The sequence below is a fragment of the Tetrao urogallus genome (assembly GCF_951394365.1).
Source record: "Tetrao urogallus genome assembly, chromosome: 1".
Lineage (NCBI taxonomy): Eukaryota > Metazoa > Chordata > Aves > Galliformes > Phasianidae > Tetrao > Tetrao urogallus.
In genome coordinates this window covers 186,359,342-186,430,866 of record NC_136813.1, presented here as the reverse complement: position 1 = coordinate 186,430,866, position 71,525 = coordinate 186,359,342, and the positions used below count along the sequence as shown (strand labels likewise).

The following is a 71,525-nucleotide window of genomic DNA, read 5'->3' as shown; positions in this document are numbered from 1 at the left end:
CATAGGACTCTCTTACCTTTGCTTAGTTTCTCTTCTCAGAGCTTGTAAAATGTCAGGACTAGAGGCAGCTATCGATGTGTACAGGTGAAAAGGATGTGCTGTTCCAAGAGAAGGCAACATTTTGTTGGTGTGTTGTTTCAGGGCAGCACAGCTAAGGGTCCCTTCTGCTACTGCTGCAGCATTTTCCTGCTTAATTAAAGAGTTACAAAAAAAGCACTAATTCAAGCAGAGCAGCTGGAAAGCTGTGGCTGCTTATATTTGGACAAGAAGGTGCAAAGGGCTACATTCAAAATGCATAGCTGGGCCCAAATTACAGGAACCTGCTATTATTCCTGGAAGGATTTTAGTCTTTGTGTGCATCCCTAACCTAAAATAGTTCCCTGTGCCTATTCTGAAGCCTTCTGAGGCCTGTGAATTCCAAACAGCATTTTATGTCTGATTCTCGGGCACTGAAATCAATGACAAAGCCTCTTGGGATGAACCTACCTCATCAACCACTTAGGTCCAGCTGTGCCTAGTTGTTTCATTAGAGGAACTAATGGCCCAAAACATTTGTTTATATTTGCCACTGTTGGCACACTTATTCTGCAGTGATAATGCTTCCATTAAGGCTTTTGTAAACATCACTATTTAGGCATATTGTTTGGAGGGAGGTTGAATGCTCGCATCACTAGTGAGTTGCTGTCAAGCTATTGCCATTCGTATATGTTTTGTGTTATCACCTAGCCCTGGTATGTTTAAGTATAGTACTTTTAGGTAGTATAGTTCTTAACCTATAGCTACAGGACAAACAAGAAAAGCAGAAGTGAAAACATTTTCATGTCAGAAACATTTGATGCCACAAGGCACAGTCTCAGAAGGTCTCGAAAATGTCATAGAATCATAGAATCATTTGAGTTGAAAAGGACCTTTAAAGATCAGCTAGTCCAACTCCCCTGCAATGAAAGGACGTCCACAGCTAGATCGGGTTGCTCAGAGCCTGGTTCAGTCTGCTATATCTGGATACAATTATGTATCTTTAATGATACACATAGTAGATTATCTGTTACATTCTGAATTTATTGAACACTTTGGGTCAATGCACAATCATGTTCACAGAAAGCTTGGTCTTTTTTTTATATGCAAAGTTCATAGAGTCATATCAGAGTCATAGAATGCTCAAGTTGAAAGGGACCTTATAAAGCCCATCCAGTTTCAACCCCTGCTGTGGGCTGGGTACCCCTAACCAAATCAGGTTGCCCAGGGTCCCATCCAATCTGGCCTTGATCACCTCAGCGATGGGGCATCCACAGCTTCTCTGGGTTGCCTGTGCCAGTGTCTCACTACCAAGGTCCTACAGTCTACAAAGTGGCTCCTGAAGGGCTGATGAGCAGTTTGTTGCTGGATCAGGCTCTTTAGAGACAAGCTCTTGGGCTCCTGAAATTAACACAAAACCAGTACAGTGCAGAGGATGCTCAGTGAAAACACTGGTCCCAAGAGGCAATTAAAACTGAGCTAGGATCTTGTTAATCTTCTGTGCTCAGCTGCTGTAAGAACCTGGAGCAGAAGGCTGCCAAGGCTGATAGGGGACAAACAGCCTTGTGGTTGGAGATAGTCACCCAGGCCCCTGTGCAAGCTTAGCGTGTATCTAGTCTCCCTGGCCAGGTTTATCTTACCTCAGCTCTCTGATGGAGAGAGCAGTCAAGACTTGCATGGTCCTAAACTCTTACATGGTCCCTGGGAAGCCATGTACTCTTTTATGCATCCTGAGCTCAGCTCTTCTTTACTAAAGAAGGATGCCCCCCCCTGAAGTGTCAACTTGTCTCTTCCTATTGCTGCCAGGGAGGAGTGGTTGTAGTTTCAGCAAAGGGGAAGGCTGCTTAGCAGCCAAGCCTGGATCAGTAAGAACACACAGTATTGACAGAGTTTGCTTTATCAGTGACACAAATGCTGCTGAGCCACAAAACAGCTGAGCAACGATGTGTCAAGTCATAAATAACTCATCATGAGGAAAGTGTGCACTGTCTGGGCATGGAGCCATAGCATTCATCCTTAGATACGCATTCAAATCAGCTCCATTAGTATCATATTCTTCTGTAATTACTCCATTGATTCAAACTGCATCTTATCTCCTCTCCAAGAGCCGCTAACACCCTTTAATTTACTGGGGTGCAGGATGAAAGGGAATGCTGATGTAAAACCCATGTGTATTCAGAGCAAGGCTAGGGACCACATACAAATGGGCTATGAAAACCTACCAATGCCAAGCAATATAAATTCTGCAGGTGCTAAACTCTGTAAAAGCAAAAGCAATGCTAATGAGATGTATTTATTTCCATTGTATCATCCCAGGACCCCCCTGCTCACCCTGAGAGGAGAAGGGGTATGAACTCTTCAGTGACCCTGTGCCTGTGATGAAACCCAAAACCTGTCAAGTTTCATGTGGTCTCCAATTTCCTCAAGGAAGTTTCAAAGCGCTCATGTTACCTTGCCTTGTTTTCTGGAGTACTTTTCATGAAACTTCACAAATTCTGCTCCTTAATCCCCTTTGAATGAGGCTCTTGTGACTTCTAAGATCTCCCTGAAAGCTTTGCTATTCCTGTTATTATTGCTGGCACACAGGAGGCTCATTACTACCGTGAGCTGCTGGAATAGGTTTCAGGGTGAGAGGGGGCATGAAGGAAGCTCTTAGGCTGTCTCTCATCACTCCCGTATGCAGGAGCTCTCACAGAACAGCAGCTGAAAGCTGCATGACCCCTCTGCAGAAATAACCCAGCCGATGGAAGCTGAGAAATGAGGGGGCAGGAACCAGATATAGAGAAAGGAGAAAAAAAAAAAAAAAGATTTTTTTTTTGTCAAATAGAGTAAACTGCACCATGTTGGTCAGTCACATCTGGAATAGCAATTTCCTGTGAAAGATAAAGGGAGGTTGGCAGAATGGAGCATCCTGCAGGCAGGAGAGGGGTAGTGGTGCAGAGATGTACCAACTCAGAGTCCTTCTGATTAGAACTTGGTTCTATTAGCAAGATGGATTTTGTAAATGCTTTAACCATGGAAGTAATAAAGTTGTATGTTGGCCAGGATGAAAGGCTCTGTGCTGCACAATGCCATTACCTCTGCATTTATGTGGTAGTGGAGAGCAAAGAAAAAATGTAATGAGAAAGTCTGGTTTCATTTAGGTGTTGTTTATATTCAGAGTGAAGAATTCCAAGCCCACACACACTTCCCAGACACTGGAGCTAAAGAATCAAGATTGAGAGGAAGAGATGAAAGGAAAACATTACAGTGCTGTTTGCTAGTAAGAGAGGTTTTGGTGGTAAAGCACAAGAAATCAGTCACAAAACTGAATCCAGTCCAATGACTTTCTCAGGCTTCTTGAAGGGCTCTGGCCAAGTCACCAGGGTCATAAATTCCCAGCTTAATTTGCCTAAGCGTTAAAATATAAACATCATTAAAGTACATGGCAACATTCTTTGAGGTGCTAAGCTCCTGAAAATACTGGGGAAGGCAAGGGTGTTAATGTTCCTCTGGCAAGCAGAGTGCATAGCTGAGTGCCCAGTCTGAGAGTTTTAAAGGCATGGGATTTACCCTCTCAATTTCATTTGCTTGAATGAAAGCAAATTTGCATCAGAGTACGTGTGGAGAACATGAAGGTAGATTTTACATGTTGAACTGGAGAAAAGACTGTCCTCATGTAATGTCCATGATAAAATGATATTAATATTCTTGGGGGCAGAGTGGCAAGTCCAGACTGTTTTCAGCAGTGAGCGGAGGCAGGACGAGGGGAAACGGCCAGAAACTACAGCATAGGAAGTTCCGCACAAACATGCGCAAGAACTTCTTTACGGTGAGGTGACGGAGCACTGGAACAGGCTGCCCAGGGAGGTGGTGGAGTCTCCTTCTCTGGAGATGTTCAAGACCTGCCTGGATGCCTACCTGTGCGACCTGGTGTAGGGAACCTGCTTTGGCAGGGGGGTTGGACTCGATGATCTCTGGAGGTCCCTTCCAACCTCTACGATTCTGTGATTCTGTGATTCTTCTGCTGAAGGAGGGAAACCTTCACAGAGGTAAGCATACAGCTCAGTATCAACTAGCCACTGGTCACCAAGTAATGCTGCTTCTCTTCTGCCAATCATTAGCTGTTAATTAGAAATCAAAATACTTAACCACTTTCAAAATTTGAGAGACTGCACTTAGAACACATTCCTCAGCAGTTGGACACTGTGTTCCTGCAGGACCATCCTGCACCCAGGGAGGCTGAACACCAACACTTGTGCCCATTTTCCCATTAGCAGTGCTTGGAACTTGGCCCATAGCCTCCCAAGAACAGCATTTCTAGGAGCTGGTTCTACAAAGTCACAGGTATGAGTCAGGTACGAGTGAGTTTTTAACCAACCATTCATGTTTTCCATGTTTTTATGGAATTCACCTATGGGCTTTACTTAGGCAGCCTCTGGTATGTATACTCCTCAACAATCCTCATCTCTTGCAGTGCTTTATCTCCATGCAACAAGCACTTTCCTCTGCTGTAAATATGTGTAAATTGTGATCAGGCTCTATTTTACTGTTGATCTGTGCAGGTACAAATAGTTGTGCAAACTGCCAAGCAAGTGGAATCAAGCTTGATTGATGCAGTGCATTACTTAAAGCTCTTAGAAGTGAACTGTGGCTACACTGTCCAGAGAAAGAGTCACAGAATGAAATGGGGATGATAACAGAAATTTATCTTCTTCTTTGTGTGAAGAAATTTATGAGGTTTCTTTTCATTTTTCTTGACAGCTGTGCATCTGGGAGCCTGACATCATTATTTCATTATCCTGCTACTCAGACCAGTTCTGATCCAAAATCTAGTCTTTCAGAGGCTCAAAAATGAGCTTCATTGGATCAAATGACTCTTGAGGTTCTCAAGCAAAGGAGCTAACCTAGGTAACAAAATGGTGCAAGTGAAAAAGAGACATAGTTACACAGTCAAGTTTTGGAAGTGGCCATAAGGTCCTCTCATGATGTCTACCTACCCTAGAGGCATCACTGACACTTTATATAGAAAAACACAGGTGAGAGAATTTACTTCAGTGAGACTCCCTGGGTCCAGTGGGAAGTATAGTTTGCTTCACCAGATGTATCCCTTCCAGGATCTCTCATTTGAGGTCACAGATCCAATGTTTCTGGAGTCCCAAACAGCTTGAAAGGGCTGAGACGACTCCATGATGCATTGGAAGATTCTTGAGTTTCTTTTGGTTTGGAAAAAAAGAAGCTGAACTCTGGAGGTCAGTAGTGTTCTAGTCAGGTGAATGCCATCACTAGTTACAAAGCAATCACTAATATGCTTTTGTTGACATGAAACATTTATTGGAGTCACAGTTGTTGGTTCAGCATAATAGGGCTTTCTCCTTAGTTTCCACCCTTGAGTTTACCAGTGGCTAAAATTGGACTTGGAAACAAATTACAGGAATTTTTTTGATGTAGCTGTGGTAAAAAAACTAAGCAAGCAAGTTTCAGTGTGTAGTTCTGGCAGCTCTGATTTATGGCCTTGTAATGGCAGATAAAGACCTTTCAGATAGGGCAGGAAACAGAAGAATTAATTCCTTACATGTCAGAGACAGGAGAAGATGCTAGATGTGAAGAACTTCATTGACTTTTAATCATGCCTTATTACCAAGGCAATCTGCAAATGTTAAAATGATGGTCAGTTATTTTCAAGCACATTACTGCCACAGGAATTTGTCATGAAACACGTCTAACTCAATCTCTTCAGTAATTATACCCAAATCTAATTTTTGTTGGAATCGTGTATATACTGGATTTAAGGTTGGCTCCATCTGGAGCAGATGCAGTCTTCACATAAAGAGAATAATTGATCAAATTTTGGATTTGGTTACATGCATGCAACTCCATTGTATTACAAAATGTGTGACTACATGTCCCGGTGGGGAGGGTCAGCTGGAAGAACTTGTTAATTAGTGCATTATGTGCTCAGAGTAGAAATTTTATGCTGCTATTAGTTAAAAAAAAAACTGATTCTCTGCTTGAAAAGGGTTATGCTGAAAGGTAGGTAGCACAACTCTTGGTACTGGAAGTCCTCATTATATTAGTCCTCAATCCCTTGCTGATTTCAGTTCAGAAACGAAAGAGACAAATCAGCATATGCATTTTTCTTGATGTGACTTCAACTTTTGTTTAAATTTTTTTTCGTGAGATCATGAATTAAAGGTGTCTTGAATAGCACTGTGAGATTCCGGTGTTGATATAGCATGTTTGCTTTTTGTCACCTAGCAGTTACAAGTTATTTTAATGTAAACGTTTCAGTATGATTTTGTGGGAAAGAAGAGAAATCTTGCCCATTGTATAGCTTGAGAAACTGAGATATAAAGGGAAGTTCAGCAGTGTCAAGAGGGAAGGAAATCTGTCTTTCCCATTGGGCTTCACTGGCTCTTTTAGCGAGGTTTGGGTGTTGTTTCATAGAATCATAGAATCACAAAATAATCTGAGTTGAAAGGGATCCACAAGGAGCTTTGAGTCCAACTCCTGGTTCCATGCTCTTTACTGTTTTTAACTTCTCCATTACCGATGTACTTTGTTTTGTCAAAGCAGTGCAGATCAGCTGTGCAAATTAGAGCTTTCTGTATTGACACAGACTTGCATTAGCAGTAGAAGGCCTCATAGCTTGTGATTGTTGGAACAAAAAGTTGTAATGGTGGGGCACTGGCACAGGCTCCCCAGGGCAGTGGTCACAGCATTAAGCCTGCTGAAGTTCAAGAAGATTTTGAACAGCACTTATTTAAATATACATCATTATTAAAAATATGTTTGGTGAAATATTGAGGTGGAAACTGTAGATAACTTTGGTCAGTAAATGTTTGGTGTAGTATTTCTGTACCTGTATGCTCCACAGGCTGCAAGACCTTTGGTCTGCTCATGCAGCCCATCCGAGGGACTTGCTTGGATTTCCTGGGTAGGCTGAGGGAACATGTTTTAGCACAGGCATGAACTCTGCTTTGGGGACCAAATGCCTCCATCCCCTGTTCTCAGGCTGCCCTGGGCCTTCTCCTTTCCTCTCCGCCCTCCCACAAAGGCTGCGCATGCCCTGCCCATGAAGGACCCTGTGCTCCCCTTTCTCACCCTATGGCCCATGTGTTCCTTCAGTCCTGCGTTCCAGTCCCTTCCTTTAGATAGATGCCAGACGTCCATCTCCTTTTCTCTACATCTTCCTCCTCCTCATGCCAGTAGCTGTGTGTGGTTTCTACCCCACCACACACCATGACCATAACCTCTCTCTCTCTTCATTATAGGGCTCTTCCCTCTTCTGTGCTGCAGTCCAATTGCTGGGGCCGTCTTCTTTTTCTCCAGATTTACCACTCTTCTTTCACTTCTGTGGCAAAGATGCTCCTTATGTTGTGGGGATTTCATGAGTATCATGAACTCCATAGACCTTGGCTGAGTGCCGAGAGGCAGCAGAAAGCCCAATTCCTACCTGCAACAAGGAGATTCCTCTCCCACTGACAGGAAAATGTCAAGATGCACACAAGAGGTTCAGCAGGACCTCAGGGCAAAACATCATCCTGATATATGTGCTTTTGTAGTTTATTCTTATGGGGAAAAAAAAAGTTATCTGTGCATCAGTACATCCTCAGCCCTTCAACATTGCCTCTTCCATCACTGACCTGTGAAAGTTAGTGGTGGAAGAGCATTAGAGGAAAGACAACGTGAAGTGGTTGGAAAGGAGCAGGTCAGAGCAGAAGGAGGGGAAATATTGTCACAAAAGTGTTATTAGGCCAAAAGCACCATCTGTGTTGCTGTCTCAGTAACAGAAAGGAGTCCGATCCTATTTCCGCGTGTGTGTGAGCAGCACACAAGCACCAATACATCAGAATCTCAGAAATGCTGGTTGGAAGGAGCCTGAAATAGTGGTCTACAGAGCTGGGGTTCTGGCAACAATAGCATAACCCAACTGAAAGCTCAGTAGCTCTCTTGGTTCTTTTAATTCTATAAATCCCAGCAGCTATATTTCATATTAAATCGTTTTCAAACACTTCTCCCACAAGGTCAGGATCTTTGCCAAGCAATGATTATTTGATAGTGAAAGAGAATCAGAGAGACCATCTATATACGTGATCTGGCAGGGAATTCGCTAGAGAAATGAACTAGTAAAATAAAAGCTGTAGTATAAAACTGTTGAGTCACACATGTGGCTTCTATTCTTCCTTCTTTATCAGTGGAAAAAAAAAAAAAAAAAAAGCACATGTTCTCCAGTTACCTAACAAAGAGAAAATGAGAACAGCTTTATTTGCCTATCTCTATTCATTATTTTAATGGTATCAGTGGCAAAGTATTCAACTTTGTGATCTACTCATTCAGGCAAGAATATACTGAATTCACCAAAGCTGTAATCAAAACTTTACTGCTGCCTTCAAGCACATCCAAGTTAAAAAAAAGATGGAAAACCAAGGTTCTCCAACCACTAATGTTACAGTTTTGAGACACCCGGCTGAAGACACAAAAATGCAGCATTCACCCGAATCAATGGAAAAAAATGCCTGTTCCTGTCAGGGGATTTTGGATCAGATCCAAAACAAGTGAGAATCAATAAAAGATAGGAAGAAGCTTGTGAATGAGAAGCGCTGTGAAAGTGCCTGGTATTATTACAAACATTCCACAGAGCTTCTGATAATAGCACAGGAAAGCAGTATCTGTCATATTGTATTATTCGAGTAAGAACAACCCATCTTGACTGCATTCCAATCAATACAAGATAAATACTTCTATGGATTTTTCTCCCTTTTTATACTTCGTTAAAGAGAGCCAATTCTCTTACCTTGCTGCACAGTAACTTCTAGAGAACTCACCTTTGGCACGTGGATGATGGATGGTCGGGGGATGTGAGTACAGAGCGCAATAGCATCACGGTTCAGCTCATTAGCAGCAAACACTGATGGCTCTGTGGTAGCAGACAGTGGCTGAACTGCAGTGTGATTGCTAGAACTGCTGTTTGTGCGGCCGTGCTTTTCAGAGTACCAAAGAGCTTTGAACATCCCCTCACTGCCCCTCTCTTCTGCCTGCCTGAGGCTGCTGGCTGCTCGTGCAGCTGGCTGCTGGCACACGGCTGAGGTCTCCTCGGTCTTCTGCTCCTCCATGGCTAGAGGGCTTGTGTTGGGCTGGTCAAATGGAGTGTTTTCGTGTGCATTTCTGAAGCAGGTGAGCAGGGCTGAGCAAGGGAAAGGATGCATCTTGGATGACAGGTTATCGGATCCGCTTAGCCTGCTTTTCACAGCAGCATAATCAACAGGCTGCAGAAGAGAGCCCAAAATGAAAGCCCAGGCATAATGTCCTTACAGTCTTTCCAGACTGAGCATCCCCTTTTTGGCTGCCAGATGCACCCAGAAGCGGGGTACTGCATGCACATCCCCCTCTGCCCTCCACTGCAGTCAGCCCGTTACCTCCTCGCCTCTGCCTGCTCCTATTGTCAGCAAGCCAAAGAAGTGCCAACACAATGAGAATGTTTGCAACAGTTGCATGCTCTTCCTCTGAGTTGTCAGCAGCTAAACAAAGCCCTCACAATAGTCCCATAACCCTGGCGGGCTACAGTTACAGAAACAGAGGCTGCAGCATCAGGCGGTCCTCAGTTAATAGTGCTGCGGCCTCAAGTTACCTGGTGAAGGAGGCAAAAAGATAATGTAGCCCGAGCTCTCCAGCCATAATAGCATCATCATGTGTATCAGTATCGTCATAACAATAGTATAACTTGCTCCAATTACACTACTCTGATATTTATTAGCCATAAAAAAACAAAATTGTTCATCTGTCACCAACTTAGATTGGAAACGCACTTTCAAGTTCTGGTGTTGCTCATCGAGAAGGGAAACTGAGAGGTAGCTGTGGTCAGAGAGGAGAAGACAAGACTGTGGAGACACCTCATGTTCATGTTCTCTCTTTTAGCATGACAGTGGAAGTTCCTTCACTGCAATGCATCACTGCTCTCAGGTATACTCCAACAGCACCTACTACTTTTCTGACCCTCTGCTTTCCAGGGAAAATCAGGACAGCATCCCATTGAAACTCAGCTGCTGTCAATGGACACAAGAGGAGATGTTTCCTTGCGCAGTGTGCAGTGTCTTGAGGCTGGCTGCTAAAACAAGAATATGTAGGGAGGAGGGAAGGAAGGAAGGAGGGAAGGAAGGAGGAAAAGTTTATGCTTAGAGCATCTATCTCCATAAAACCCCAAATTATCTTCTTTTTTGCTGCCATTGGCTTCCTGTGTGGCAGTAGAGATGTTATTCAATATCTGTCTCCATCTGTAAGAAGGTGGAAAGTAATTATTTCTTTTTTCCACCCATTGTGTTGCTTCTGTCTCGTCATGAAAGGTTATAATCTCTTGTTTTTGAGATGCTGGTCTAAGAGATCTAATCCCTTAATTCAAATGTGGCATCTGTCTGCTAGCAGCCTTCAAGGTGAAACCTTGACTTTTGATCTTTTCCAAGAAACTCGTGAGGTTTTTGAAACTCTAGAAAGTTTTCTGTGTTATCTTCTAAACTCGGCTCTATGCTTTTGAGAGTTTGCAGTTGGGCTAGATGTGGTACTCTTTGGGTATTCAACGTCTTTGCAAGCATTTCACTGTGACTGCATTGAAAACAGTAGCTCATATGTTCACAACACACAGAGAAATCCTGAATACTGGATGCAAAAGGCTTTGTAACCCACTGTGTCTGAGACCTTGAGTATGAACACTGAGCTAGCTGAGGCTGTCCCATCAGTACTGAATTATCCTATCACGATCAGACATGTAAAAAGTGAGTCTCCCTCCTGTTCATAAGCTCTCTTGAAGTACTGGAAGGCTGCAAAGTAGTTTTTCTGAAGCCTTAGAATCGTAGAACCATAGGATCACAGACTCCTTAGAGTTGGAAGGGATCTTAAAGGTCATCTAGTCCAACTCCCCTGCAATGAACAGCGACATCACAGCTAGATCAGGTTGCCCAGGGCCTGGTCCAACTTCACCTTGAAAGTCTCCAGGGACGTAGCATCGACCACATCTCTGGCAACCTGTTCCAGTACTTCACCATTCTCACAGTAAAAGATTTTTTTCCTTATATCTAACCTAAATCTCTTTAAGCTTGAAGCCAATTCTCCTTTTTCTACTGCAAAAGACCTTGTGAAAGAGTTTGCCTCCTTCTCTCCTGCAGCTTCCATTTAGATACTGAAAGGTTGCTATTGAAGCCTTCTCTTCTCCAAGCTGAACAAGCCCAGCTTCCTCAGCCTTTCTTCATAAAAGAGGTGTTCCAGCCCTCAAATATAAATATAAATATAAATATAAATATAAATATAAATATAAATATAAATATAAATGTAAATGTAAATGTAAATGTAAATGTAAATGTAAATGTAAATGTAAAATTGAGATTGAGATATGTATAATTAATCTCTATACATATAACTAATATGTGTAATCTTTCCCTGAGTTTAAAGACAATGTGAGAGATTGCCACCGGTGGAGAACTTCAAAATGAACTGGTGGTACATGTAACAGGTGGCAGTCATGAGCCCCAGCAATCAAACCCACCCCTTGGTCTTCTCCATTTGGGATGTTTGGTTTTGGCTTGAGCTCATCACCACAGCTAGCAGTGACGATACGACTCAAGGTTAATTTCATTTCAGCCAATCTCCTTGTACGCATTAAGCAGTTTGCTAACCCCAATTTTACTTGTGATGAGATATTATTCAGACAAGTGGCAAGACTTGCTATATTTCTCTTGAATTTGCTCATAACTTACTGATGAGTTAAAATGTGCTGGCTTAACGTCTCAGCAAGCTGAACATTTCAAGTAAATGGAGAAAGTGAATTTCAGCCAACTCTTGACCTGTCTTTGTGTCATTCCTGCAAGAGAAAAATTTCCTTCAGGTGGTTGATGGATATTATAATCTTTTCTTAGCAAAAGACATCGAATTATATTTAGCTCAGGCATGCTGTGCTTCCAGCAAGGGCTAAGCAAGTTGATTATTTGGAGAGCCTATTTTGCAGCATGCCATCCTGCTTGTATGTATATTATCCCTTCTTTCCTCACCACTGTGCCTTTACAGTACCACTGATTCTCCAAACATCTCCCAGCACCCTGTTTGTCTGCTGGGGGTTTCTTGTAGCCTAGTGTTTCCCTGCTGCTCCTCTTGTCATCATGCTTTAAGCCCTAGCCTGTATCTGCTTCCCCCATGCTAGTTGCAGAAGGAAAATGTTCATTGTGTCAGAGTACGCTTTAAGCTAAATCTGAACTGGTAATGATCAGCACAGCCCCATCATGTTTAAGGCATGGAGATCAGAAATGATGAACTGAATCCTGCTTCCTGCTGACCTTTTTTCATAGCCTGTCCAAAATTTAAACAAAAATCAGCTGAAGTTCTGGCTTCCTCTACTTAATATACCCTGTCTATAGATGCATATCATACATGTTCTATAGAAAACCATGAGTAGGATATGAAAAGAGCGTATCTAAATCACAAAACACAGGTAGGAGCAGCACAGCAGAACTGAGATGGAGCTTAATGGGGGGCAAATCGGAGAAGAGTTATGCAGATGGCAGAGGACCAGCTCCAAGAGAAGATTTAAAGGGATACACAGTAAGAAAGCAGTAAGATCCAACACTGTTCTTATCTGCAAAGCATAAGGATTGAGCTTAAAAAAACGACTGTGGTAGTTGGAAGACTCCAGTTTTTTTTTATTCTCTTGTATTAGACATCACTGGGGATAAGTGATGAGACTAGAGGGACCATCAGTCTTACAGAGTTATGGAAGTCCCCATATTTCTAAACAGGAAAACAACCTGAGTAGCAAAAAATAAAAAGTTACTTAATTGTAAGCTAGTTTAAAAAAATTCACAGTGACTCCAAAATCTCACTTCTAGGAGGTTGTGAAAAACTTATTCCTTGTTATACTTTAAACCCCATAGGACTAAATGAGGTAGAGACTGAGTATGCTCCTCTCCTAGTGGGACAGAATATGATGTTGAAGGGTTACGACAATGGTTACCCTGTTAAAGGATGTTGGACAATGAGTAGCTGGGGAAAAAAAGCTTCCAAAAGCTGCTACGAAGATGAAGGCAGTGAAGGGCTAAACTTAAATCTTTCCCAATGAATTCTGCCCTCCTGCTGCAGCATTTCAAAACAAAGAGCACGATGATAGCAAAAGTCTGATGGATGCATACATGTACTCTTAATAACAACTGAGAGTCCTTGTTCAGATTTTCTGTTTTCAGCTATGCAAATAATATTCAGACTGAAGTCCTGGGCGTGGGAGCCAGCAGCTCTTGTGAACTGGGTCTTGATGCTGCCGTTGAAATGGGTACAACCAAGATGAGAGTGTTTATTTAGCTATCCTCCAGCTGGGCAGTGAGAGCTGGGAAAATCTGAAAGTTGCTTAATACACAAGTTGTTTTTTTTTTTTTACAGAATGCATCTGTAGTTTCTGAGGAATCATATTCTTCAAGTTAACTGTGTAACAGCCAGTTGGCAGACTTAACAGCAATTGATGTAAAACTTCCATCTGAGCTGAGGTTGTTCTTAAGACAGAAGCAGAATCTCTTCTGTCTGTAGTTTAATGGATTCGGATTGAAAACTGTGTTATTGTTTGTAAGTAGCCCGTTGTGCAATGCTGACACTCAAAGATTCTGAGCCAAAAAGGTGTTTTCATCTGATGCTTTGTGAATGATCAGGTTCACTTATCATCTACACTGCCCTCTTTTACACAACTAGACTTCAAAATTTCATACATTTACAGCAATTTTCCATTTTTTATTCTCTCCCACTAATATTAATGTGGTGTGACCACACAGCAAATCAGAAGATTATGTAAAACAAAAGCGCAATGACAAAACACTTATTCAGCTCCACTGATTTTATTTTATAGATTCCTTTCAAATTTACCAAGAAGGATGCCAGACTCAGTGCAGCCTTTTTAAAATACTACAGGCCTGCCTCATACTCATTTTTACCTCAAAAGGCGAGTTACATTCAAGGAGTAAAATAAAAGGATTATCTTGTGTCTCATATGCAGCAGGTGCATCCCTGGACCCTCATGGCCTGATCCAGCACCAACCAGTTCACAATACACCTTGCTGGGACTTGATGAGCACTGAATCATGAATCACTGCAGAAATACACATTCTTCAGCCAGCTGCAGGGCAGTGCACAGGTTGGCATACGGCTGCAGCAGATTGCCAGAAGCCCTTTTGGAAATGAATGTGCTGACTGCCCAGTGTCCCACTGGGGATTTTCCCCAGCAGCTCTGATGTTCTCAGCTTCTGCACAACTGGCACGTGGGAGGGGGTTTCAGCCTTCCCCTGGCTACTTTGCAGCCATGTTGCAGCTCCCTGCAGCAATGGGCAGGCCCTAGCATCAGCCAAGCAAGCTGTGTTTGGAGCATCATCCTCTGGCTGCCCCTTCCTGCTCTGCTGGCTGAGCCAAACCCCTTCCAGCCACACACCACAGATGGCTAATTAGTATCACGGGGAGAGCAAAGCTGCTCTCTGGCCTTCTGTGCTGGAAAACAACTAGTCATTTTGCAGATGACGTCCATTGCCGCTCTGCCTTTGCAGCGTGCAAATCCAAGCAGCACAGACCTGCCCTCGGGCACTGGTGAGCTGAATGGAGGACACAGATAAATGAGGCGTGCAAAAGAAGAGAGCAATGTCTGGAGTGTCTTGTCACTGAGAGTGTGGGTGAAGGGCCTCGTGGAGGTGCCAATTGCTGCCCTTGCTGGATGTCCTCTCTGGCTCCCATTCACTCTTCTCTTGCTCCACAATTCCTGATGACCCTTGGAGATTTTCCCCCGGCAGGAACAGTTGGTTTCCAGGATCTTTGCATTCCCACTGACCTCTTGTCTGAACCCTACCCAAATCCATCTTAAATATACCATCAGAGCTACTTCAAGGCACCATCACAGTCTCTGACCCTTCAAATTGTCTCTTATTGCTTGACTATGTGTATGGGAACTGCTGAGTCACGGCCTGAACCTCTGATCACCTGAGGCGAGCCAGGAGTCAGCCAGAGGAGCACAGGTGAAGGTGGAGCCTGGCTGCACCCCTCCTAGACCTATTTAAGAGCTGGCTACCAGTAGAGAAGGATCTTGTCTGGAGATCCCTTCTTCTGGTGCTTTCTATAGGTGAGCCTAACATAAATGGGTAAGCCTTCCATTTATTCTCTCCTTTTATCCTAGTCTACTTTGCCTAACTCTCTTGTTCTTCTTGTGATTGTAACATCTTAATATCCACTGATTATACACTATGTTAATTACAATGTGCCAATTAGCTCTCAGTACAAATTCACCCAATTCCTTTGACTCAGAGCCCTTCACTGACCAAACCTCCAGGGCCCATAGGTCTGGGAGCTCATCTGTGGATCTGAGAGTCACAGATTTGTCTCATACAAGTGCAAAATTGCCCTCTGAAACTGCTGATGTCTGGAGAATTCCTTTCTTCCCTTAAGTAGACCTGAAAGACACCCTCACAGGATTTTCACACATTGTTCTATGCATTCTGCATACTTGCTGAACAAAATCTGACCTTCATCTCAACAGAGTGACAACTTGTAACTAATAAAAACAAAATCAACTTAAGGGGAACATAATGAGATATTTTTGAAATATATAATTGCAGTTTGGTTTGTATTTCCCTGCAAACCTCTGGGTGCTTTATATAAGCACTTCAAAAATGCTAACATTTCATTAATATGTTAAAAAATATCATCTGCTTTTCCTCTGTTTAAAAAAAGGTTCTCTTCCTGGCAAAATAACAACAACAATAGTAATAACAATAATATAATAATAATAAATCATGGATAAATAAAAAAGAATACCAAAACAATTATCACCTCTCAAAATGATTACTTTGGTAAATGATCTTTGTTTGGGGAAAGCCAATATTAAAAAGAATCTATATAATGGCCTTGATCAAAGCCAGATGATTACTTCAAACATAGTTCAGAACCATTTTCTGTCTTCAATCTAATTTTGGCTATGTCTGCACATTGCTTGGCTTTCTTCACTTTGCAACATCCATGCTAGATTCTTGGGAAAATGGAGAGCAGAGGCTGTGGCTGTGGCTCTACTGAACCAAGGAACAAGTCCAGCCTCTGACTGCACAAAACTCATCTCATGTAGAAGCAAGTGCAACAAAAACTTCATTTACTGAGTCTAGGAGTCATAGCTATCAGCTGTGAGTGAGACCTACATAGTAAAATTTGGGCCCTGATGGCTGGGGCGAGGCTGACTGCCTATCCAATGTAGGCAGTTTGGGACCAATGTGCTGAAATACACGTGTGTATTCATGCAGTGCACTTGTTTGAGATTTGTTTACAGCGCTGGAAGGAAACACAGATGTGGGGTTTGCTCCTGCCTCTGCAGATATTTCGCTGACTCAGATCCTTGCTTAACCCTCACAGGCCACGATCTAAAGATATAATTGTAATTTTCATAAAAGCAGATTATCAGAACTTTACCCACAGTTACCCACCTACACAAGCTTTAACAGAAGGGTGTCATTTTTACAGACATTTGGATGATGAATGGGCCCATGACAGATCTATTGCCATTGCACCTCCATACCACTTCCACACTCCACGTATCATAATTTAATTGAGTTCCACAATTAAAACATCCTCTTTTTCTTATACCCACAGCTCACAGGTGCAGCTTTCCACTGCTTGACTTGCAGGGCTGGGTTCTGCTGGCTGCAGCTGGCTGCCCAAATGAGCCCAAAATGCATCTAGCAGCTGTCTTGCTCTCACAGATTGCTCCAATTTCTATGAAAATAGTTTTAAATAGCTGTTTTCCTGTCACTTTCAACTTCACAGTGATATGATCAGGGTCATGACAAACCACAGCATGGGTGTGTTTTGCTCTACCTTCGAAAACAAATATTTGGCAAGAACAGAAGTCACTGGCATGCTCAAGGTGCTTCAAGCTTGGAAAATGTGGCCCTTTATTTACATGCCTCGAATATGAAAATAACAGCCAAATTTCAGCAGCAAAGTGAAAATCTCATTGCAATTGTGTCTGTCTGCATCAGGTGTGGGTGTGTGGGTGGCAGAGAAGCAGCTGAGGCTGCTGTGCTGCAGGGGGGACCAATGCCTCCCATCTACACCCAGACACTCTTAAAACTGCTGATCGTGGGAGCTGGTCTTATGCAGACAGAGAAGGCAGGCATAGACTGGGGGTATTAAGAATGTGGATTCTAGCAAGTAAATAGATGTCAAACTTGGCTGGCCCGAAAGTTGCCCAATGCTGGCTCTGCCCGTCCCACGCTCTGAGCTCCCTCCGGGGATTTTACTTATTTTGGGATAGCTACCAATTTCATAGCTGCATTTTGAGATCCCATGAAATCTCTCAATTTGCAAAAACTCCTTAGAAAGGCTGTGGGGAAGCATTCACTGATAAGTGTCACATCTAAGGAGCTCTTGGCTCAGCACGGCCACGTGCCTCCAACGCTCCCAGCAACACACTGCTCCATCTCCACCCATAGGCACAGGCACAGTCAGGTCACATTCCCCCAGGTCCTTTGGACAGAAACTTTTTGTAGTTCTCTTTCCAGCAACAGTAACCATTGCTTCACAACTTCCTCCTATGCTCCACAGTAGGTGGACAAAGCGCTTTCTCTCACCATGTGATGCTGGGAGACAGAAAGCCTCTCTTTTGCCAGAGCCTACAAAATGGTGGTCTCAGCAGTAGGGAGAAAATAGCTTTTCAGGCTGCTGAGTTTGCTGGCATCAGCAAATGTTCACTTACAGAATGAGACTGCTCCAGAACGCTGCAGGCTGATGGCAGCTATTTTCTGCATCAGCTAATTGGGTATGGGAGTCCCACCTGGTGCACAACGCATTTCCAGAGTAAACATTTTCCTTCCCCCTATTTTTAAAACTGGAGATGACGTGGGCTCCTTTCTCACTAAATAATTTTGCATAGGAAACCCTACCAAGCCATGGTACAATGGAAATTTTGGGGCTCTGCTGAGCTCATTTGACTCATGGCAACAGTGAGTTTATCCTCATGTGACACACAGCTCCATGGTCACACCTCAGGCAAATGAAGTCATGGCTGAGGACACAAGACAACGTGGAACTCAAAATAAATACATGTTCTTGGCCACAAGGAAAACAGGTTCTTTAAAAACTGCAGGCAATGGGTTTCACTCATTTACTGAAATTTTTTGGCAATGAAATACATATTTGTGTTTTCTGTATGTAGCTTTACCTCACTGCAAAATGATACGGTAACTTTGGATAGGAAATGCAGATCATCTTGCTCAGGTAAACTTGTGAGGAAAATGGAGGTAGGAAGAAAGTTTCAAATAAGTTCTGCTTGGCCAGGTCCCCAAAGTTTATACTGTCCTTCTTTGTGAAGTGCTAGAAAATCGTAACAGGATGGAAGTGATGATGTGCAAAGGCACACGTCTGGAAGACAAGTAACATCAATACCAAAGCGCAGCCTTCATTCACTACCAGCTGACACCCAGCCACCCCAAAACTGAGATTTTACACTTCAGACCATAAATCCTACTCAGTTTCTTCTTACTGAGCCACTGTGAAGCTCAGCTGAAGCAGCATGTCCCAGACTGGATGGTGACATTATCTGCTGCAAGCGGAGGGAGATCTGGTCAGAAAGGCAGTTTGATTGATAACTGATAATTACTGAATTACGAAAAGAAATCTGGTGCTTCTCAGAGGTTCTAGCTGCCACTTTGCTTTTCTTCACTCTACATAGAATGGAAAGTTATGTGCTATATGAAAGATTGCTCCCTTAGTTCCTTTCTCAGGGAGGAGAAATCTGCCCAGTCTTTTCAACAAAGCTGCACCAGTGGGCAGATAGATTCAGCCCTGCAAATAGGTAAAAATAAAACAATTGGGCTATAAGAAAAACATACAGCATTAGTGTAAAATCTGTTCATACATTTGACACATTAATTTCCATGCAGTCCTGCACCTCCTTGTTTAGAGCAGATGTACCCAAATATCTTGCTAATATGTATCTTTTTCTATCCATCTCTCTGTCTACTTATGTTTGTGACGAGAAATACTGAAAACTTGCTGAGAAAACCAGTAGGAGAGGCTTAATTCAGTGACTTCAACACATCTATCTCATCCAGTGCAGGCTGACTCGACACAGGACTTCCAGCAGATGCACATCCTTCCAGGCCAGCTGGAAGTTCCACAGGGTCTCCTGGGGTGCACTAAATGGCACTAGAGATGCTCAGACTAGTGAATCAAATCTAAATTTACCAGACAATGCAAGACTGTCAAGGGTCAGAGGTGAACCCTTAGCTGTTTTTTTAATTTGTAACACATTACAAGTTTGGTCATTACTCCTGGCAATACAGGAAAGGCTCTTCCCTCCTGCTTGTGCTACATACGTGCACTCTGATTCTCTTATTCTTTTCCTTGTCTTTGCCAAATCTCAGTAACTTAGCTTTCAGTTACACCTATGAAAAAAAAGGATCCTGCAGTTTGGCCCATCCTCCTAGGAAAACAGAGGCACAATGCCTGCTCACTGGACTGCTCAGGGACTGCATCAGTGCCTATGAAAATTACAGCATCATGAGTTCATTAACCCCAATATACTGAAACAGAAAGCATGCCTACAAGTAACCACTGAAACTGAAGAAAATGCAATCTGAATCCTTTTCCTACTGGCTTGTGATGTGGCACTGAACTATGGAAATAACAGCCTATTTCAAAGGTTTCCTACACACAAAAAGGCTTTTTTCCTAAGTTCTGGATTGTGCTTTATTTTTCTCCCCCAGCTAGCAATAAGCAGGTCTCACTTTTCCAGAGTGGCTCAAGCAGATGAAGGTTTTGTCCTGCTCAGGCTTTGGGACCAGCTCATACCCTGCCCACCAAGGCTGAATCTGCTCACTCATGTCTCAGTTATGAGTCTGTTCTGCTGATTTTCTCAACTTTCTTGGGCACAACAATGCAGGCTGGGATGTGGCACACACCCCTCTGGTGGGGTTAGAGGGGATTCTGCTGACTCCAGAGGGGGGACAGGATCTTTCTAAGGTAGAATGAGCTCTGTTGTTCTTTTATGATTTGTACTGATATTCCTGCATCATCTATTTCTCATCGTAAAATTAAGCTACCTGTATGGAAAGCAATTCATGTAAACAAGCAAAACATCCTGGACTAGCAGAATTTTTAGGGAGGGAAGATCTAGGTTGGATGTCAGGGGGCAGTTCTTTACAGAGAGAGCGGTGAGGTGCTGGAACAGGCTGCCCAGAGAGGTTTGGATGCCCTGTCCCTGGAGGTGTTCAGAGCCAGGTTGGATGGGGCCCTGGGCAGCCTGGTCTGGTATTGAATGTGGAGGTTGTTGGCCCTGCATGTGGCAGGGGGGTTGGAGCTTCGTGATCCTTGAGGTCCCTTCCAATCCTGGCCATTCTGTGATTCTGTGACTTTCTGGTTGTGTGAGCATCCATTGTATAAACAGAATAGCAAGGGATATGAAGAATGCCAACCAAAATAAAATGTATCACAGTAAAAGATTTCTCGATCTTAAATATGAGAGATGAGAGCTCAAATTATATTGAAATCCTCTGAAAACTTCAGTTTAGCAGAGTAAGCAGAGGCAGCAAAATCTCTGGCTAACTTTGGATTTTGGCAGAATATAATGCAGGTAGACAGAGATGTATCAAAAGAGTTTAGTGATCTATCAAAAGAGATTAAATAGTTTATGTTTTAATTTCTGTTTGCTTCTAAACAGCTTTAGACTGAGTGTATGTGGCAAGATGCTGCAAAGACAACAAACAAAAGAAAACGCAGGATCGTTCAACAGTTATTCCCAATCAAAGACCTGTGGTATATGAAATAAACCCCACAGTAAATCACAGATACAGATCAGATGAGGCATTCAAGAACTGTGGGGAACTATCTGACCTTCCTGAACTAGCGGGAAAAATTCACGAAATCAAACAGGTCCTCACGTTCCTCAAACCAGTCTGTGCTTATGCCGTATAGCTGCAGAATCTATCACATCATCACTCTGGCATTGGAAATTTTTGTTTTAATTAGAGCATAGCATGCATTTATGCCCTACTGATCATCCCATCCGTGACAAAGATTACAAGTGAAACTCGTTATTCTGTCCTTCGTGCACTACAGTCTGGCTTTAAAAACACAGACTCAGACTGTTTTTCCAGGATTTGGCTTTATTCAGTAATAGAAAAAGGTTATCTGCAGCGTCCCTGCCTCTCTCTTTCACCACTAAAATGAAAGAAGGAAAGGCTTTTAGGCAAGCCTTGGTGCTGCCTACGGAAGGTGCAGCCAAATAACTCTGTATGAGATCACGAGCTGATTTTTGCTAAACCTCAGGTTCTGATAGAACTGCATGAAGATACAGGCACGTGCCAGGTTTTGTCAGAACTCACATAGCCACAACCACCAGCAAGCTGCGAATGCAGCCTTGGAACCCTCTTTTCAGCTCCCAACCTAAATCTTAGCAGAGCTCAGAGGCAGCTCATGCAACATGGCTTGAGTGATTTAAACCTGCCTCACGTCAGTAAAACTCGTGCTTGTAAATTACAAACTCTACTGGTGTTGGCCACACTCAAAATCAATGGAGAACCTAATCTCTGCTCCAGTTGGGTATTGATTGAACTCCATTGACTTAAATTCAAATCTACTAAATCAATAGAGCTCCCTAGCACAGACACAAAATCTCAGGTTGGAAGTACTTCTATCAGTGTAGGTTGTCCAAAGAAAAATCATTTTAGCAGGATTAATTTTTTTTTGCCTGGGTTTCCCTGTGGACATGGTTGGACAATTGCAAGTGGGCAAGTTAGTTCCTGAAGGCATTTGAGAGGAAACAGCATCACTGCAAGGAAGAAACCTCCACAAAAGACTGGAAAAAGCAGAAGGCAGGACACCCTGCCTGGTCCTCCAAAGCTTGACTGTCCGTTTGCTGAGTGCTTGTGCATAACAGTGTGTGTGAATGCTGCCAGTTTTCTGCCAGAGTAAAAGGAAAAAAATGAAATAACTGAACCGCCTTGCAACAAAGGTTTGATGTTAGAAGCTGAGTCAACCCATCATGGGGGTGGGTTTAGGTCAGCCCAGTGGACCTGGAGAGGAATGCGTTCTGTGCCAGCTCCTAGCAAGAATATCTTACTGGATTCAAGGCAAAGAATAATAATAAGAAAATCAGAAGAGCAGATGCATACAAATAGTGGTGATGCATAGTAAGAGGCAGAGTGTTTCCTAGCAACACCGGCTTTAGGTGGTTAGTTTTGGTTAGCAGTCTCTGGCTAACAGCTGCAATTTTCATCTGCTGCTCACTTGCCCACCCGTGCTGAAAGAGAGAAGAAACAACAGAGAACACAGGATAGGATCCATCTGCGCTAAAGCTCATCTCTGAAAGTGAGATTCCTGCTTGTGTGGGCTCCTAACTCTGATGGATCGAAAGCAGCTCCAAATGCCCATTCCTGCCACATGTGATGAGCTCAGAGCTGGACCTTGTGCTGCAGGACACACAGCTTTCACCTCCACCCTTCTTCCCTACCATCATCCCACAGCACTGGAATACCCCATGGTAAAATCTGTTTTTACTGTCAGCAAGTAGAGACCCTGGACTTCACCAGTAATAGGGCAGAGCCCTCGAGTTTTATTTATTTATGGGATTCTTCTGTGGCTTTACTCATGTTATTAGTGAATAACAGAGGAGAACTGTGTGTGCGTGTGTGCCTGTGCAAGTGTGTGCACAGGTCATAGCTAATAGGGACCCTGGCTTATCTATTGCAAGGTAAATAATTCACGATTGCATGTCTGTTAGTAACCTTTTCTGAAGGTGTTTGAAAAAAAAAAGTGTTGTAAGGTTACTACAAAGGCAATTCCTAATAAACTCTGCAACCATACCTTCAGACAGTACCTGTGAGTAATATGTGCTTGGTACCAGTGTCTGCTCTGGGTTTTTTACACTGAGGGTTCAGCTCCACACTCAGGCTCACGAGTTCTGCTTTCCCTGTAACAATTCCACTCACTCCTCCCCAGCTTGTCAGAAACCTCAGGTTCAGCCTTGCTCTCCTGGAAAGCTCCATGGATTTTAAGTCCAGTTTCCTTTCTGTAAGAGGAAAGAATGCAAGAGATGCTTTAGAGAGCACGTAAGGCTTCACATTGTCCTTAGCTCCACTTTTCTGCCAGAGAGGAAAGAAATACATAGTTGCCGAAAATTGCTGAAAGGCAGGGAGAGCAGCTGCTGCACCCAAGCAATCTGGGCTTGCAGTCTTCTGCCCTCCAGCCTCCTGTGTTTAAAGTGTTTAAAGCTCAGGACCAGCGCTTTGGTGGTCCATGACACTCCTAGAGTTGGTGGCAGCAGCTCCTCTGTCACGTTTATTTTCCCCGTAGCTAGGATTCTCCATAGCTCCTAAAAAGAAGGCCGGAGAACAAATCTTATCAGCTCCAGAGCAATCTCTCAACAGAACCACAAGACGTGCCCAGCCATGAGAAATGCCAACCCTTGTGCATTGCTAAGACAAAAGCAGCAGAATCACAGGACAGGAAGCCATGGGAAATGGGGCTCCATTCACTCCCTGTGCTGGCTGCTTATATGCGACATTCAGGTTTTATCTGCCACCACACACTGAGTAAGAGGAGAGCAAGTGAGTTTTTGACATATAAAGAAAGCAAAGCCTAATTAACTGAAGGGGAAGAAGAGATTCTATTTATTCAGGTTATTTAAAACTCTGCAGTCTTTGTTAACAGCTGCTCAACTTGAACAAGCAACCTCACTCTCAAGAATTCAGCACCGCTCCAGCTTCATTGAAGAGCTGGGAAAGCGCCCATCCACGTGTGTGAGTCATCCAGACTGCTCTGTCTGGGATGAGAATACAAGCCCCAAACTCTCTTTTTCCTGGCCTGATCCGTAAGTAGACGCAAAAAGATTATTTCCCTTTCTCCTTAAGTTTAGAAAGTCAAAAGAACGGAAGGAGTCTGTGGGCAGGGACCCAAGAGGGACAAACAAATGTGACCAGAAAAGACCCCAAAGCCCAGAAATTTGCTTTAAAGCCTCAGCCTACTTACACAATCTGGCGAATATCTGTCTTCTTAAACCTTTCACACATCTTTAAAAAAGGTATGTGGTCACCAACTGACTTCAGCAATGATTTTTGCAGGCAAAGAGGGGACTATTTTCAGCACTTTTGAGAGCCCACAGGTGTAGAAGATGCACCCAAAAATCAGGGGCTAATTGATCAGAAATCACCTGCCACAAGGATGGAAATCCCTCTTCTGTGGGGTTAAAACATCTCCTGGCAAAGCAGAGAGCACAGAGGTGCCAGAGACCTGCTCATAAAAAATGCCCATAACACGCAAATAAAGGCTTCTCTATTTCTATGTGGTATTGAATGATGTTATTATCATTTTGTTTAATTTTGTATCTGTAATAAATCCTGTCGGTAAACTTTGGATTGTGGCAGCTTGTCACATGAATAAACATAATGAATGTGCAATTAAATGAATTAATGCATAAGGTAATGCACCAATGAAATACTCCTCTCTCGTGCTGGAGTGCATCACACAGAAAACAGTGGGGGATTTCTGCTAACTTTTACTGCGTGTGGAAGGCAAACAGACTGCCTGTGGTTTTAATTCAAGGATGAGAGCCTACTGTCTCTACCTGTTTGACCTGCCCCAGGGGGGCCCATGGTGAAGAAGTTCTCTTCAGCACAGGAGTGGGAATTCCTGTTGGTTTGGCTCAGGTCTCTGCTTTTCTTTTTTTTTTATGGCTATAAGTTCTTCAAGATCTTGTGTTTCTTTCTCTGTTGTAGAACAGAACTCAGAGTAATAATATCCAGACATAAGAACAGCTCTGGGAAATCACCAAATGGCAACCTGGAAAAACAGATACTTGAAAATTCATTTTGATGCATTTCTTCAAAGGGTGGTTCCATGGGAGAGATTGGTGCTACTGATGGTGTGTGCTGTGTGGAAGGGAGAAGACAAAAAGCAGCAAGTGTTCTGCAGCAGCTCTTCTGCAAAAATCTCAGGGGTTGCCCCATACTTCCAAAGAAGTGAGGAGTCCCTGCAGCATCACTGCTTAACATCAGAGCAAGGAGAGATTTTACAGTGTAAATGGTGTAACTGCACAAAGCTCCTGCAGTAGGTCTCACCAAAATAATGAGTACTAAAGGTGCAGTCCTCACATCTGCCCTGAAATTGAGTCTTTCAGCCTTCATAAGCATGCACAGCTTTCCACAAATATGAGAGCTATTTTCCTCATGTGGACCTAGGTGGGCAATACTAGTGACAAATAACAGGTGCCTGAAATACATCAGCCCTAAAGTTCTCACCAAGGGAGAACACAGCAGTTGTCACCTGATGAGTGTCTGCACCCCTTGCCTCTCCCAGTTTCAGTCTGGAAAGGTACAAGGGATTTCAGTCCATCTATTCAGTCATCAGCTGCTGAACTGCCAACAGTTGTGCTAATTTTCTCCTGCTGTAATGTGGTGTTTGGTGTCTCAGCCAATGATCAGGAAAGCTGCTGGAAAGAGTCCCACTGATTTCAATGACTGTCCAACAACATGGAGCCATACACACTGAAAATTAAGCACTGATCCTCCAGACTCATTTCACACAGGCCACAGGACTGTCCTCTGTTACTAGCAATTATCATTATTATTGTCATTATGGGATTTGAAATAAAGCCCATGAGAGCAGATGGACAGTGATTTTTATCTAACAGAAATTCTGCCATTTAAGGAGGACTTTATCAGAACCTAAAACAAAAGAGAATGGTTCCAGATGCTCTTCTGTTCCCTTTCCATCCTCACAGCTGCTGACCAGTTATGGTGTCCATAACAAAATTTGAATTTCTTTCAAGTGAAATGCAAAATCTGCCCCTCCCCCCCCCCCAAAAAAAAAGTCTTTACATATTGCAACAAGAAAATAAAAGCCTTAAGTTGAACAGCAGAAACTGATAAAGCTGCCAAAGGAAAATTAGCAAGTTAGCTAAAGACAGGGTTCATTAACACTTTTTAATTTTTTTTTAATTAAAAAAAAGAGAGATGATTGCACTGTAGTTTAGAAATAGAACTCTAATTTCATCTTATAGAAAATGGTGGGCTTGTGAGAAAGGAATTTGTTCTGTCAACTCTGTACGGATCCCATTAACACTTTTTTTTATTAAAAGGAGCTCAGAATCTATCAACACTTTCATCTCAATTCAATAAAGCTAATCCTAGAGTCAGTTTTAACATGGGCATTTAATTGTGTTTAATCACCTTCTGCAAAAATCAATTTAGGTGACAAGATACTGACCAGGACTGGTCAGTAGAGATAAGGAAGAGTGATGTTCTAGCTACCCCAGCCTATTAAACCCATCTCTAAGCAGGCAACTAATTAATGTAGTTATCCTCAAAACACCCTTGGGAGGAAGGGAAAATGCTATGCTTGGGTTTTTTTTCAGATGAAGAACTCAAGAAACAGTAAATTTAAATGACTTCCTCAAGGTCACACTGCAAATCTCTGACAGCATGCAAAGTCACCTTCTTGTTTCAAGCTTGTACCCTCATCCCTAAATCAGTTTTTACACCTGAAATTAAGTTACCTGTCACTAACTTGCAGCTGAGTGTGACTTATTTTGGCAATCAGCTCTTCCTACTCTGCTAGATTAGGCACCATTCTGTTTTGTAAGAAAGTGATACTGCAGTGTACGAAATTCACCCAGTGCTCAATGAGCACCAGGTTTTCCACACAGAGCACAAAAGCAAATTTCATTCATATTTTACCTTGGAACCAGCCTGGAAGGCTCTGGGATTGCACCATGACATCTCTCATTCACGTTGTCACCCAGGCCTGCATTATTAACCAATAACATTCTATGTTTACAGAGCACTCTCCAAGAAGGACCTCAGCACACTTCCTGCCTATTTAAAAACTTCCGATGTCCCTGTAAAGTGATTCCGACATCATTTAAGAGATGGAAAAACCGGGACATGAAGAGGGAAAAAGTCAAAATGTAAAACGGAGTTATCTGAAGATTTTTCTGTTATTTTCCATGGGGAAAAAAAAACATTGAACGTACATTTAAACATTTAAACATTGCCAGATTTTACCTAGGTAATAAAATTGTTTAACCAACCATGACCATCACAGACGTGCCTGGAGACAACAGCACCTCATGAGACTACAGCAATTCTCAAAATAGCGAAGAGAATATATATTCCTTTCTTTACTAACATGGATTGTGTATGCAATTATCTGTAGCACACGCTTGTTATTACTCTAAAGAAAATCATACATATTTGATTTTCATAATTGCGAACAGAGCTTTCTCAAATGTGACCTGTGTGATTTCTCAATTCTAGCAATGAAATGTATTCCCTGTGTTTGTCATTGGTGCCTTCCTCTTCTGTTGAATAGCCTGCAATTGGATGAGCAGTGGCAGAGAACAGTGTCAGAGCAACATGGAAGAGGTTTGTATCTTTGGGACAACGTTACTTTCAACCTGAGTAACTGGCAATTTCCCTCAGGAAACTTCAGTGTATGGTTGACAGCTCTTCGCATGAACACTGATCAGAGTCCCAGTCTCTTCTCTCTCTGCACTGTGCTGGTAAGACCACACCTGGAATACCGTGTCCAGCTCTAGGCTCCAGCTCTGGGCTCCAGTTCAAGACAGGAAACTGCTGGACAGTGTCCAGCATAGTGCCACGAATATGATAAGGGACCTGGGGCGTCTCCCTTATGAGGAAAGGCTGAAAGACCTTCAGTTTGGAGAAGTCTGAGTCAAGGATCTTATCAGTGCTTAGAAACATCTCACGGGCAGAAGTCAAGAAGGTGGGGCCAGGCTCTTTTCAATAGTGCCCAGTGGCAGAACAAGGGGCAATGGAAACTGGAACATAGCAAGTTCCACACATACATGAGGAAAAAAAATTACTTTGAGGGTAACAGAACATTGGAACAAGCTGCCCAGAGAGGCTGTGCAGTCTCCTTCTCTGGAGATGTTCAAAACCTGCCTGGACACTTTCCTGTACAACCTACCGTAGGGAACCTGCTTTAGCAGGGTTGTTAGATTAGGTATCTCCACAGGTCCCTTCCAGCCTTTACAACCGTGATTCTGAGACTTCCAAACAAATTGATGTTCAATAGGCTTTATGTCATCTGAAGAAAAAATGTATCTTCTTGGGATATTCTCTAATAGGCACTCCAGTGTAAGTTAAAAAAAAAACAAAAATAGCTTCAACTTTACTGCAAACCTACTGAGCCAAACTGGCTCAAGGTTGTAGATGAGTTGTAATGTTGCAATTACATGCTGTGTTGATGCCACCTGCAGGTATTAACATCAGCCTTTCAACAGATTTTCCTGCCAAGCTTTCTATGCACTTTTTCTGCCAATTCTGATTCTGCAATCAGAATCTCAATCCATAAAAACACTCTGTCCAGCTTATTAAACATTAAAACAAGCATTTAATTCACTGATTAATCACAATATTTAATTATTGACCCACTAACTGAACTTGCCTCTTCCCTGTCACCTAGCCACTGTGATCATGAAGCAAAGACGACACTGAAATAACTTTATCATGTGCCTTCTGCAATGGATGGAAAGTGTTAAAACAAACCCAGAACTCATCTGCATCCTCCACTGAAAGCCAACAATTTCAGGAGAGTTGCACAGGTATCCAGGAATCTCAAGCAAGCAGTGCTTTAGCTATTGCCAAATACCGATGGTATAACTGCTTCTGGGGATTTAAGGAAGCTGTTTGTGGAGCTTATCTTATACAAATTTATACATATATATAAGATGGATGCTTTTATGAAAACAAATGATAGGGGCAGACATCAGTCGGATGTTAGCAACTCCCTGCGCAGTCTCATGTTGTCTGGGGAAGGCTTTTTGAAAACCAAGAGGTAAGTGCCACCTAGTGGATCTCTGTCCAGGCCTCCTCACAGCCAAGCTCTCCCCAGAGCTTTCCTTAGCAGCTCCATTGACCCCAGCCTCATCCCCAGGCTGGAGATCACAGTCTTCCAGCTGCCAGATCCTCCTTGGAGCTTAATTTCCTGATAATGAAGTCAGAAAACACATAAGAAAATTAAAAGGAGTTCTCTCATCCTTCCTTTCTCACCCCAAGGGACATTTTAGAGCATATACACCATTTACCAGCCACAAAACAGTCTGTTGTTCAGAGACACTTGCTCCTATTCTAAATACTTAACAGATGTTACTGCTTTCTTTTTTTTTTTTTCCTCTTCTATAATCTCCATGATTTTCCTGCTATGGACAGTACTTCTGCACTTAAGCCTTGCAGGCTGCCTGGGAATACAGGCATTATTTTGAGCAAGTTCGTGTCACACTGCTGGCAGCTGGCCTCACGGTGGCAGGCCTGGTTTTTGGATGGCTGACAGATGTGCCACAGACTGGGAGAGAATGAGCACGTCTGAGATTCTGACCTTGTTTCAGGCAGAGAAACATTTTGCCACTGACTTGGAAATAATGCTAATATGTTTCAGTAGCATACCAGGCCAAATCTACAGTGTTGTAGCAAAGGAGCGTGGTAGGTTCATGTATGTACCTGGGAATGTGTGGGACGTTAAACAGACTGGGGAAAGGGTCTTTATTCTGTTCCTGACCAGTGGAAGATCTTTGCCCAGATCTTGCAAAAATCTTCTAGTTGCACCCTGAGTTCAGACTGCTGCTGGCATCAGGGTTCCCCTCTTTCTTACTACATTAAGCATATTAAGGCTTTCACTTACTCATAGAACTGCCATAACAAGTAGGGCAACCTTTTCTTTAGAAATGGGTTGTTACCCTATTTCTGAATTAACTCCAGCCCAGTGCAACTTCAGTTTCCCACTAGCTAAGGGAAACATACGAAGCACACAGACAGACGAGCTCTTTTTACTCCACTACTACTGGCTGTCTACCAACAGCTGATAAGGCATTTCCAGCTGCTCACAGGCAGGTTCATTTACAACTGGAAAGAGTGTTAACTGCTTTAGTTAAGATAAGCAGAACTTCCGTGTTTCTGTCCTGATGTATCCATGGCATAAGAACACCTGGAAAACAACTGTAGATGTGCTTAGTAGTGTAGGTGATGTTGGTAGTGTGGCCACAAGCACTTTTGCACACACTGTTACTCATATCCTTTTAGGTTCTAATCCCATCACTGGTCTTTTCATGTAAATGGTGCTAGTGGCACTAGGATAGAAAGCACAAGAGAAATAAGATTTCTGCTCTCCATGATGACCTCATGAGCACAGACAGTTGCAAGCTAAGCTCCAGCTACAGAGCTCTTGGTCAGCCTTCAGCAAGCTTTGTTAGTGCAAGGGCAATAGTCGTATGGCTTAGGAAACAAAATTGTCTGTAGTTTCAACTAGTAGCAAAGCTGAGCACGTATCCCAGAGATACACAGGTCAGTGACACAGCCAGTCAAAAGCTGCCCAGCCAAGAGCTACCTTCAGTAGCATGTACACACAAGACTCACATAAAACACACACAAGCAGGTGTGACCCCTTCCTCTTTATGGCTGTTGCTTACAGAAGTTCACCAGCGCAGGCACACAGTGCACTCTCCACATTCATAAGCACTCATACATTCACACACCTCAAGTACCAGCATTGCCCAGCAATCCTGCCCAGATCCTGGGCCCCTTACTCACTTGACACGTCAACTACCCAGACCAGGGACCTACAGCACAGATCCATGCCATTATCTGGCACTGAGGCTCACCCAGCCTCATCCAGAGCTCACCAGTATCTGGTAATTAACCCTTGCAGTTTGCATATACACAGGAGAGAGGGTGCAAAAACAAATAAATTAGTGTAACTGAACAGAATTGGTTCCCATCACTGCCTCCCCTTCTCATTATCCCTTGTTGCCTTGTAAAAGGTCCTTGCCGGGTGCCTTCAAAGGAGCAGACAGTCTCCTCTTACACATCCTTAAATCTATCAAGAGAGATCCACTAACACACACCACCAAAATCACGCTGGAACATGGTTTTTGGTGACTTCCATCTGTGTTTTAGCTCAAGTGTTGCAGCCCAAGCACATTCTCCTCCTTTCTTTTCATGAAGCAACCCAACATTTACAGCTGCTAGACCCATAACCCTTCCTAATTCAGTGAAAATGATCTGAAGAAGTAGAGCACAATGTATTTTGTAACTTGTCCTTAGAAATAGCTGATTTGAAAAAGTAGAAACACCATACATTTTAGTAGCATATTTTAGAAATAAAATTGTTGAATTATGTGATTCTCATTTGCAAAATTGCAATAGTTTTCAAATGTTGTGAATAGTATGTATATAGTATTATAGACCAGAAAGCATGTTGCAAGGCTATTCTGTTTTGATAAGAGACTCAGCAAAAGAACAGCAGGCTTATCAAATGCCAAAGAAGCCAGGGACTCCACACAATGCCAAATTGTCTCACTCTGGAATTAGGTTGGGATGCAACAGGGAGGCATGGGGGTACTCCCCTCTATCCTCTTTCCAAGCTTATCCCTATCCAAGGAGGAGCAGATGTTCAGAAATAATGGCCGAGTGCTAAGTGAGCAAATGTTATGATTTTGGCACCTATAATTTACTTATAATTGGTATTCTCTTACTGAGCATGCATCAGTGAAAAAAAGTTATTCTAGAGGATGAGTGAAGAAGACCACTGGATGAAGTAAAAGACTGTCAGTTGGACTGTCACGATGCTAAAAGGTTGCTAGACGGCAGAAGAGATCATGGAATAGAAGACTGGAGACCTCATAAATCACTACCTGATATAGGACTGTATATGTTAATTGTCCAACACATAATTAATAAATATGCATTACCTGTGGGAATATAGAAGACTGAATTATGTAATCTTTGAAGCACCTATGGTGAAAATATCCCCAGTGCTTCCCAGCACCGTAATAAACATATCTGTTTTATAACATTATGTGGGTTATAGAGATCAAAAAACAAAAAGCACGTCGAAACTCTCCAACATAAGGGAAAATTTCCTCTCAGAAGGCAGTGAGGCATTGGCAAAGGCTGCCCAGGGAGGGAGTGGAGTCACCACCCGGGAGGTGTTCAAAAATAGGACAGATGTGGCACTGAGGGATGTGGTTAGTGGCATGGTGGGGTGGGTTGATGGTTGGACTACATGCTCTTAGTGGCCTTTTCCAACCTTAGTGGTTCTTTGCCTCAGAAACACAACAGCCAGGATTTTCAGAGGCTGAAAGTGAAGCACTGGGGCAGGGCTGCTGCTGAGGATGTAAGACTTCAGCACGTCAGAAGGCGAGTTCTGCCTGAATAACATTAAATCTCCCTAAATTTTGGGCGGAGTTAAAAAGCACATTGATTAGTAAAAATAATGACAATAATCTGTGGTAGCGCGGATGGATTTCTCCAGCAGAAGTGGGCAGCACGATGTACTTTCAGATGTTGGCCGCGCCTGGTTGGGCTGTGCAGAATCAGCTCTTCAGCGTGACCGCCTCACTGATAATGACGAGACTTGGCTAAAAAAATATATACACTGTCTGCATGTGCTTCATTAAGTAGCCATAAAACCTCCTTAGCATATGTACGAAATAACTTCATTCATTCTTCTCCGTTTCAACTTCTGTTTTCGTAATTACCTGCCGTTAAATTAACTCCCGGCTCTGCGTACCGCGCCGCCCTCAGCAGCGCTTTCCCGCCAAACGGCCTGGCCCTTACGCAAAGTCTGCCGCGTTGCCATGATCAATGACGTCACGCTTACCATTTTTCTTATTGGTCGCTCCGCCGATGACGCCACTCCCAAGCTGCAGGGTCGCAGAGAAGGATTGGTTTAAAAGGCGGGCTTTGATTGGTGGCTGGGAAGAGAAGGGGGAGCGGGATTGGTTGCGCGGGGCATTGTGGGGTGGCGGACGCGCGTGGCTGATGGCGGCCATCGGCGTTCACCTGGGCGCTACCTGCGCGTGTGCCGCTGTCTACAAGGTGCAGCCCGCGGCGCCGGCAGGATGGCGGTGCGGCCTGGGGCTGCGCGGCTGCGCTGCAGGGCGGCTCACGGTGATGCTTCTCTCTGCAGGACGGCCGCGCCGATGTGGTCGCTAACGATGCCGGAGACAGAGTGACTCCTGCGGTTGTGGCTTTCGCAGCGAACGAGGAGGTGAGGCTGCGCTCGGCGGCGGGTCGGGAGGAGCTCTGTCTGGGAATTACTTCTTTTTTTTAACTTGTTTCATTCAGGTTGTGGGCTTAGCTGCAAAGCAGAGCAGAATAAGGAACATTTCCAACACTGTGGTGAAAGTAAAGCAGATCCTGGGGAGGAGGTAAGCGATGTAGTGAAGTTAACCGGGCACTGGAAGGAGGGTACCCCCAGCGTTAAAGGTTAATTCGTTGGATCGTTAAAGCTGGAAAAGACCCCTCAGATCATCCTGTGCAACCATTGACCGATCCCCACCACCTCAGTGCCACCTCTGCCCTTCCCTCAGCACATCCCTGGCTGATGGCTGCACCACCTCCCTGGGCGTTTCCAGTCCCTCACCGCTAAGAAGAAATTTGTCCCAGTATCCAACCTGAACCTCCCCTGGTACAACTGAAATCCTTTATCTCTTCACCTCTCACTGTTACCTGGGAGAGGAGGCCAACCCCCACCTTGCCATGGCCTCCTTCCAGGCAGTTATAGGGAGCCATGGAATCTCCCCTGAGCCTCCTGTTCTCCAGGCCAAACAATCCCAGTTCCCTTAGCTGCTCCCCGTAAGGCTTGTGCTCCAGACCTTTCATAGCTTCAGTTGCCCTTCTCAGGACGCAGTCCAGGGCCTCGACGTTTCTCTTGTTGCAAGGGGCCCAAAGCTGAAGACAGTACTCAAGATGCAGCCTCAGCACTGCTGAATAAGAGGGATGATCAATTCTGGCTACGCTATTAGTAGTTAAAAGACAGAGGCAGTCAGAACATTTACTTTGTTTTGTTGTTGTTGTTTTTGTTTGTTTTTTTTTTAATCTCTATGAATGTACCTACAGCATGACAAAAGGAATTTTGCGTAGAATGTAGCTTGATATGATGTTGACACTATAAGAAACACTAGCAAGATGAATTTCTTACAGTTACTCTCGAGCAAACAAATTATTTTGCTGTTCTGTGTTTGTCTTGACAGTTCTGGTGACCCCCAAGCAGAGAAATACATTAAAGAAAGCAAATGTTCAGTGAGTATGATTTAGTTTTTTGTTCTCAGAATAACTTGTTTCAGTTTATGCTGTTGTTCTCTGCTGTTTGTGTTCTGTAGTGATCAGCTCTCAGTGTATGAAGTGTTTGCTCTTGTATAGAACATGTTTATCTCTTTACATAGTGGAGAATGTCATCGCTTCCTGAGATGCGTTGCTGTGATGCAGTCCAACAGAAAAATTCCATGTATCTCTTGACTGCATCAAGAGAAACAGTTATTTTATTAACATTGTAGTGTTTCTTCGGTCTGGTAGATGATGCTAAGGGTAACACATCTTATGATTACAAATGCTTTGCCATTTGATTTAATCAGTTTTTAGTTTGGTCAGTACTTTGCTAGTTACTAGAAACTTCCTGGCCTCTTTAATATCTGAGGAGAAAAAACATTTTGGAACATACCTTCCTTAGGATACGTGGTTTTCCTTGGGATTTTGATTGCTGATATCCATAAGTTTATTTTTATTGAATAGAAGCAAGTGAGTAGTTTAGTTGTTGTTATACAGAAAACATTTTGATAGCAAAAGGAAATTTACAGCACTGTGAATGTCACTGTTCTGTCTGTTGGATAATACAGGCTTCTCCTTTTTTATTCCTTAGCTACGTAGAACAGAAGCTAAATTGAGCAATACTTTCAGTAGTAACCAAAGTCTGCATCTAACAAGGGTGTGTTGTCTTTCTTTACAGGTAGTTGAGAAGAATGGAAAACTTCAATATGAGATAGATAATAAACATATTAGCCCAGAAGATGTGGCAAAGCTAATTTTCAGTAAAATGAAAGGTATATAAGGAAAGTTTTTTAGCTGTCCTCATGGTTTTAAGATATGATATGTTGGTGTTTTGCTTTTAATCAACATGTTCTGCCTGTGTTTATAAACAGAAACTGCTCAGTCTGCATTGGGTTCAGATGTAAATGACGTTGTTATCACTGTCCCATTTGATTTTGGAGAGAACCAGAAAAATGCCCTTGGGTAAGAGGATTAAGATTTGTCTGTTATTTGATATGCCTAAAGCAGACCTTCTGACAGATTAGCAATAGAAGTTCTTCTGCTGGACTTCAGCTTGCAGCTGTCAATCAAGACATTAGCTTCCTGTTTGAAACAGGGAAAATGTGAAGATAGGAAACAGAATCCTGCGTAGTATCTTTTCATGGCACTTACCTTTGTGAAGCGAAATTCTCAATCAGTTGAACTGAATGGGAGTTTCCATATAATGAGAAATAGGGTATCATTTAAGATGCTGGCTCTTCTTTTTGTGGAGCGTGCAAGTCTGATAGGTCAGTGTTTTCCGTGACAAAAAAGCTTGCAGCAGATCCAGCAACTGAAGAAAAAAATTGCAGATGAACTCTTGTGTTTTTCTTTTCCGGTCATTTCACTTACAACCAAGTGCTGAATTGGTTGTGTATCTAGTTCTGATGAAGTCTTAATGTGCATATCTGAGTGATTTCACTGTAGTTAAATGCTGTTATGTGTTATCACAGGGAAGCAGCTGCAGCTGCTGGTTTTAATGTTATGAGATTAATTCACGAACCCTCTGCAGCTCTCCTGGCTTATGGAATTGGCCAAGATTCACCCACTGGGAAAAGGTAAATATTCTACTACTCAAACTTAAGCTGCTGTGGTTTAAATTTATCGAGATTGAACAAATCACATTCTAGCCTGAGAAATCTTAAATGAGGGAGTGCTGTGTTGCCAAATTTTGAGGTTCAAATGTACAGTGTTTAAAACCTCTTTATTGTTCCAGTTTTTCACTTTTTTTTAAGACATTGTTGTTAAGATTTGTCCCTGGATGCTTTAATGAGCTGACTGGCTTGAAGAAAAATGTTTCCCTTCTATGGTAGATTTACACAGCCAGCTGGGGGAAGTGGGGTTACTTTACATGCTTGAAGACTTATGTGTCTTTCAGATGGCTTTCTTTCCTTACTGGCTTTTTTTTTTTTTTTTTAATCCTTTGCACATAATTGGGATCCATAACCTTAAACGTAGCACTCAGTTTTGTTGTAGGATTAACATTGCTGACTCTTGCTGTGTAGGACAGAGTAAGTTGTTCTTTAGGACATATGGTCAAGTAGTGAGTGGTTATAGGATAGGTAAATACAAACAGCTGAAATGAAACTTTCTTGGCAGAACTGATTAAAACCTGCAGTTCATTACAGTGTAGTGGTGATTTTTAGAAACTATGCCAAAGTAAACGTAATTTTAGATGGCTTATTAATGCTACTTTCAATTTTCTTTACCCTGACAGCAATGTGTTGGTTTATAAACTGGGTGGAACATCGCTTTCTATCACAGTTATAGAGGTAAACAGTGGAATATATCGTGTGCTTGCTACAAACACAGATGATGGCATTGGTGGAGTGTGTTTCACAGAAGCTTTAGCACAACACTTAGCATCTGAATTCCAGAGGTAGGTTTTGAATGCCACATATGTTGTCGACAGGACATTCATTATCTGATGCTTGTTTTCAAAAAAAGAATTCATATTAACTTGTCAGATGTAGCAGACTGAGTCATTTTACTCACAAAGATAGGAAAGAAACAGTAAGCTGTTGGAGCTGAGAATCAGTTCAGAGTCTTAAATCTTTGTACTAAATATTAATGTCTAAGTGAAGGGGAGTGGCTCCACACAGTGTTCTTTAGTTAGAAATGGAATAGATGCTCTCATTCTCTGTGAATTTTCAGTAGTCATTGTAGGTAATGCTAGAATGGCTACAGATAAATGTTAACAGCTCTGAGTAATTTATTTTTTTTCCAGCAAGTTGATGTTGCCATTCAAATGCTTGCCTTTTTAAACAGCTTTTTTTTTTAATGTAGGTCTTGTAAGCATGATATCAGAGGAAATCCCAGGGCTATGATGAAGTTAATGAACAGTGCTGATGTTGCGAAGCACTCATTATCAACGTTGGGAAGTGCAAACTGTTTTGTAGATTCGCTGTATGATGGATTGGATTTTGATTGTAATGTATCAAGGTAAAACAAACCTTGAAGCTACTACTGTTACGTGAAATTGTGCTGTAAGATTTTCTGTTTTGTATTTAGAATGTTAATAAGCTTTGGGATTTGGCAATGCTAGTTTTCTGAAAACAGATGTAAGACAGGAGGTCAACTTGTGGTTTCTTCTGTTTTTTTTCTTTTGAGCTGTCTTTCATATTGATTCTGTCATGTCGTGATCTGTAGTAGCTGAGCAGTAACACTAGAAATGTTTGTGTAATGGATTAAAAAAATACACTGAAAAGGTACATGGAGATCCCATTTTTGGAGTCTGTCTTTCATCACAGACCAAACAGATACTAAGTTACTCGATGTTTCTCCCCATTCTTTTCGTTGCTGTGTTTTTTCTTACAGAAAAGTGTTTTGGGACTCTTAGCTAAAAGAGCTTTAGAATGATAGGAGTCATGGAAATCTTGATGTCTTTTTTGACAGCTGTCACAAAAAAAGTTTTTTATCACCTTGTTTATTCTGTGTCCTGCTCTAAGTACTTCTTGGGAGTGATCTTTTAGTGCAGTGTTTAGTAACTCTTTATCGTTCTTTCAGTCACCGGCAGCTTTGGCAAAGTGAAATTGGGCTTTAGTTTTCTTTTTTCAAAGCTGTGCATGCATTATAGTAGCAGTTAGATCTGGTGAAGTCAGGCTCAGTGCCTCAAAGCATGAGATGTACATGTATCTATGTAGCATGTTTGTCTTGATTGAGGTAATGATACTTGTGTCACAGTTTGACTTACTGTGTTTTTGTGGAGTGAAAGATCCTATTCAGGTTTGAAAGAGCCTGAATTAAGCACTGGTTGCTTTGTAATTTTACAAGTACCTACCCTTCAGGAAGCTTGATTGCCTCTGGAAGTTTAAGTTCAAATATTGTTGCTTTTTTATTATTGTTTTCATGAGACTTGTTTTTTTTTCTTCAAGAGTACACAAAGAAAAATGAATCTGAATTTCCTAAAGGTGTTAATGTCTGTACTATCTATTCTATCATTACATTAACGAAAGTAATTTCTTTCCAATTAATAAATTGGAAATAAGATCTTGACTGCTTAAAAATGGCATAAAATTGAGGTATAGCTAGAGAAGTAAAGTATATTCTAAGAATGTTTTGGGTGTTTGTTGCTAAAGAACGACGTTACACAGTTTTTATTGTTTGGTTTTTTTTTTTCTTTCTAGGGCCAGATTTGAACTTATCTGTTCTTCACTTTTTAGTAAGTGTGTAGAAGCAATTAAAAAGCTCTTGGAGCAAGTTGGATTTACAGCTGAGGATATCAATAAGGTAATAATAGTTGTCTGTGTTAAGCCTTATAGCTCCACAAAAAAAAGCAGGGGACCTGTTTTCCTCACACTGAGTGATTTTTGGATGTGTTTATGCATTTTTAGCTCCAATGCAACAATGTGTACACAGGTCTTTAAAGGGTACTTGAACTGAAGTGTAAGGTAAATTCAGTCGATTATTTTTTGTTGATGCCTACTGACTGCATGGTAGAGATTTGTCTGTTAGGTGTGTAACTCTCAGTAGATCTGAGGAGTGCTTTCTGTAAGTTCAGTATGTAGATTTTGCTTTCACTGCATTTTGGATTGGGTTAGCTGACATTTCATGAAAGCCCCAGTTTCAGCTTGTTTTCATGAGTTAAACAAGGTGCTGAATGTCTGCTTGATGCCACTGTTTCTCCTCCGTTCCTCCTTGTTAAGACATTAGATGTGAAATCAGTGCTTTAATGTCAAATATGTCAAGTGAAAAAATAGTAACTATTATTAGTTGCTTCAGATGTCCTTTTGGCTTTGGTACAAGAGAGTAACTTGATCCTAACTGCTGGGCAACTATCTGTAGGGAATATTGCTGTACTCATTACTCATGGAATTGGTGGAAGAAGTTTAAGAGCAGTTTGCCTTTGCAGCATAGAAGGTCAGTCCCATGCTGGAGTGTAATAACAGGAGCATCGTCATGAGTATTGAGAAGCTTTTCCTTCCCACTCTGACAACTGCATCTGGGTGGTCATTTCTGTAGTTCACAGAAATACTGAAACTTGTGTGACAGAAAGGCTGAATCACAAGATGTTCAAGGAGGGACCAGGAGAACGGTGCCTTCTTGGCTGTTAGAAGGCTCAGGGATAGACCTTTGTGTTGTCTGCAGTTGCCTGGTTGGAAGGCATAAGTACGACAAAATGTGACTTATTGGTGTAAGTACATGACAGAGTAGCAACCAGCACAACTTGTGATGGGAGGAAACAGGAGAAGGTTATAGTGTGAGGGCAATCAGACAATGAAAGTAGGGCCTGCAGAGAGGTTTTGGAATCTACATCTGTATAGCTGCCTGTTGATGAGCTCTGAGCAGGAGACTGGACCTCTAGAGGTCTCTCCAAGCCTAACCAGACTTCATGATGGATTCCTCAGCTTCAAAATGCTTCTTCGTCTTGTTAGTGCTTCTTATGAGAAACTTTTTCAAGATGATTTTTTTCAAACTTGCGAGCTATTTCCTTTCACTTGAAATGCAAAAGGAAGAGAACTAAGATAACATCAGAGTTGTGTTTTTTTTTTTTTTGTTGTTGTTGTTTTGTTTTGTTTTTTAACAGCTATGGATACTAAAGGATCCCAGAGCAGTTTATGGTTCTCTATTGCAGGCTGTTGCCTGTCTGTTGTTGTTGTTGTTTGTTAATTCCTTTCTGAAAAGAGATTTGAAAACACTGTCATATCTTCCAGGTAGTTTTGTGTGGTGGATCTGCTCGAATTCCAAAACTGCAGCAGCTGATCAAAGACATCTTCCCAAATGTGGAACTACTGAGCTCAATACCTCCGGATGAAGTTATTCCCATTGGTGCAGCAATAGAGGCAGGAATCCTACTAGGGAAAGAAAACCCTTCTCTAGAAGAGGAAGCATTGTTTATTGAGTGTTCTGCCAAGGATATTCTTCTTAAGGTAAGGGTAAAACTACTTGAAAATGTTACTGCTGCAGTGATTGTGAAGTACTGCTTATGCATTGATGTTAAAGAAATAATATTGTTTTAATAAATTACCACTTAACACCTGACCAGTTTGTGTATTGGTATTGATAGAGCAGTTCCTCTAGACTCTCAAGAAGATGGATTGTGAGCTTGCTATTTCCTTAACAGTTGCTGTGTCCTTTTAATTGCTGGATTTTTTTCACTTCCAGAAACTTTTTATTAATGGAATTACTGTGATGGTAAATACATTCCCTCTGCTGTATCTGGCATTTCTTTTCTCTTGGAGCACTGTTACAAAGCTTCTGGTTCACTAAAATACTTAGAAAGGCATGAACTGTTTTTCTTTCTTTTTAAAGGGTGTAGATGAGACGGGGGCTGACAAATTCACAGTGCTGTTTCCATCAGGGACACCATTACCAGCTCGAAGGCAGCATACCTTGCATGCTCCTGGAAACACTTCTTCTGTATGCCTTGAACTGTATGAGTCGTTAGGGAAAAGTCCTATGAACGAAGAAAACAAATTTGCACAAGTGAGTGTATACACGTGCATGTCTGCTTGCAGTATAGCCTACTTGGAAATCACGTGGCTTTAGGAGGGTAAAAAATTAAATCAAAAGCAGTGACACTTCATTTTAACTTTGTAACAAGTTACAGTAGAAATGCATTTCTCTGGAAACTGTACTTGAATGTTCTTCTATAAACATATTGTGAATTACTGAGTGCTTTAAAAAAAAAAAATTCAGGTTTCCCTCTTGAGTTTATAAAAGTCTGTCTGGTTTTAAGGTGTGGCACTACTGTGGTGCATGCAACTTGTCTGGGATGGGACACCATAACCAGTCCCTCTTGTGCCTACTTAGAAATGGAGGTAATGAAGAATCATAGAATCACCAAGGTTGGAAAAGACCTAAAAGATCATCCAGTCCAACCGTTCACCTATTACCAATAGCTCCCACTAAACCATGTCCCTCAACACAACAGCTGGTATCTGTACTGTAACTCCTTTATGACTTTCCTAGATTAGATAGGATGTTGGTATTAAAACCAGTTCAGGTCAAGTGAAAATGTAATCATATTAACACCATGAAAAATGAAAAGATAACACTTGGAAGTCAGCCTTTTGAGAGGCTTGTTTCAAACACTGATCTTAGCTTTCCTTCAGTGTACTTTTACAGCATCAAAAAGACTTGTGGCTGAAACTGACAGAGTTTTAGGGTAACTTTTCTTTCTTTCCACCCTGGTCCTGCCACAGGGTCTTGGAGGATAGAGGAAGGAAGTTGTCCAGTAAGTATAGGGTTGATATAAGTTCTCCAGCTATCTTGCTGATGGGCTCTGAAACGTAAAAACACTGAAACAGTCATGCAGATGTTAATTTTTTTTAAAAAGGGAGACTTTTATTACAGCTATGTGCAGTTTAGTGGGGCATGCTTTAATGTTGAATAATAATACCACATGTTAAACAGAATAAATTGCATACCTCAGTTACTGTGTGCATTGTTTTTCCTTTAGGTTGCTGTGCAAGAAAGATCTTACACTTTTTTTATTAAGCTCTGTTTTTCCTTCTAGATTGTCCTCCAGGATTTAGATAAAAAGGAAGATGGCCTACATGATCTATTGACTGTTCTTACTATGAAAAGGTACACAAAATATTTATTGTTCTGCCATTTAACTTGCTTCATCACACTTCTGACAAATGGTTTAACTGTACCTGAGAGCAGTCATGTTTTTGGGTGTCTTAAAAAACGTCTTAAAAAGTTGAGTATTTGGGCTGATGTGAAATACTTGTAATAGTTTATGAAGATATCCAAAGGTGGAATTCCAAGTAATGAGAGCATGTTTGTCTTCTGAGGGTTCTCTTGAAATCAGTGCTGCTTTTCTAAATAATAAGAAAGTTCTTTAGGTATTGCTGGGAAACTAAATCCCTACTTGCTATTTGAGTACAAAATACATTCATTTTCTTACATTAACTATCAAGCATATTTAATTCTATTTGAATAGACATAAATACTTCAGTCTTGCAGTGAGTATGAGGTTTGTGTTGGTAAGAGATATATCTTAGGATCCATATTCCTAGTTGTGAGGTAAAAACTTACTAATTATTTTAAGAGCTTACCATTTCTTGTACGTAATGTTAATATTTTTCTAGGCATTACTTAAATTATTTTTGAGAGTTCTCCAATTCTAAGTTTAAAATATTAAAACATTAAAATAATTTAAGTATTAAAAGAAACACATCAGTGAAAGTTCACAAGAACACATTTCTGTCTGAATCTTGCATGTGGCTGTTTTATGCCTAGATTAAACAGGATTTGATATAAACTTTTTTCTAGGAAGTCTTATTTCTTTGAAGGAGATTGTTTGAAGACTGTTTTGTAGCAGTCCTCGTGCTTTGAGGAAGATGCACTTACCTGTTGATTGCCATTACTCATTTTTCAGTATGGCTACTTTGAATATTACTACATATTGCATTTCCAAATCTGCACTAAGTTAGTTAAACAGCAATACAAATATATAAGCTGCGTTCCTGAATCAATTCTGCTATATTTGGGGGAGGCAAAAGGTTTAATGGAGAATAAGAAGTATGTATCTAAATACTCAACACAGTAAAGAAAACTGAAATGAAGTTTAAATAAGCGTATTCTTCCCTGCATGCTCTGCTAATCTTGCTTCCTTCCATTTGCACAAGACCACTGTTTCTCTGGGACTTGCATACTCAATGCTGTGCTGAGATGGTCCTTTCTAATTTTTCTTTTAGGGATGGATCCTTGCATGTTACCTGCACAGATCAAGATACTGGAAAGTGTGAAGTCATCACTGTTGAAGTGGCATCATAATCTCATTTGAAAGGCAGCACCTTTCTGAGTTAGTTTTCGTCTCTTGCTGGCTTGTCCCCTGAAGTGATGACTGAAACATGTTTAATGGATCACAGAGAACTGTAATAAAAAGTAAAAGATTAATTTGCTGCCAAGTCTGTTTGCATTGGAAAACATGATGTGGAATGTCAGGCTGGATGGTAGGCAACAGCATTGAATTATCAACACCCTTTTAAAAAAAAAAAAAGGGCATATCTCAGGTGTGTGGCTCAGCAACAAGCATGTTACGTAGTCTGGCAAAATGATTTTAGACTAATTGGGTCCTATATGTTTTCAGAGAGTATACCTGTGTACCACATAGCACTGAACCAACAAGAGCTAGATATGTGAAAATCCACTCTGAAGTAATTGTATGAATTATATTGAAAACTTGTGTGGGCTTGATGTTGCCTGAAACCATGGAGGTTGTGCCCATTTGGGCTGGACCTTTAAGCAGGATTTTTCTGGAGTTACTTTCAGGTGGTTTTGTCATGTTACCTGGAAAAATGTGTATAAGGGTTATATGTGCTTATTTATGTGTTTATTAATAAAAATTTTATACAGATGCTGTCATCCTCTATGCTGTGGCACTGTTCTCATCTCTAAATCACTAGATAGTTGGATATCAATAGATACTCTTAACTTTGGGTAGAGGAGTAATAACAAGAAGGTGGGATGGGCAAGTATAGTTACAGGCTTTGTGGGTCTCAGTCTAGCGCTTAGAGAGGCTGCAGTTCAGCCCTTACAGCCCCATAGTGAAAGTGACCAAGTAGTTGCTCAGAAACAGGCATAAATAGATATTAGAAATAAATGCCAGTTTGGATTTGAAGCAACTTGGATTCAATTACTGCTTTCAGATTTTTGTCTCATGCTCCTCCACCACCTGCTTGTGGGTTGTATGTTTTAATATTCTATCTTACAAAAGCAATTTTATATAGGTAAAAATCTCTGCATTCTAAACAAATCTGTGTGCTCTCTGGTTTACCAGACTAAACGTGGCTTTGAATTTGTAATGCTTGTGGCCAAAGTACTCAGAGTTCTGCCTCCCATATCCCTGCCTCTGTGATCTTTTAACTTTAAGTGAATAACACGGCAGTACATCTTTTAAAGATGTTTTAGAAGATATCTTGGAAAACCCGAAGCCTGGTTCTGTCGGGCAGTGCTGTCCCCTATCCCAGTGCGGTCGCATCTTTCTTTGGGCTTTGTACCAGGCTGACGAGCACCAGCTAGTGGCCGAACGTGCCTAATGGCTGTAAGTTTTACTGTGCTTCACAGTACAGCTCCGTGGGGCTTATGGGGTTTTGGATTGAATTGAAAGCTATTTGAGCCGCGAGCAGCTCTTCTGAGAAGCGTACTGTGACGAGGGAACGCTTTTGTTTGTTTAAAGCGTCTGAAATCTCTCTGCGACTCCGCACTGTGTCGGCGCAGTGTGGGAGCGGGGCCTCCTGGCTGCTTTTGGGGGCCTTTTGTCCCCTTGCCCGTGTGCTGCTGCTGAAGCGGTGCCGTAAACGAACAAAGAGCGGGCGCGTGGGGCTCGTTCTACCTGGCACGTGATACAACAGCGAACTTAATGTAAAAGTGCCTTTTAGCCGCTTGAAATGTGCGCTACCACCGCTGCTTCGGTATCGTTTACTTAAGATTGTTTTTTCTTGCTGCTTTCACTCAACGGGAAGGCAGGGACCGAGCGCCGAGGTACGCCGCCGCTCGAGGAAAGGCGCCGCGCTCACAGCCGACGAGAGAGCAGCCCGCCGTGAGGAAGAGCCGCGCGGGCGCCGGGAGGCGGCCGTTACCACAGCACCGCCCTCCCCCCTCCCCCCTCTCCCGCCGCCTGCGGCCCTGCGCGGCCCCTCCAAGATGGAGGGCTGGCGAGGAGGTGAGGGCGCGGCGGCGGCGGCGGCGGCGGCGGCGGTTCGGGCCGCGGCACGGGATGGTGGACGGTGCCGCTGGTGGCGCCTCGCCCCGATCTCTCCTCCCTTCTCCTCGCGCTGGGCGGGCCGAGCGGGAGCGCGAGGGGAGGCCGCGGAACCGCCGCCGAGCTCCGCGGGACCGTTACCGCCGCCCGCTTCGCGCCGGGGGACGGCCGGGGGCCTCGCGCGTCCCTGGGCCGGGCCGGGGGGGGCGGGGGCGCCTGAGGTGAAGACGCGGCGCGCGAGGGGCGGCCGGGGCGAGGCCTGATCCTTCCCTGCCCGCTCGCCCTCCGGGGCGCTTTCATTACACGGCAGTTATCCCGTCCCGTTCCTCGTGCGGTTTCCATTTGCAGAAGTCTGGTGCTGCGGCGTCTGCCCTCCGGTAGCGTTGTTTTTTTTGTGTGTATCGCTACGCGCACATCCGTGCCCGAGGAAGGCTCAGGGAGGGAGCCGTTGTGTTTGGCTTTGCCCCTTAGAGCAGCGCTCAGTGAGACGTGTGGCTGTGCACGGGGCGGTAACGTGGGGACTCCGGGGTGAGGCGAAGCAGTGCGGGATGGTTTCCGTTCAGCCGAGACATTAAAGAGGATTCTTTACCGGTTTTCTTATTGTAGCTTGGTATGTGCCATGTCTAGCTTCACATGAGACCCTCCAAGAATTATGTAGGAAGGAAAATCTGAGATGTAAATCCATTGGAATCACCAACAAGAGTCTAAAGAGTTATGAGGTGGAATATTTGTGTGACTACAAGGTAGAAGAGGTAAGAGAAACACGCAGACCGACCTGATCGCTCTTTCAGCTGCAATTCGGAAGCCAGACCGAGGTGGCTGTACTCGTGATGTAAAGCAGCAGGCTGCCAGCACGAGGCTGTTGATGACACCGAACAAAATACCTTCTGAACTTTGCAAACAGAAAGTGGCGTAGCTGAGCATGTTCAGCGTGCTGGAGGAAGCCTTTCTGTTCTGAAATTATGGAGATTTTGGAGCATAAAATGTTTTGCCTTGTATCTAGAAGTAAAGCAAAACGCTGACGCTTTTAGGTTGTAACTTGTTATGTATTATGATGCTTCTGTTTGCAGCTAACTGTGTATATTTTTCTCTGCAGTGTTGTAGTCTGTTTGAAAAGTTAGGGCTGTGTGCTGCAACTGGATTCCTGCGATTTGCTCTTGCCATTGAAATTCAGCATCAGGATTTGACCTTTTTACAGTTATTATAGTGGGCCCTTCTAAAATGAATACCAAGCATGTGCTTCTTGACTGTAAATACAGCATTAAGCATTTTGAACAGATTGCTTCTTTAGGAGCACAGTTGATATAGGACAAACAGCGTTAGGTGTTAGTTAAGTTTAGGATTTGTTGGGTTTTTTTGTGTGATACAGCTGTATTCTTCCTATGCTTGTAATTCATACAGCCAGATAGCATAACTTAACTGCTTTAAGACACTAGCATCCCCCTGCTTAACCGTTTGTGACGAGATCTTCACAGCTGTGTATTTCCGTGCCCCTTGAGCTGACACATAAAGTGCACAGAATTGTGCTCTAAATTAACTTGCAAACAGAAAAGTTGTTTTTTCCTTTTCTCCCAGTTGTAATTGTTATGTGGACATCTAGACCTTTCTGTACCGTACTCTAGCACTCTATGATGTTGTATTTTGGTGAATTGAATCACGGCTAAATCTGTTATCTGTTTCTGTATTTAAAGGGCAAAGAATACTATCTTGTGAAATGGAAAGGATGGCCAGAATCTTCAAATACTTGGGAACCTCAGAAAAATCTGAAATGCCCAAAACTTCTTGAAAACTTTCTTAGTGACAAGGATGAATACTTATCTCGGATGAAAGAAGGCAAAGCACTGAAAGTGAGAAACAGTGTTAAAGCTTTGAAACCTGCAGTTGCAGATTACATTGTAAAGAAGGCTAAACAAAGAATAGCTCTGCAGAGATGGAAAGAAGAACTCAACAGGAAAAAGAATCATAAAGGAATGATTCTGGTAGAAAACACTGTGGATCTTGAAGGTCCTCCTATAGACTTCTATTACATTAATGAGTATAAGCCTGCTCCGGGGATAAATGTAATAAATGGAATAACAACTGGCTGTGAATGCTCAGACTGCCCTGCTGAGAAGTGCTGTCCAAAGGAAGCTGGTTTTATTTTGGCTTACAATAAACGAAAGAAGCTGAAAATCCAGCCTGGCTTGCCCATCTATGAATGCAATTCATTTTGCAGGTGTGGTCCTGACTGCCCTAATAGGATAGTACAGAAAGGCACACAGTATTCTCTTTGCATCTTCAGAACTAACAACGGCCGAGGCTGGGGAGTGAAAACCCTCCAGAAAATTAAGACCAACAGTTTTGTGATGGAATATGTTGGAGAGGTATGTATTTATCTCATACGGGTTATTTTGAAGGAGAAAGCAGGAGAAAATCTTGATGAGCTTTCTCTCAGTTTCATCACTTCTTGACTTCAGCTGTATAAGACTACTTTTGAGTAGAAGAATACACTGAATAGACATTTGTGCTGGCAGTAAAATCATATTGTCCAAAACGTCCTCCATTCCAGAGGCTGGATAAGAAGAGAACACATCTTTTGTGTCAGTAAATAAGTACTTTTGATAATTATTTCAAAATTTCAGCATTTCTAAAAGTGGATCCTCCTTTTCTTTCTTGGCAGTTGCATTCTTCATTCTTTTCATATCTTTATTGTAGTTCCTGCTGTTCCCCAGGCACAGTTGTTACCAGACTCTGCACCCAGTCTGTCAGTCCCATTTCTGTTCTGTCTGCACAGCCTCTCTCATGCTATTTCAGAACAGAATTTAGTGCTGTAAGCTACAGAGCTCGAGTTCCTCTTACTACTTTGTGTTACCTGGTTCAGCCTCTGTTACGCTTCAGGGCCCTTTGCATCAGCTGCTCCTGGCAGCCTCTCCAATCCTGTCCGTTGCTTTTCTGCCACGTATCTGCTTTGCTGATACGATGACTCAAAATAATTCATTCTGTCCCTGCTACAAATTCTTATGGTCTTCACTGTATTACCTCCATGCTTCCTGCCCCAAGTCTCCCAGCTTGTCAGGTTTGTACCCTTTAAATTAATTCCTGTGAGCATGCAGGAGGCTGCTGTGATTGCAGAACTACGTTGCTTAAAGCAAAGATGTGGCCTGTCAGAAAAATCAAATATTTTTCTCCCTTACTTTTTATGTCTGTCCTGCTGCCCAACTGTGATTTCTTTGCTGACTGTGCACAATGGGATACCTTTAACACAGTGGGCTGCAAAGTTTTTAAAGCTGTGGCTTCTGTCAACCATTGCTGTAGTTCTTCTGCTCCTTTGGGGATCCTCTGGATTTCCACCTCTGGTTAGCATTTACCAACATCCAAATATTTAACTCGGGTGATGATATTTTTGTTTGTTCCTGAGTCACAGTGCTGTGCATCAGCCATAGACAAGTTACATCCAGAGAAGCCGCAGTCACTAATTAATTTAGCTCTATACATGTATTCTTTATTCATTATATACAGAATACTACTATTTCAACTTGAAAAAAAGCAAATGTGGTATTTTTCCTAAGCAAAATTTTTCTAACTCGTGATTTTAACTTTTATTTTAATTTAGTAATAGTTAATAATATGATGCAGGTTTCTCTTTGTTTTTATATTTTTGTAGGTGATTACGAGTGAGGAAGCAGAGAGACGAGGCCAATTCTATGACAACCAGGGAAATACATACTTGTTTGATTTGGACTATGACTCAGATGAGTTTACAGTAGATGCAGCTCGATATGGAAACGTGTCCCACTTCGTGAATCACAGTGTAAGGCCTCGGTTTATATCCTAAGTACTTAGAGCATTATCCTAATTGGGCCAGAAACATCTTCTCCTACTGCTAATATTTACACAGTGTGTTCAGTGGTGTGTTCACGATTCTTTCTGAAGTTTTTCATGCCAACGCAGTGCAGGCAGTAGCACAGTGTAATGAGTAGAATGCAGTACTTTTACTCAGAGTGAGAGTACATACAAATGTCTAGGAACGTCAGGGTGCACAATGTGAGCATGTGGTGGTTGTAGGGCAGTCACTGAATCTGCTGGTTCTAGACAACCAAAATAGGGTTGGTTTGTTTGTTGAAGTGACTGAAAGGCCTAATGTGAGAAATTCTTAATCAAATTAGTGAGGAGTCAGAGATGATGGAACTGCTCCATTGTTTTGCAGCAGAGCAGGGTTTCTAGGGATGTGAAATGTCATCCATCAAACATTAGTAGCTGGAAAAAAGAAAAATTCCTATGCATTCTTCGGTATTTCTCTTCTGTGAGCAACTTTTTTCCTTCTCAGTATGAAATGTAAACTTGCCAGGATACATAAAAGTTGGTTTTAGACAAGAAATTTTTTGTTGTGTTTTATTTGCTGTTGAACTGAAGTACATGAAAAAATGAAACCTGCACTGCGTCAGTAAAGAAATTCTAGTGATGTTTAGTTCAGTAATGCTGTGCTTGTTACTGATGTATGCAGTCTCTGTTCTACAAATACAGTACACTCGCATCTTCAGATCTGTGAGCTGATGCCATCATTGGTGTTTCATGCAGGCTTGGTGGGGAAAAGCATGAAAAGTTTTAGGTACGGCCTGCTCTTCGCTTTTGGGAATGGAAATGAAGTGTCCTTGCACTTGTAAAGTTAGAAGTCTAACTTCAAGTTTGGCTTTGTAATATGGGATGTGTTTTTCTTTTAAAAAAGCACGTGTGCAGTTAACAAGTGTTTTAGTGACTGTTGTCTTCTGAAACTTCATCTGTCAAAAATGAGAAAGCAGCTTATAGCTCGTGCTTAGTTTGCCTGACACTGCTCCTCCTGCCTGTAACGGATCATTCAAAGCTCAGATTAGCAATTAAAAATAGTTACCTGCAGTATGAGAATATTATTTCTGGCCTAGAAGCAATGCTTACACTCATTATTTTGCATTTATGTTTGTGTGGCTTAAGGTGCTAGGTTGTTTCTTCTTTCAGCTTATTATTGGTTTTATTATTAGGCTTATTAATTATTTTTGTGGATTTAATAAGTAGATCTTAACCTTTGTCTCATTTGTTGCCATATTTTGGAGTTACAATTATTTTAGTAGGCTGTCAGGTATTATTATAGTCTTTGTACTGTGTGAAAGTTGCCTTCGAAAGTGCTCTGCTTTAAGCTCTGAATGTTCTGCTTTAATGCTACTTCAGAACTTTGATTTCAGAAGATAGATGACTAGATTTTTAAACTTCTGTCACTAAGAACCATTTCTCCTTCTGCTGAATACTTCAGTGAAACTTACTGTGCATTTTTTTAACAGAAACTACATTAATTTTTGCTTCACAGTGTGATCCCAATCTTCAAGTCTTCAATGTATTTATCGATAACCTTGACCTGCGTCTTCCTCGGATAGCACTGTTTTCCACAAGAACCATCAAGGCTGGAGAAGAGCTGACCTTTGACTACCAGATGAAAGGTCTGCAGGTTTTACGTTGCTCTTGAGGGAAGTAGGGGGCACTGGCTAATTTTGTTGCAGTCTGACTAATGTCAATGTTTTAGGTCAGGCATTGCATCTCACTAGAACAGATGTCCCTCACTGACAGCGCAGACAGCGCACAACCAGAAGCTTTGTGTGCACCTCTAGTGCATTACTTCCTTCAGCACTCCTGGTTCAGAGCAAGGGGTTGTGGTTGGAACCTCTGACAAGGTAGCTTGCTTTAAAGATTTGTCACAGGGCTGCTCAAAATAATGGTCAAGACAAAAAAACGTATTTGGAGACGTTTAGAAAAGCTTCCCCTTGTTGAAGCTGGCATTTCAGGTAAACCACTTTTTAAAGAATCTCCTGAGAAGCAGCTGCTTCTAACTGACAGTTATGAAGGCAGTTGTAACAGCGAGTGATGTAAGGTACCACAGGTGTGTACAGGGATTGTTATGCAGAGACGTCAGGAAGAAATATTCTTGGTGAAATATTACCAGCTTCTTTGATAACTGATTTTCCATTCAGTAATTCCTTTTTTTTTTTTTTTCCAGTGCAGTATAAAACATTTGAATCTGGTTGGCAGTGGTGTTCTGTGTGTCAAGTTTGCATGCTTGCAAACCACTAAGCCACAACGTATTGTTTTCCCAGCTATTTAATTTCCAAAGAAGTATTTTTATGCTCCAGAGCTGTACCACATTCTTGCAGAAGCTCTCTTTCAATATTGACCAAGTTCTTGTATTGAAATCTCTTTTAAAACTCCCCTTTTCTTTTTGTGGTGCCTGTGACAGTGTTGTTCAAGGCAGACTGCAGTCTCAGCTGACCAGCATATGCCGATAGGCTTGAGCCTAAAGGCCCTGAGTTCACTGAGCTTTGGATCCTGACATGTGTGACAAGTGTTGGATAAGCAGTTGTAATGTGGGTGTTGGTAGAATTCAGCATAGCTTCACACACAATTTTTTTAAGAGCTGGGGTGGTAGAAGGCTTCTTGAAGCCATTTCTCTGTCTTGAATTCCTAGCTCAATTTCAGTCTTCCCATTAAAATGTCCTTATTTGTGTTTGTCTGTGTCACAGGTTCTATAGATCTGACTTCAGACTCTGCTGATGGTCTGAGCCCATCCAGAAAGAGGATCAGAACAGTCTGTAAATGTGGAGCTGTGTGTTGCAGAGGTTATCTCAACTGAGTTTGAGTACCCAAAGTCACAAATACTTTGTTCTCTTCTAAAAGAGTTTTAAGGAGACTCTTCTTTCATACATACATTATTCTTACAGCTTATGTAAACAGATACAACAAAAACAAGATGTTATGTTTGTAATTGAAATGGCATTGGCCAAAGAAAGAGATCTAGTGTTTCAGGTTGAAACTGATAATGTGGATTAAAATTTAATTTTTCTATCATCGTTATTTGGGAAGCAGTAAACTATATGGTAAGAAAACTCTCTAACATGTACCTTGATTTGAATATTAAGTGTAAGCTCACAGCGGTAGGCCTTCTAGGAGCTGATTTCAGTGAGATAAAGTGGTGTTGCATATTTTCTGTACCTTGCAAAGAAGGTATTAGAAGGCATTCAATCTGAGTCCTAAATCATAGCAGACAGTTCCTTTTCTTTTTTTTTTCTTTTTATTTCTTTCTTTTTTTTTTTTTTTTTTTGTACCGGTGTGTAAAAGAAAGGCTGAGAGAGTCAAAAAGAGAGAGTAGCAATAACATCTGTGGCACCACGATGAGAGGCATCGGACCACGACTGGAAGGCGGCTCAGAGGGGTGCAAACTGGAAAAGCTCCATTGAATTCCACACAATAAAATCGTCGGTGTTAGTTGAGTCTGGGGGTCTTAAACATCTTCACCTGATGTCATGTTGTTTAGAAGCTTTATGAATAGCATTTCTTAAATCGTTACGTTCTGACTTTTAGTTCAGATTCTGTAGGAGGTCTTCTTTTCTGCACAGAATTTGTAAATATTGGGTTATTATTGGTAACACACACTGTTTTGTTTTCATTGCAGAAATTTGGCAGTCATTGCTGAAAAAAAAAATACTGGCTACAGTTTGGGAATAGAAAACAAAGTAATTTAAGGAAAGCAGCCTATTGCCCATCAACACTGATGAATTCTGCAGATATACTTAGTTATCTGTTAGGTGTAGAAATAGCCTGGGAATTGATTTGTATTAACAGTTGTTTTTGCTTAAGTTTTTACATACTGTGACTTTTTTTTTTTTTTAATCTAGTGACAGATTTTTAAGATATTAGCCCTATTTTTCTCGTGTTGCAAAAAATATTAACTTCAGTGAAGTTAGGCTAGGGTTGAGCTACCCATTTGCTGTAGTCATTTGTAACATGTTCTTGAATGTAAAGGCTGAGAAGAATACTGTTCTTCAGCTGCTTGAATCATTTTATTATTATTACCTTAAAGTTGTTTTGATCTGTTGGTAATATGTGCTACGTTTTGCTTGGCTTCAAAGACACTGAAGAGCACTTGAGTTTGGTTATGAGTGGAGTTACAGCCAAGGTCCATGCTCTGGGGATATTTGAAGGGCTTTATTCTCATGGATAAAAAAGCTTGTAAAACTTGCATGTTGCTTACAAATACTTGCTTACAAAATGTTGACAGTCAGGCAGAATGTTGTTACTCCCTAAATGGATGCTAGCTATGTATCATAGGTCAGCTAGTTGCCTTTATAAGGTGCACAGCTGTTGTCTCAGGTGAATGAAGTCAAGTACCCAGCATGTATCAGTTTCCTTAATTTGTTAACAAATGCCTTAAACTTCACGCTAGTTCGCAGCACTCCAAGAAGAGTGTTTCAGAGGATAACACAGGTTGTCTGCTGACTAAGAAGCACTGTTGCATTGGCACTGAACATCTGGCTCTTTGGCAGGAAGTGTCATTTTTTTATGCTGGGAGACACTGAAATCAGTTTCACGGTTGGAGTGAAGAGCGTGGGCCACTGCAAGTCCTGTCTGAGTTTTGTAATCTACAACACAAAGAGATACGTGTGAAATTATTGTTTTACATGAGCAGGAGGAAACTTGCTTATGTTTAAAAGTATTTGACATTAACAGCCTCAGCTGTATCCATACACTTGGATAAATGCTCAATCTAATCAATTTATAAAATGCCACTTCTCCAGCAGTTTTTAATTTACTGATGTGGAATGTTGGAGCTTTAACAAACTCTAGATTATCTGCTGTCATTTGGAGTTGTTTGCTTTCTCTTGCATGTAGCCCAGTTTAGAAACGCATTCCACACGGATGGAATCTGCGACCTCCAGCTCCTGAATCTGCTACAGTCTGCAGCCTTTCCTCGGCACAGGAGTGCAAGAGTTCTGCAGCAAGACAGATTCCTTACCACATTGGTTTCTCTGGCCTCTGCTGTGCAAGTTGACAGAATGGTTTACCACCCTCTTTGATTTTAAAATCACCAATAAATACACGTTCAAAGAGAAAAGTCTTACCAGTTGTACTTGAGTTCCGTGTCTGCCTTTTTCCCAAGGCAGTATCTGTTATCACCAGCATTGAAGTGACAAACACTGTTGTTCTATAAGGATATGTATGTTACCTCTTGTGTGTGAAATAAAGGACCTTTAATTTATGTTCTGGGAGGTAACAGTATTTTGTATTTATTTGAACTAAAATCACATATCCGGTTTCTAATTTAGAATACTGAACAGTGTTTATGTCTACATATTCAGTGCGTTGCAGTTGGTACTGAGCTTAACGGAATACTGCATCACTTTTAAAACTCCTTCTGCTGTTTCTATGAGTTCAGGGGGGAAATTGCCAGATTGGAAAAGAAGAAGAAAGGTGTTTTCCATTTCTTAAGGAGCCTAAACCAGCCTAGCTTCTGCCTTTGTTTTGCTTTGTGGTCTGTTGGCATCTTCACGGCCACCACTTCAGTGGTGTATGTGTACTTCTTAAGAGTCAGGTAACCTGTGCTCTGTCATCTGGCTTATTGTTTTTGTTGGGTTTATTTTCTGAGGTAGCAGAAAAATGCTGCAAGATTATCTGTAAGATTGTCTATTTATTTAATCTCAAAGTTAAATCAAGTCAATCTTTGGGTTATTTCTAATGTATGTCTTAGGACTGTGTACTTTAGCATATGCAGTTTGTAAGCTCAGGAACATTTTCTTCTCATGATGTGTGATCTCTAGTATTGCTATCTTCCTACAGTTTTTGACAAAATAAATTAAATTTAGTTTTTTTTCTTGCTGTTGTCATTTTTGGGGAAGAAAACATCTTACGCTGTCGGCTGTAAGAGTGCAGTTTGTTGCTGTCCCATACACGAATGTTTTAGCACTGAGAGGACTGTTGTTGAGCATTCGTGAGGAAATCAAGTGTTTCCTATTCAGTTCATGGCAGATTGGAACTGCTATAATTAAGTGGGGCTCCCATCTACTGAAGCACACTGTAAACTCAGCCCTGATCTGAAATTTATCCTACAGTTAAGGAATCAAGCCAACAGACAGAATTCTGCTCTCTGTGACTCTATTCAAAGGTAGAAACGACAGCAGTGTGACTCATTTTAGCCTGCTTAAAAAAAAGTTGACAGATCTGGACTTTACACAAATCCCAGGAACAGAAAGTAGGCAAAGTGACAGTGTAAAAAACACACGGATTTGAATACGGTTCAAATCATACATAGATTATAGCTGTTTTTTTCTCTGCAACTGCAGTAGCAGGATGCTGTTTTTTTTAACATTTGCATTGCGCTCCAGATACCAGAAAAACAGATGTATGCAGTGTGGGGAGCTGTCACACTGAAAGTCTTTTTAATTATTTAGGCTTTAAGCCTCGTGGATTGGGAAACTCACAGGTTACTTCTGCTGTTTGGGTCTTTTTTCCTAAAAGGATTGAAGCTCAACAAAAACCCAAAGCTGCAATGCCAAACCAAAACAAAGGAACTAACAAGTTGGTGGTTGTGTGTAAGATGTAAACCACAGGCACTGACATACGTTATCTGCTCAGTTTAAAGGGAGATGAGTTTGATTTTACAAGAACACTGCTGTCATTGGCTCATCTGTTCTTTACAATAACCACAGTGAAAAGCTGGGGTTTCAAGAAGTTGAAGTGCAGCTCATTGCAGTGTTTGCATGGCCATTCAGGGAAGATGCCATATTCTTCCCCCATAGTTAAACACGTGGTATTGTATTAAAGCTTGAGATCACATGTAGAAGGCAAACTCTTGGAGCTCCTGATGAAAGGAAACACTAAATTCAATTTAGTGTTCCACCTCCAGCTTTGTTTGGTCTATTTTCTATCTATTTACAGCCTTGGAGGACCAAACCTTAGGAGGTAGAATGCTTTTATAGTCCTTTTCAGAAACACTTTCAATATTTCATGGAAAGAACAATAAAGTTATACAGACTGCAGAAGTCTATTTGTAATTGTAGTACAAAAATTGCATAGATTAGCATAAATGCAAATAACAGCAATAAAAGAACAGTTTCATATTTAAAGAACAAATTTCATTATTATCATGATATAATCAGTTCTACCTCTTTTCAGGAGACTTTTTTCTCATTAAGCTTTCACCTGCTGCTAGCTTCTTATATAAGTAGTGCAGTTTATCTTGTTGAGGTATTTCAGCATCTGGAGTTAAGGGAATTTCAAAGTCAGAGGAGCTCTGAGAGTCCCTCTTCAGTTCTAGATCAGGAGTCCTGGAGCTGTCACTTATTTCCACCAGCAGATCTTGAGCTGGAGCAGTGCCAGCTTCTGCATCTTCGTCACAGTCCTCACTTTTCAAGTCACAGATGACATCAGAATCACAGGATGGATTCTGGCCAAGTGGTTTCCACCTGCTGTCGTCAGCTTGGCTGTCCTTGGGGGTTTTGTGAGATGGCAGAGCTGTTCTGCTGCCACATCTGCTGAAGCAGCTGAAGTCAGCAGCATTTCTCTCTTGGGAGGTAATGAGTACAGTGTCCATTTGGCTATCCCAGCCCTGGCTCCCTTGTTCTGATATGTGTGTCGACTGAGAAGAATTCTGGGAGGAGATGTGAGTTGAGTCACTCACTCCATCCGAATCACTGAAGAGTGACTGGGACCCACCAGCATCTGCTGAAGATGGGAAGTTGTCCTCATTTTCAGAGCTTTCATCTACTTTGTTACACTTAAAAAACATATCCCAGCAAGGGATATCAGCATTAGACTGCTGCTGCTTGCCAGGTATGCCATTGCAGCTTGCTATGGGACTGGCATCTGGCTCATGGGAAAGAACCTGAGCTGTGTTTTTTTCAGAATCATCTTCTTTGTCATCATCGTCGTCATCATCATTGGACTCCTCACAATCCACGAAGTCTACCTTGAGAGAGGTGTAAGTTGTGTTTGCTCTGTAGCTTTCTGTGCTCTCATCTGTGTTTCTGTCAGCATTTTCAGACGGTGCAGTTTTCGATGGCTTACTTCCTTCTCCCTGATATTTTGCAATCTTAGGCCTTGCAGAGGTTAGTTCTGTATCAAAGAGCTCATCTTCGTCTGACAAGGAAACTTAAAAACAAAACAAAGCAAACAAACAAAACAAAAAACCAGAAAATTTTGTTGAGAGCGAAGTCTGGACACAAGATAATTTAATAAAGTTATTTAACTCAAAAGGAAGCTTAGCAGGACTTCAGTGAGCATGCTCACCTTGCCTAAAACCCTACAATCTACAGTAGTTAATTCTACCATTTTGGTTTCCACTACTCACAGTGTTACTGAATTCCATCAGAGCCTTCTTCATTGACTAGAGGCCTTAAGTTCTAGCATTCTGTTGCAACAGTGACTGCACTGGTAAAGGAGACTTCTTAAACAGTAACCCTCAGAGCCATTACTTGCCAAATCAGATACTTACAAGGAGAAGAAATACATCAGCAAAAGGTTTAAAGGAAGTAGGCTGCATGTTATTAGCAAAGTTATTTCTGCTTGCTAGACATAAACACAAAAACCATAACTCTTTATACTAGAATGGGGAAAAATTTAATCATAGAAATAAAGAGGTCTCTAGGGCTGTCAAACAACTATGAAATTCTTGTTGCTGAAGGAACTAACGTAATTTCTTTCATGTTTTGAACAAGGGCTGACTCAAACATAAAGCCAACAGGTCAACAGTTACAAGCTGGTAGGGCAGGTTCACCTCTGGCCTTCATGTGCATGGTGCAGATCACACACAGTGCTAGTGGATACTGATCTAGATTAGTTTATCCAGACCTCAGTCATGTTTTGCCAGGATTACATCAACCTTGCACAGCTGGCACTTCAAAAACAGCTGAAAAGAATACAGCAGGCCCAAAGTCATCCTCTAGTTATGTGGGTTTCCAGAGGCTTCATGGAGCACCCACTGCTGTATATAGCAACCACCAGGGTTTCAAAAAGATACAAGGTGCTGAAAAGCCAGCTGTTCAGGATAATGAAGAGGACCAGTTCTTCAGTGTGAAATACCACACTGTCCTTCCAGAACACAGGATGTGATGCACAGAAGTTTAAAACTAGCTTTATTAGTGATAGTCTAGGATCGTGGAACAGAATGCTAAAAACGTACAGGCTGTTAATTACATTTTAGAACTGCAATTCAGTGCATTTTACTATCACCCTCCTGAAACCCGATTTCATTTAATTTCCATTTATCTTTTCCAGCTGCACTTTTTTTCTTGCTTTGTACACAAACCAGTGAGCACCGTGGCTTTTGGCACCTCTAGTCTCTGACTTTCATTTAGGGACAGTACCACTATCAGAACTTCTCACCTGTATCAGACAAGGTTCTTTTGCAGGCTCTCTTCAGTGTTCCTAAGGGCTTGTACCTGGGTTCTGAGTTTCTCCTGTATGATCTGCATAACGGCTGTAATCTGAGGTAAATGAAGAAATCAGTACTGAGAACTCAGCGGATATTTTCAGGCACAAAAGCAACTCTTTTGACATTCATGCCTTTCACAGGCACTGCAGCAAAAGTGTGAAAGCAAATGCAGCAATAGGTGGGGGAAAGGTTGCCACTTTGGTGAGCTGAGACAGCTTAAAATGCTAGGAAAAAGATCTGACATTCTGATTTATTTACCTGAACGTGTACAGCATTTGTAAACTACATTTTAGGCCCTTGGTTAGAGAAGATAAGATGACAGAGTTGAAAATCTGACTGCAGGTTTATTCAATTATTGCAAAGTATCTCCTTTCCTATTAAGGAAAAAACAAAAAGGAGCAAGAAACAAGCCCTCATTTTGTTCACATTGTTCAGTATCACCGCTATTCTACTCCATAACACAACTAAGCTGCCATGACTTTTAACAGCATCTGACTACAGGCCTATGTGATATTGTACATGGGTGCCTGCACAGAGACAGGGAGTTCAAAGTGCCCAAGGAAATTCCTTCTTAGAAACTTCTCAGAAAATAGTACTGACAAACAGAAACAGGTCAATAGGTAAAGAAAGTGGGATAAATGAATATTCAGATGCCACCCAAACACAGTTATCAAAAAAGCCTCTATACATAGATATAACTATAAGAACGAAGTTTAGAGAGTTGAATATAGATTAACAGAACTGCATTATCAGTAGAGCTAAGCAAAAGGCACTGGCCTGCTTGAAAGGCTGGGATTCAGGAAAGTTGTGATCCTTACAAGGGCACGGATTAGGTAACCTTCACTCACAAGTCAGCTTACTGTCACTTACATTTCCATAACTTTGTCTTCTGACCCACCCACTGGTAGTACGTTGGGATATACATTCACAGGACAGATATAGCTCAAAAAATCCTTAATCTAAATTGAAGAGAAGGAGGAACAGTTTAAGAAGTTGCATCAACAGTTAATAATTCCACTTAAAAACTGCACAGACACAGTAAGTACTCTCCAGTTGTCTGATACAAAGAATGATATGACCCATAAGTCAAACAGTATGGAACTGTAACAAGACAGGTCTGAAAGGATGCTAAGAATTCAGTCTCACCTAACCACCACACAGTATCACCAACTACACAGACAATCACCAGCTCTGAAAGAAAACATCTGATAAGCCAGTGATGATGACTCCAGCAAGTTCCCTGGGAACATGATTCAGTGCTTCACCATCCTCGCTACTGCAGATCTTATCAGCCTTGCTTTCTTCCTACTGGACTTTGAGTCTTTACTTTTTGCAGATGAGAACATCCCTTTCAGTCTACTCAGTACTGCAAGTATACAAACCTCACTGTATGAAGAGTGGAAAGAGAAACAAGCTCGGTATGTACTTTCTCCAGTCCTACAAAAAGAAAAATAAGAGGCACATAAATTAGCTGGTTTTCAAGCTCACCTAACAGGCAAGATTAATTTAATCCATAACAGTCCATTCTGAGATTCAGTTATGTAAAACTTAGGCAAGACACACTCCTAAAACAGATTTCTGTATGGCCTAATGCTCATAGAATCACAGAATGGCCTGGGTTGAAAAGGACCACAATGCTCATCCAGTTCCAACCCCCTGCTATGTGCAGGGTCACCAACCAGCAGACCAGGCTGCCCAGAGCCACATCCAGCCTGGCCTTGAATGCCTCCAGGGATGGGGCATCCACAGCCTCCTTGGGCGACCTGTTCCAGTGCTTCATCACCATCTGTGTGAAAAACTTCCTCCTAATATCTAACCTAAATATCTAATATTTAATCTAATCTAATTATAGATTAATTAATATTTAAATATTAGATTAAATATCTAATCTAATATCTAACCTTCCCTGTCTCAGTTTAAAACCATTCCCCCTGTCCTATCACTCTCCACCCTCGTAAACAGCCATTCCCCCTCATGTTTACATGCTCCCTTCAAGTACTAAAAGGCCACAATGAGGTCTCCCCAAAGCCTGCTTTTTTCCAAGCTAAACAAGCCCAGTTCCCTCAACCTTTCTTTATAGGAATGCACACCTCACTATTACATTGGCTTTCTTGATCCTTTCTCCAAACCACATAGTGGAGGGTTTGATGCTAATTACATGCAAGGGAGTTCCATTTTGGCAAGTGATTCCACAGGGCAGTCTGTTCCCTCGAAAATAGTCATCATCCTGTCAAATACAAAATCAAATTAAGTCCAATCTTGATATTTTCCCCAAGAAGTTAAGCCACACAGTATCTAGCCAAACCAAATTTTCACTTCCAGTTCTTTTGAATACAATCTCTTCTCTGTTGCATTCTGCTTTCAGAGCTGACAAAGCAAAATGAAGAGCAATGCCCCAGTGCCATCTACAGTTCTACTTGCCACTCTGAAGCCTTCAGCTTCAGACACGTTGGAAAGGGAGGGCCATAAATTACAAGCACACAGTGCAGGAGGCATCATACAGACTGGTTTTGATATATGAAAATAAACAGTACCTGACTGATTCAGTCTGCTGTTTGTCTAACTTCATTTAACGAGTTTCAAAATGCAGTTCAACTATTTCTAGCATCAGCTATTATATTTTCTAATTAAAAGAAAAAAAAAAGCCTTAACCTGCTAAAATTCTCATTTTCTACTGCATCAAGCAACTATTTGGGCCAAGTTTGCTCTAGGATAACAACAAAACATCTACAATCAGTTCTTCATAGCAAGGTTAGCAAAGGCTTTCCAAAATGATGCCCACCTTAGGATGTCGACAGGCATGAATCTGAGTGTATCGGTCTGTAGTTATATGGCAGAGGATTTCTGGCATATTTTTGAACATATCAAGCCTATTCACGTGCACCTAAAAAAATAAAGGCAAAGTTTACTCTTAATTAGCTGGCTGTGTTTGCCAAACTGCAGCTAGAGCACAGACATGGTTCTGCTCTCAACAAATGCCAGTAAGGATTTATTAATGGGTAATTTGTAAATATGCAAGTGGGGAAGTGTCTTGGATAGATAGAACAGGCAGAATGAACCTCCTGTGCTACAAAGGGCTGAGCACTGATCAGAGAAAAGTAGAATGCATCTGCTATTTATGTTGTGCAAATGAGAAGAATTTTATAAGGTATAAAGGAAAGAGGTAAATGCTGAGCTGAGAAATGGGGATTAACTTCTCCCTTGAGAGTCTAGATGTTCCAGTAGATGTCACACTCTGAAACCAAATAGTTAGCTCACTTCTGAGCACAACTGTAGGCTTTTTTTAAGCACGGTGTGCACGCCATTCACATACAGTAGTTCTCTGAACGGCCATTTCCAGTTCAGTTCACAGTTATTACGCAGCATCTGTTCTAAAACAGTTACCTTGATTCCAAGCTCCTCACTGAGGTTTATGAACAAATACTCATATCCATAAGCAGCTTTGCAGTTCAGCCACACAACATGACAGCGACTGAGCGAGGTCCAGCTCCGCACTAACTCTAAGATCCCATTTAAACACTCCTCCTGAAAGGTGTAGAAAAGCACTGTGATTTGTCTCACAAGCTATCCGCAAAGTGCTATGATTTGATAGGCAACATCACATTTTCAAGATTTAACTAAAACAAAAAAAGGCTCATTAATTTATTAGTGGCTTTAGGACCTTTCACAGCCTACTCAGACTTACCCTGCTTGGTATATGATAAAATCTAGGATCACAAAAAGTGGTGTCCAAATAAACACTCTGGATGTCTTTTACTCTGAAAGAGAAATGTGATATCAGAGTGAGCAATGCATTGCAGCACTAAGATATACTACTTCCTCTCTCCTCAAAAAGGATGTGATTCCTCCTCTTCATTACAAAGAACAAGTCAAAAGAAGCTTGCAACTGAACTCCTTACTGCAAATATATTTAATAAATATATATATATATGAAATAATTCCCAAATTGCCCATGTTCACATGACCTTTTATTCATTTTAAATCCCACAGATAGACTAAACTCACCAAGAACTGAGTTAAAATGCTACTGTTTTTTCTCATACCTGGTCCCTGAATGCAAAAGCTCCATTCTGGCTGCTTCTCCTTTTGCAAGCCTGAAATCCCCTGTATACAGCACAGTGCCATTTTCACCTTGAAACAGAAACCTACAAAGAGAAACACTTCCATCAAACTTAATAAACAGCATTAACTGTCAAGTGTCAATTTGTTACTTTGCTCACATACGTCTGTGTGAGCAGAATATGGCATAACAGAAACATGGGGCTCAATTTTGTCCTCAAGTAATTTCAGGCAAACCCTGATAATAATTCAGTCAGCAGGGATAACCCAGCTATTCACTGCATCCACAAGCACACTATTTACTGAGAACTTCGTAGGACAAAACACTTAGAATCTTGAATAGGACATACATGACTGATCCTGGACAGTGGCCAGCTGGCAGGAGTGTCACCTCTATATCTTCTTTCTGCAACAGAGGGGTTAGCATTATTTTCACACTGGAACAAATACTACTGATACTTTTTCCGACAAAGTGCAAGCAACTCTCCACAGCCACCTGCATCACTTCACAATGATTTTGGATGGAAAGACAATCTCTTCACATTCCAGCCAGCACTGGAGAGCAACAACCATCCTTTCATGGCTGAAGAGATGACTGAACGTTGGTGCTGATGAGAGTCAGCCAGAAGACAGTCCTATTTCTTTGGTTCCTAGCAAACAAACATGGAAACATCCTGGGATATGCTTTGCCTGGAGATGATCTAGCAGACCTACAAGTTCTACACTTAAATATGTGGTGAAAAGTCACAGAAACAGTGCATAAACTTGAGATCCCTAATACAGAGGAAAGACATTATCAGAAAAAACACTCTGATAATAAGAAAAGTGGAGAAGATCTCATGTGGTTGCATACTGTGGAGGAAAGATGGAGAACATATATTTTAAAATAGCTTGTCACTTCTGATGTTACAGATAACCTTTACTATCCATTACAAACATACGATTTTTCTTTTTTTGTAACTTACTTCACCAGTTGTTTCATCTACTAAAGAAATCTGAGTAGGAGTTTCAACTTCCAGTGCAACCTGTAACAGTGAATAAATGCATTACAGGATTTAATGAACATCGTGCTTTACATTTGAATAAAATTTCATTATGTAAACACCTAAGTAGCCAATATCTAAATAGTAAAATTAAGCTGACTTCCTGTAGAAAGTCATACATTTCTGTTTCCAGTGGATAAAAAGGTTCATTTCTAAAAATGGAACACAGATACCTCAATCAGTGTGTGCACACTTAAAAAAGTATGTTGGACTCTCAACAGTAAGCAGCCACACTTCTCTGGTGGGATCACGTGCCTTGTTTTTAAATAACTGTAATGCTCAGCTCCCCAGTCCCAGAGCACACCAGTGATCTTGCAAGGTTAGGTCTCCGTGCTGCAGCACAACTTCTCCTCACTGTTCCCTATTACCAGAAGCACCAACTGCATGCAGCAAGCCTTCCTGTGCTTGTATAGAGGAGACTAATTTACAGATGGCAATTTTGGCATGCCCTATCTTAACTCTGAGTCCTCCAACATACATGCTCTATGCCTCTCCCACCATATTTGTATACAGCTGTTTTGCCAAGAAAAAGCCAAAGTGAAAGACTCCTGTCATCACCCCTCTAGGTCTGACCTCCAGCTTCTCAGCTGAGCAGCCCGCTCAGAGCAGTTTTACTGGGTTTTACTGCATGACTGGATTCACAGAACACCCCAGCCCAAATTTCTAGGCAGTTCCAAGTGATCCATCCAGCAGGTACGCACAAAAGCTGAGAACATATGGCTTCTCCACCACAAACAAAAATGCTAATCAATCAGACAACTGTCAGACTCCCAGATTGCTCCAAAACACAGATATACACATCAAAAAATATTTTATACTAAGAATTCAAACCATTTGGAATTTGAAAATTAAAAAAGAAAACTTACTATGTGATTCTTCCAAAACTCATATTTTGAGTTAGTCAGTAGCAATTCCTTAGTTACTGGAGAGCAATACAACTTAACTTTCAAGCTGTAAGGAGAAGGAAGGAAAAAAAAAAAAAAAAAAGATGAGTGCTTTTGTTTGTGTTCTTTTTAAGCAGAGACAAGGAGCAATCTAAAGATGCATCAGCAGCCAGCACCAAGCACACCAAAACACACACACAGGCCCCCCTGTCACCCAAAAAAGACCCGCAGAACAGCAAGCCAGCAGTAGCTGTGCTGCACCAACTTGAAGTGGGATCAGGAGGAGCTGCTGCACCTTTGCAGAGCAGGCTTTTTTTCAATGTAGCAGACCCAAAATCTTACCTACGTGTGTCTGTGCACGTGTATTTTTATGCAGGCATGAATAAAGCGCGTTGTAGGCGGTCACATGTACGGATATCACTGCTTGTTTGCACACACACCAAGGTCTGCTCCAGACGTATATGCTTTCCCTGGAATGCACTGGAACAGGTTGCCCAAGGAGGCTGTGGATGCCCCATCCCTGCAGGCATTCAAGGCCAGGCTGGATGTGGCTCTGGCAGCCTGGTCTGGTGGTTGGTGACCCTGCACATAGCAGGGGGTTGGAACTGGATGATCACTGTGCCATTCTATGACTCTATGATTAGGCACCTGGGACAGTTTGCAGCCAGCAGAATGGAAACAGAACGGATCCTACAAAGCTCTGGCTTTTGCACAGCACACAAAGAGAGCTGGTGATCAAAGTGATTCTTTGCTTGCATTTGAGGAGATGCAACATGCGCTCTAAAAACTGAGCACCCCGGGCACTGAGACTCCGTTATCTCCGCGTTCAGCAGCTGCTTTCACTGCTGCGCTGCTGCTCCGTACTACCTCTCTCCCATACTATTCAATACCTGCTCTGCAGCCTCCTCCTCAGGGCGGGCGCCCTCAGCCCCTTCATGTGATCTGAGGAGAAACGGCATGGCGGTCAGGGCGGGGATGGCCGCAGGCTAGGGGAGATACCCTAGAGACGGGCGGGAAGGAGGGGCGGCTCACCCTTGTGGCAGTGCGACAGGAAGTAGGCGCGCGCGCGCAGGTTGTCGTGGTCGAAGCGGTCGATGGACAGCTGAGGGTATTCGCGCAGCCGGCCCCCGAACCGGCTCATGGCGGCCGCTTCCGCCTCGTTGCGCCCGCACCGCCTCGGCCAATCGGGAGGAGAGCTCGCCTCCTGCTAGCCAATCAGAAGCACGCGGAGGGAGAGGCGGGAGCAAGGGCTTAAAAGGGCAACGGCGGAAGGCGGTTGCTTGGAAACGGCGCGGCGCAGCGGCCGTTGGTGCTGTGAGGAGGCGCCGCCGTCCCGTCCCGTCCCGTCCCGTCCCGTCCCGTCCCGTCCCGTCCCGCACCGAGGTCTCTGAGGACAGGGGCGTGGATGTGCGAGCGGGCTGTGTGGTGGTGGTAGGACTGAGCGTCATGGTGATGACACGGGGATGAAGTCGTTCGTGGTGGTGGCGGCGGTAGAGGGGCTGGTGTTGGTGTGGTGGCTGTGGGGTTGTTTTGGGGGTGCTGTGCGGAGACCTTCCTTAGGTGGGATGTGGCAGGAATTGCGTCGGTTGGGGCTTGGCTGCCTTTAGGCCTCGGGCTTCAGAGCAGGGTTTGGATCTCATGGTTGGGTGGTGGGAGCCTTGCTCTGCCTTCATGCTGAGCTCTGCCTTAGGAGCTGTGGATGCAAGGTATATTCTGAGCAGTTTGTCTCTACTGTTGGTGGCGGCGACTGTTTAAGTGCAATCTTCTGTTGTACAAGTTCTGTTCTTTTCCATTGTGAATTTTAAGGAAACAGAAGGAAAAAACTTGGGGAAAGAAGCGGCATTGAGGAGTAACTGATTTAATGAGAGGCAAATACACAGCTTCAGTCACTTGAAAGAAGTACGTAGTCAGTTACTTCTTGTTTCTCCACTTTTGGTAGTGCTTAATATTGTTAAGCCAGGCACCAAAGACTTCATACTGGGGAGTTCTTCTGTTCCAGTGCCACAGAAGCAGCCTGTTGTGTTTCATTTTCCAGTAGGTAGCTGGTATGAGGGTAATATTCCAGTTAGTGTGCCCGTTCTCATGTGTATACGGCCTGAAAGCGTGCGCAGACTGAAAATAGTGCATTTACTGGCACCCATGTAAATATAAACAGCACTTATATAAATGTGAATTATGCAGGCCATTGGTCAGATTTTCCCTCTTCAGCTGATTAGGACTGAGGTTCACTTATGAAGTATCCACACTTTGTTATAAATATGCGTGCATTCACAAATCTTTCAAATATTAGCTTTTTACACTGGTATCTGTCTCGTCTGACAATTTCCCATATGTCCAACAGTTCTTTCATGTTCTGGATGAGAAAGAAAAGAAAAAGAAAAGAAGAAAAAACTCTGCAAATGATTATTTTAAAAAAAGAAAAAAAAAAAAGAAAACTTTACTATGCAGGTGACAGAGCGCTGGCACAGCTTGTCTGGAGAATTTATGGATTCTCTTTCCTAGGAGATCTTTAGAAGCTGCTTGGATGTGATTTGGGGCACCCTGCTCTGGGTGTCCCTGCCTGAGTGGGGGCTGGACCAGATAGACCCACAGGTCACTGCCAACCTCATCCATTCTTGGATTTTGTTCAGTCAGGGTAGTATCAGGCCAGGGCCTAGATGCCTGCCTGAATACCTTGGAAAATTCAAAGGTTCTCGTGTGAAGTCTGTTGAAATCATCGGACATTTCTCAGCAACTTCTAGGGCCCTAGATTGGCCCTGTGAGTGCTGACTTATGAAAGCATTAAGGAAATAACACACACAGGCCCAGGCTGGTTTGGATACCATTGAAATTAAGCTGTCATTGACCTTAAAAAAAAAAAAAAAAAAAAAAAAAAAAAAAAAAAAACCTCAAAGCTGAAACAGAAGTATGTGGAATCTTGCCATTTCCTCTGAATTAAGAGTAGGCGAACGTTTTAGCAAAGTTCACTTCACTGTTCAATTACACTCTGCATAAAAAGCACTAGTATTTCGCTGGATTACATTTTCTTACCACTGTCCTGCATTCTTTCACTTACCTACAGCTGTCTGCTGTCTTTTGTTTTTTTTCCCTGAACTGTAGACTGTCTGGAGTGTGGCTCATCTTGTGCTCTTGTACAATGAGACCAGCTCTGTGCTTGGAACTCAGAGGCACCACAGTAGGCAAAGAGTGCTGTTTCTAAAAGGTTGAAATATCAGCCTAAAAATACCAGGATTTATTTATATTTTTGATTATTGACGTCACCAAGCTGACACTTTATGTGATGCTTACACGTGTTTTGAGCAGGAAGACCTGTGGGAAGCAATCCAAAATAATGGTGAGTCAGGAAATGCCAAGTGCGTCGAGATGTCTTGAAGAACCACATTCATCAGATGAATTCAGCACATCCTCTAAAGAAGTACTTAAGCCCAGTAACATGTAAGTTATCATAAGATGCTTAATAAGTGCTGAACTACTATTAATTTAAGAGCTAATGCCATTACTTACAGTATGGTCTTTCTCATGTCCCAGATTGACAGTGGCTCTCTAACATAAACAGCATATGCAAAATTCTGTAATGCTACAAAAGGGCCCTTTGCAGCAAGAGATCAAAGAATTATCTGGAGATAGCAATACTACACTATGGACTTACAATAAGGATATATGCTGAGCATCTAATTTGTATCTGACACCTCATAAGTGGGTGTGAAAATTACTTTTTTTTCTTTAATTATTACTACTAAATGGCTGCCTTCAATTATGAAACACCAGTAAGAGCTGCAGAGCCCTTAATTCTTAATGTTTGGAGTGCTGAGCTGCAAGAAATAGATCAGTGTTGCTAGAAGAGAGACTTTGTGCATATTTTTTATTGATCTTTAATGAAGCATATGCAGTCAGGGATGAAAGGCCCTTTCTTCTTTCCCAACAGCTCATGTGTTATATGTCTAAGAATGCAGATTTCCACATTATGGTAGCAATTCTGCAGTTTTTTCTCTACTGCTCTTTTTAACTGGCTAATTTGATAAGCCACCAGCTTTCAACTTTTGGAACTCTCAGTTGACATTGGAACTTGCTAAGTAAGGAAATTCTACCTTGTTTGCAAAAGGGTTTTGTGTGGGAGAGAGTCGGAAGCATCAGTAAGGTTTTGGTTGGGCAAGCACTGACTAAGATGAATGTTGGTAGATTTTGTGCTTTTCTTTCTTACCCCATCCAACTGATTTCTTAGAACCAGTTCTTTGGCATCTTCACTGTGACCATATGACTGGCAGTGCATTCCTTCCTTCTGTTCCTCACCTGTCCTGAGTGTTTCATTTTGTGCTTGCCATTTTGGTGTTCCTTCAGTAGGAGGAAAGAAAAACCTGAAAAATTACCTGTCTCAAAGGAGCAGTGACTGTGGAGATGTGAAATTTGAAACAATTAGTGGGTTTTCTTTGTTATTTTATGCATCTCTGTGCACCAGTAAATTTTAGGCAGCGCTCTTAACTCAGGGTGGCAAAAATATCACAACAGTTTCCTATATAGAGAAGTATGGGTGTCATGGGTTTGTTTGAGATCGACTGGTGCATTTCTGATTACATTTCTGATTGTTTAGAATCATTATTTGCCCAAGGAGGCTGTGGATGCCCCATGTCTGCAGGCATTCAAGGCCAGGCTGGATGTGGATCTGGGCAGCCTGGTCTGGTGAATGGTGACTGCACACAGCAGGGGGTTGAAACCAGATGATCATTGTGGTCCTTTTCATCCCAGGCCATGTTTTTTTTTTTTTTTTTTTTTTTTCTTTTTTTAACCTCAGACTTGGAGAGGAAGACATTGCATTGTTTGTACTTCATTGTTTCAATTTTGTTCTACCCATCCCTGTTTCATCCTAACAAGAACCCTTGCTTTTGTCTTCTCTACTTCCCTTTCAAAAATCTAATTTCAGGAAAATGTCAGAAGTTTCTGCAGCCATGTCTAAAGCTGACATCAAGCCAAAATCTATATGTCATGCCAAACAATGGTCAGATGAGATAGAGAACTTATACAGGTTCCAGCAAGCTGGGTACAGAGATGAAGTTGAATATAAACAAGTGAAACAAGTTGATACGGTAAGATTTAAAACTCTGCGGGAGTTCTTACACTGAATTCCTCTCTGATGTTAAATTATTAAATAAAACTGAATCTTGTTGAACTTGAACAACTGTGAGGCACTTGAACAAGTGCCTCTTGTTTCCTGTAGTTATGCTAGTTTCTGATACAGTTTTTTCTCCCAGATCTGACTTGAATTCTCGTGCAGTTGTTAGCTGTGCAGAATAATTTATTTTACAGAAGGAAAATAGAAACACAAGCCAGCCTGGTTTTGTTCCCCAGGTCTTACACATTTACAAATATCACCTAGATTTCTTTGAAGAGATGTAGCTGTTGTCTGAAAGACTAATTCAGTTTTGAGGGAAGGAATATATGAAAAGTAATTCTCTGCAAAGTCTCCCCACATCTCTGCCAATGGCCCTGAGAGGAAACGCATTCATTGTGCAGGAGCTCAGTCCTGTGCTATTGCATAGCAGTATAATCAAATGTCATGCACACTGCAAATTCAGTTTCTATTGAATCTGACCAAAGTAGAAATATCTGAAGGCAGTTGTGTTACAGGCATTTGTCAACAGAGCACATCTAGGACTTGGTCTTCTGCTCATTGCAGTTGATGGCAAAACTCCCTAGCACATCAGATAAGATATTCAGTGGTTTCCTGAGATTCAAAAGAGCAAATAATGTGTTACCTGCATTGAATTTCTGTAATTGGTCTTCCAAAGCAACGTATATAATATGAAACATACAATTGTAAAAGATCTTAACCTCCTGTGTACATAAATGCTGCAATTAGTGTGGTAGGGTGAGTCCATTCAAGATTTATGGCAGTGTGTAACCACACGCAATTAAACCCTCATAAAAGCTGAAGAGCATCACTTATGCTGATTTAAAATGTGTTCTGTTGAAGCTTGCCAGGATCTGGTGGTTCTTTTCCAGCTTACACATTTTGAAATATTGTATTTACTCCATATTATGCTTCCTGACTGCAGTTATGATTAATGATGCAATTACAATGTAGTTGTAACAAATGTTAAAGCTCTTATCTTCAGACAGAGGATGCACATGATTCAACTGTGTGCCAAAGTAATGCAGAATTAAGCTACTGCTTCTGGAACTCTCCATTCAGAGAATGCTGTACTTTAATATCCTGTTCTCAGCTCTGCCTGGAAGAGATGGGATTCTTATTACTTGATTTTTAAGGATTGGGCTGATCAGAAGTAATCACAGTTGTTCAAACTGGAGGTAGCTGTCAAAACCATAGAGCTCTTAAACTAATGGCACGAGCACTTGTATGTTCAGAGCTTCACAAAATGAATAATGAACAGCACCATGATGGTGCTGGTGTCCTGCAGGACTGATCCTGCTTATTCCGAGACTTCTCTGATCAAAAAATTATTTATATTAGATCAGAAAACTGTTTCCTAACATCTGGTTCTCAATCTTTTTTAATACTTAAGGAAGCTCATGCAAAGTCTGTTCAGAAACACTTGTTTTCCCATAGAACTGTACCCTATATTCTCTACAACATGAGGCACAAGCATCACTCAGTGCAAACTTGTTCCAGTGAATGAATATCCTTTTATTTTCTTTGTAGGTAGAGTGTTGGCCAGAAACTGGATTTGTGAAGAAGCTTCAGAGAAAGGACAACACCTTCTATTATTACAATAAGCAAAGAGAATGTGAAGACAAAGATGTTCATAAAGTGAAAGTTTATGTATACTAATTTTGCTACTTTCCAAAGTTTGTACATTCTTAAATAAATCTTTTTGTTAGTTATGATTTGCAAGAGAATGAGATTTGTATAACCCAGCATTCAAAGCATAAATGTCATTCTCAGATAGAATGGGGAATACAGAACGTGTTCCAAATAATTTGATATCAAAAAGATAAAAAGCTGCAAAGGGACTCTGCATATTTGGTTTGACTGTGCAAAGGCCATTATAAGTAGGCTCATTAATCTTTACTCTGAACAACATAATCTTGTCGATATCAGCTAATGTCAGTTGCAGTCTCTTGGTGTAATTGAGGGCTGTGAGGCTCCCAGTAAGTCCAAAAGGTTAATTGTAGTAATTGTAGTGCCGTGGAGAGGAGGAACAACGAGCAGAAATCTTTATTGTTTTAGTCTACTGTTTATTTAGTTACTGTTGTGTCAGATCTGTTCCGCAGTATGTTTGCTTAGCGTTTCCCTTTCTGCCCTCAGCAGCCCAATTTAGGAGTTCTCCATCAAACGGCTCTACTCAAATAAACTTTCTCACACTCTGTGTTTATCACTGAGACTAACCAGGTCTGTTTCTTTTGATTGTTTCCTCATTTGGAAGTTCTTGATCAGATAACCCTGCTGGAATAAACATTCCCACTTCATGTTAATGAGGGCAACCCGCCAAGTTTGTTTCTGGTCACTGTCTTTGTTAACACCAGTGGGTCAGGGTTTCTGTCTGTAAGTGCTTGTTCTTTTTGTTTGCCTCATCATCCCAGTGTCGTGAGGCCTTTACCCAA

The 71,525-nt window shown here is 41.9% G+C and overlaps 4 protein-coding genes across 4 annotated transcripts; 3 read left to right on the top strand and 1 right to left on the bottom strand.

Annotated features, from left to right (window-relative positions):
* Nucleotides 1–32,816: 32,816 nt before the first annotated feature.
* Nucleotides 32,817–42,848, top strand: HSPA14 (heat shock protein family A (Hsp70) member 14; the record flags this gene model as incomplete). Its single annotated transcript, XM_079549814.1, has 14 exons — nucleotides 32,817–32,873; nucleotides 32,965–33,045; nucleotides 33,123–33,205; nucleotides 34,031–34,079; nucleotides 34,783–34,876; nucleotides 34,976–35,066; nucleotides 35,576–35,680; nucleotides 36,340–36,501; nucleotides 36,909–37,064; nucleotides 38,249–38,351; nucleotides 39,776–39,991; nucleotides 40,374–40,547; nucleotides 41,581–41,651; nucleotides 42,770–42,848. 14 exons carry the CDS (start codon nucleotides 32,817–32,819, stop codon nucleotides 42,846–42,848), a joined length of 1,521 nt encoding a protein of 506 aa, XP_079405940.1.
* A 1,872-nt stretch (nucleotides 42,849–44,720) lies between these two features.
* Nucleotides 44,721–51,409, top strand: SUV39H2 (SUV39H2 histone lysine methyltransferase; the record flags this gene model as incomplete). Its single annotated transcript, XM_079549718.1, has 6 exons — nucleotides 44,721–44,739; nucleotides 45,385–45,530; nucleotides 46,470–47,141; nucleotides 48,422–48,568; nucleotides 50,096–50,225; nucleotides 51,300–51,409. 6 exons carry the CDS (start codon nucleotides 44,721–44,723, stop codon nucleotides 51,407–51,409), a joined length of 1,224 nt encoding a protein of 407 aa, XP_079405844.1.
* A 4,302-nt stretch (nucleotides 51,410–55,711) lies between these two features.
* DCLRE1C (DNA cross-link repair 1C) lies at nucleotides 55,712–65,109 on the bottom strand (the record flags this gene model as incomplete). Its single annotated transcript, XM_079549778.1, has 14 exons — nucleotides 55,712–56,688; nucleotides 57,934–58,034; nucleotides 58,853–58,941; nucleotides 59,365–59,419; nucleotides 60,073–60,209; nucleotides 60,765–60,866; nucleotides 61,367–61,507; nucleotides 61,668–61,740; nucleotides 62,026–62,127; nucleotides 62,392–62,447; nucleotides 63,007–63,066; nucleotides 63,951–64,035; nucleotides 64,859–64,910; nucleotides 65,001–65,109. 14 exons carry the CDS (start codon nucleotides 65,107–65,109, stop codon nucleotides 55,712–55,714), a joined length of 2,139 nt encoding a protein of 712 aa, XP_079405904.1.
* A 2,190-nt stretch (nucleotides 65,110–67,299) lies between these two features.
* On the top strand, nucleotides 67,300–70,752 carry MEIG1 (meiosis/spermiogenesis associated 1; the record flags this gene model as incomplete). Its single annotated transcript, XM_079539132.1, has 3 exons — nucleotides 67,300–67,403; nucleotides 68,887–69,049; nucleotides 70,624–70,752. 3 exons carry the CDS (start codon nucleotides 67,300–67,302, stop codon nucleotides 70,750–70,752), a joined length of 396 nt encoding a protein of 131 aa, XP_079395258.1.
* Nucleotides 70,753–71,525: the final 773 nt, after the last annotated feature.